Below are 72,089 nucleotides of genomic sequence, written 5' to 3'. Positions count from 1 at the left end.
GAGGCGACAACCTGTGAGCCATGGGGCAACAGGAGGCCGGTCGGGGGCCGGAGGCGACTGGAGGCAGGCCGGGGGGGGGGACTCGAGGCAGGACGGGGGGCGACAGGAGGCGGGCCCGGGAGACGCGGCAGAGAGGAAACAGAAAAGAGAAAAAAAGAAGAAAAAATTAGAGATTTACAGAGAAATTCGTCATGGATTCGTGGTGGCCAAATTCTGTCGCTAAGCCATCGCTATTTGGCGACGACTCAGCGACGAAATAGGTCTGTCGTTGATCCGCCGCTAAGCTATAACGGATATGACGATGGAATAAAATTCATCGCTACGTGCGACGGATTATCGACAAAATATTTTCTGTCGCTAAAATAAAAAATAAATGATATTTTAGCGACGAATATCATTCTCTCGCTAATCTGATGGCACTTTACGATGATTTTTTTTCATCTTAAATGTCCGTTGCTAAATAGGGTTTTTCTTGTAGTGTGTCTAGACGATCATAAATCTAAAAGTAGATATGCTATGTATTTTGGGCCAAACCTAATTTCTTGGAGCTCCAAAAAGCAAGATACTATATCCGGTTCTGGTCTTGAGTCTTGATACAGAGTTTTTGTTAACACAAAAAAAATTATGTGGATTCAGTACTTACTCCAAGAATTAGGAATTAATTTTGAAGTTCCTCTAGTATTGTGGTGCGATAGTGTTGGTGCTTCTGATTTTGGTGCTCATCCTATGTATCATGATAGAAGCAAACATATTGAAATTGATTTACATTTTATTTGTGACAAGATTGTCAACAGCCTCGTGAAATACATAAGCTTCAAGGATCAATTAGCAAATGTTCTTACAAAGCCATTACATGTTCAGAGATTCAAGGTCATGTATAACAAGTTCAACATGTTGCCAACCCCGTTGAACTTGTGGAGGATGTTAGAAGTAATGTGGATCTAGGTTCAGGATCCAAATCAGAACTCATAAAGTCCAATTCAGAGTCCAGCTTTACAAAGGAAGAAAAGGTTAGTCAAAGATAATCTTTTTAAAGAGGAGAAACAAGTTACCTCGGTGACTAAGATTCCTAGTGAAGAAAAAGAACAAATGTTGTTATGATATGAAGACAAAGATGTATTGGCAGGTTCATTAGAAAGGAATGAGGATATTGCTTATCCTTGTAATTCATGTAAATTGGAAACTCTTATAGAGAATGCCAAATGTGTGGATGAGGCCTTCTTAACCTTCTCTTGTAATACATGGCAATGTATGAGCTCCTCAATTGAGTGTTGAGAGGAGTCTCATGGTGAACCTAAGCCAATACCAGACCGAACCACATTAAAAACTTGTGTTTCTCTATTGTCTAAGTCTTTTAATCATCCCTTTCTATATTTTTTTGCAATTTGCACAAAATATTTTTTATAACCATTTTTATTGCATGGGTTCTAATCCCACGTGTGGACTAGCACTTGGATGATAAAACCGTTGGTTAACTCCCTAAAAACCTAAAAAGGCTCTCCCATTACTTCAGAACAGAACAGGTAAGCACAGAGAGAATCAATTGCAGGCTGTCCCACAGAGAATGAACAACTATGTGTCTCCCTAATCATGTGTGGGCCCATGGTAGACAAATAGAATTTTATTTAGCAATCATCATTTCCAATGAGCTGAGTTTACTGAACATTGATTAATACTCATGAGAATGCCAAATTCATTAAGAAAATTTTCAAATCCTTTTTGTTTCTTTTTTTTAAATATCAGAATATTACACCTCAAAGGCATATCAGTTCTCAAATGTCTGAAATACCTGAGATTAGATTAAATGGTTTTGTTGATATGAGCAAATGATTTCTAATCCATTACTTCTGTTCATTAAAAGGTTTACACCATATATACTTCTAATCATATAAAATTATTGAAAAACATACAGGTTACATTCTAAATTGGAGGTTTTGGGAAAACTTCATTTGAAGGCCACCTTTTTGCCCTTAATTCCAAAATAGGTCCCACATTCTTAATTTCCTGATATGGACCTTAGGTTTTCCAGAAACTGCCAAAAAAAAACCTACTGGTACCATTATCCTTTAACTTAACTCAGGTTAAATCTCACATAATCATTGACCAAGATATCTAACAACCATTCATTCTCTCTCCTGAAGGTAAATAGGTATCTTTTAACTGAAAAAAGGCTATGGCAAACTTAACAACCAAGGTTCCCGGGGTTTAACCTGAAGTCTTTATTTGGAAGTTTCCAAGAAGCCAGTGGCTATATCAGGGAATTGAGGAACATAAGGCCCATTTCTGTAATTAGGAGCAAAAGTTTGGCCCTTAAATGAAATTTTTTATTTTTCTGAAAATGTGTACTTTAGAATCTTTTTGAGTGTCAGGCCAGTTAAGTGCAGCACTGGCCTTTTAAGTTTATACTTTGCCTGTATCACAATGACATCCCACTTAAGGTCCCATCTCAGGGGGTACACACATGATGCTGATGGGTGTAGACATTATCTCAATATTTTTAATACTTTTTAATTGTATTTTAATAAAAACATATTTTTATATATTAAAATATCAAAAAATATTTTTTATTGATTAAAAATAAAAATAAAAACCATGTCCTCGTGTCTTATTCCTCAAAAATATCACGAACTATCTTTGTCATTGATCCTAGGGAAACAAGATAAAAAAATAATATAGTTTATAAAGGAGATCTGATCAATTCTACATCCTCACCGTCGATCATGAGGCCGGGATGAAGTAATGGGCGGTAAAGATGTTAAATCACTTTAAAAAAGTGATTTGACAGATCACCTGATGGGAACTCGTTATAAAGATATTTTCAATCTTTACAAACTACCTGATTCATAATCAAACCCAACTAAGCCACACCATCTAACATCATTGTGTAAGCTTGTATCTAATATTTGGTACTATTGTTTAGTGAAAAATGAGTTTTGAATAATGTAAGCATGTTTTTTAATACTTCAAAAAAAGGATGATAAAGCCTGAACCTATGATTTCCGACTCAACAGTTCCGTTCCTTCAATAGCACCAAGTATTAGCCCTCGCTAATAACCCAATATTGCTTTTTATCAGTATATTTATTGTGATAACAGTAAAAGAAACGTCCTATTGAGCATTCCCATTCTTTATTTCAGGATCCATTTTGGTTCTTAATCCCTGACCAATATGACAAAACCACATTTGGATCTGCCAAGCTTACCAGATTTTGTTGGAGAAGATCTAAAGGTAAACCTGGTCCTGGCACTTGGATGGATTTGACCCACCTCTTCAGATGCAGCAATCTGGAACTAATTAGTTTTGGGTATCTATAACTTGTATCTTAATTCAAATCCATCTTCGGTAAGGTTTGAATTACAAAATGGGATTGAATTGAAAAGGCCGGACCTATGCTTTGCAAGTTAGGTTCAGGCTCTAGATAAGGGACCATGAAGGTGTCCCCGTTCCTGCCTAGAGAGAGAGAGAGAGTTTAGCTAGTTAGTGACTAATGCTCCATTAATTGAAACTAGCACTACAAGAAAATAGGTCATTACCGACCAAAAGCATAGCGATCATAAATTATCATCATCAATAATAATTTACTCCCGAAGACATATAATGTCGTAGTAAAAATCTTTGTTGGCGACGATATTTTATCGTTACTCTTATTCCATTGGTAATATGATTAGGAAGATGCGGAAGATGATCGGGCGGAGATATTGCCGAAGATATTATTGTCGACTTTAAATTACGATGATAATTAATCATCGCAGGAAATCTTTTATAATTACGATGATCATTAATCATCATCATTTTTAAGACGACGAACATTATCGTCGAGTTTAATCAATAGCCGATGATAATTATCATTGAGTTTTGATTTTTTTTTTTGAAACTAATATAGCCAATGATAAAAATGGCCAGATGTATTTCTTATAGCGATGATAATTTATCGTTGGCTATATTAGTTGTAAAATAAAAAAGAGATCTAACTGACAATAAATTGTCACCTATATTTCTTATAGCAATGATAATTTATCATTGGCTATGTTAGTTTCAAAATTAAAAAAAATAGTCATCACGGATGATATTTACCATTAGTTTTAAATGTACATAGCCGAATAATTTATCCTCGGTATTAGTAATATAGCCGATGATGTTTATCGTCGGTTATATCTCTTCTTTTATTTTGAAACTAAGATAACCGATGATAAATTATTATCGCTATAAGAAATATAGGCGACCATTTTTATTGTAAGTTATATAAGTTTCAAAAAAAAAATTGGATATCGCTGACGGTCAAAATCATTGACTATATTTCTTATATTGATGATAATTAATCGTCGACTATGTCACTTTCAAAATTAAAAACAATGGATATAGTCGGCGATAAAACTAATCTGCTATATTTCTTTTACCAATGATATGTTATTGTTGTCAATAGATTACAAATAATCAACATAATTTATTTCATTGAGTAAAAAGTGATTTTAAATAAAAAACAACCTTACTGTATGACAAGTATCACTAAAAACAAAATTCACATAATGGATCTGCAAAAATTACTAATTTTGCATGATATCCGATGTGAAACTCTCGATAATCCTTGTGAAAGCCCTTCATGAGTTTTACACATATAATACTAAAATCGTGACAGTTCTTACAAAAATCCCTTATGTGCAAATTTCATCAAGAGTTTTTTATGTTGGTAGTTGTAAAAGTGTACTTTTGATGCAAAAATCATGAAAAGTTTAAATAAATGATGGACTTTCACATGCAATCGACTTTAAAAGATGAAAGATTTCATTTTAGCATACGAATTTACATGTATATATATAGGGTTTGGGTTTATTTTTTTTGTTTTTTCATTTGTATGTGGAAAGAGCAGTAATACTTTCCCTCTAGAACCCTAAACCTTTTCGTTGTACCCTTGTGATGATTTCTATGAAAGTTTTTTTGCTTCATTTTGTCGCTGATCGAGCTGCCTGGTTAGTTTTTTCGCTCCATTCCTGTGGTTCTCGTATAGATATAAGTTGCTAATGGCCTTGTAGTATTTTTGTTTGGTGGTTGTTGTGGACATATTATGTATGTTTCTCTATTATGGATGTTTTATTTAACATTTGACACATAAAAATTGCATGTTTAACAAAAAGATGGAAGAGGAAGATGAATTTAATTGATCACCATCAAGAAAAATCACATAATTAAACGCTAAGGGAATGATGAAAAATTCCAACAGGGGACTTTTCCTGAATTCCTAATCTTTATTGTTAGTTAAACTCCAAACAAAGGCATAACTTGTATTTTCACAAGCAAAAGGAGATTGATCAAAATGTGTCAGAGAAATTGGAAAGTGACAAACTATACTGAAACAGGACATGTACCTTGAGCATTTTTTAAACCGCTACAATTCTAATTTTCGCTCCAAACAATGTCAGAAAAGCTATCAATAAGCTGAACAAACATGCACTTAATAAAAGCATACCTCTTTGGTGCAAAAAACAAATTTGAGAGAGTCCTTGCATGCATAAGTGAGCCATCAGAGAGAGCAGAGTCCCTCCTTCATGACATCCTCTGGTCCCTTGGGCACCTTCATAACCTCCATGACATCCTCATAATCAGTATTTAGCTATTAGTGTTTATGGTTTACATAGTTCCTATACCGAAACACCACAATTATGCTTGCATGCTAATTGATAAAAAAAAAACTCTTAATATTCTAACCAAAATAAAATCATGCAATATTCATGGATTCATGCTTAACGGTAATTAGAAAAAAAAACAAAAAAATCTGAAATCCTGCAAACATAAAAAATTATACATTGATGTTAATCAATAAAAAAACTTTAATATTCTAACCAAAATCAAATCACACAATATTCAACGATTCATGCTTAATGGTAACTAAAAAATACACCAAAAAAACCATAGAACCATAAACTAACCATTTATGTCATTATAAAAACACCACATCAAAACCCTAAATTCAAAAAAATAACCTTACTAAAAAAACACCACATCAAAACATTAGAACTATTTATGCAAATATTGGCACCGTACCAAAAAAATGACCTTACTTAAAAAACTTGAAGGATTCCACTGGTTGGGGACCACAAGATGAAGTACAAATAACTATCGTTCAAGTGCCACCAGAAGTAGCCATCACCGAAAATAGTCATAAAAATTTTTGCCGGGGAGGACGAAGTTAGGGGACCACCGGTTTGGGCAGTTCGCATATATATATATATATATATATATATATATATATATATATATATATATATATATATATATATATATATATATATATATATACACATTAAAATGAAATTTTACATGCTATAATGCAATTGCGCATCTCTATAAGTCGACAACATGAAAAAATCTTGACAAATTTCACAGAAAATGTTTTAAGAAAAGAAACGACACACTTAATGCTTGCAGAATTCTCATGAAGAAAATGAATTTTGCACTGTGACTTTTAAAGATTTTTGCAAACATTCATCGTTAATAAGTTGATTATTTGTAATCTATTGATGATGATAATTATCGTCGTTAATATTTTGATTATGTGTAATCTATTAACAATGATAATTATCGTCATAGAAATGTTGATTATTTCTGAGCCATTGATTTTCAAGCCTTAAAAGATCCTTCTTATACATCATAATCGGATGATCCAATAGTCGAGTGAGCTCACCGGGTCTGCTTGGCCCTAGTTCGAAATGCACGTCGTGTGCAGTGCCTGGACTGAACCCTTAGGTTCAGTCCAGTGCTGCAGAGCCCCTTTTAGTTGGGTTTTGTTTTGGGTTGGAATACCCAGACCGATCTGCTTACTCTTTCCACACCACTCCCGATGACCGAATCTAGGCAAGGGTGAGTTAGCAGGGATTTGGTCCCATCAAGACCAGATGTTGTGGAACCCTATTGGCCGCCATATGAGGGTGTTCATTCCCTCATTGCCACATGATCACTAAGTGATCCATTAAAATAAGCAAACACCTATACATATGTATATATATATATATATATATATATATATATATATATATGTATATTATGATGATAAAGAAAAGAATGTGAGCTAAACCGCGAATATATAGATGTCGGCCTGTATGGGTTCGTTGTTTAGTAGACCTAGTTGGGCACTTGGCACACTTGTGCCTTGTCCAAATGCATGTTTCGTGACCAAACAAGCTCCATTTATTATGTCAGATACGTTGGTACTTCGTACCTTGTTTTCGGTTACTCGGGTAGCCGAACGGAAATTTGGGTCTGGAGTTAACCCTGTGTTCTCCGCGGTCCCATTTTGGTAATTTAAGTACGAGTGGTCGGGTGAGTGATTATGCTACCCGCACGTATATAAAGTCCTTTATCAGTTGTAAGTCTTGGAATTTTTTGTCAAACCATGATTCTCGTAACATCGGGTTCCGCAGGCGCGACATCCAACTGTGGTAATGCCAATGTTATTCCCATAAGTTGGGAATATCCTAGATTTTATTCTCGACATGTAAGTGTGTCGAATTCATAAATCCCTTTATGAATTGTTCTGCCTTGTCAGCATCAGAGCGAGATGCTTTGTGAACATTAGTAACCCAGTGATGCATATACGTATAATTGTCCTTGTGACATATTTACATTGTTTCTCCCGCAAGTACGATGATCCACCTTGGAAATGCGAATGTAATTCTCATACGTATGAGAATATTCTAGATTTCAACCTCAACACGTGAGTGTGTCAAAATTATAAATCTTTCCTATGAAAGTAACCTCGCTATACGAGAATTTGTCAGTTTATGACATTTGAAGTCTAACTACTTGAAATTGTAATTAGAAGCTTGCACTACTTGTTTCAGCTCAATGTACTTGCAATTGTGTTTTTGTTATGCTTTTGAATTGCATATCTCTTGAAATTGTGGAATTGTACACTCACTTGCACATTCTCATGTAATTGAAATGTGTTTTCCTAAGGTATGCATATGTATCTTTGCCTCTGCTTTATAATTGTGCAATTCACTTGAGATTTTGTGGGTTTTAGTTCGCACCTACACGTAGCACATCTTGACACTAGTACTGCATAGTACGTACCTCGAGAGGTATACTTTGGTCTCGTGCTTGAGGCATTGATGAGTGCACAAGGTGCATAATACACTTGTGATGTACAGAATGACACAAAAACTTAAACACCATAGCGTATGAGAAACACACTGTTGTGGTTGTTTAAACTCAGTTGGAGTCTTTAGACGATGACCTTTGTTTGTGAGTAAGCTCACGTATGGCTATACCCTAGATATGAAAACAATAAAATGGTGTTATGATCGCTTTTACAGGCGATGTGCTTTTTGTTGGCCGTGTGAGGCTGAGCACGTGAATGGGCAGGCTAAGTCCTTGTTTGTGTACCCCGCGGGGACCACGAGGCATGACCACCTCAAAAAGAGGTATGACTTAATGAATGAGCCTAAGAAAGATAAACCTGCCGCGCCCCATTCACAAAATGGTTCACCTTACAGAGGGTGGATGGTATAACCCTGAGTGACTAGTCGTTACTATGACATGTTTTTTGACAGGAGCTGTAGCGTCCTTTGACCTTCAGTCACTCAGAGTTAGGGAGGTCGAGGTGATCTTTTAAGATACCTCACTACTGCAGTAGTATGGATTGCAATCCTTACCTATAAGAGGGTTTCTTTTAGCCGTGTGCTGCTCGCACGAGGTTTACTCGGTCTGTAGCATCCTCGGTTACCACATTAGAAGTAATCAGAAGAACTTAAATACTAACCAATCATAACTAGTGTACCATAGTAGTCTCATTTACTTGCTTCTGTACTTATTCTACTTCTCGTACCTTTCTTAGCTACTTGTGTATAGTAGTTGTTCAACTTTCTGTTACTGCTCTAGCTTGTTTGCACTTGTTACACGCGCACATTCTTGACACAGGCACATGTATCCGTTGTTTCATATTTTTCATGTTATATATATGCTTCTTCCTTGAGAAATAGAGATATGATGTTGTTGTTTCTTCACCACCTCGCAAGAGTGCTGACCCCATTTTATGGGGATGCAGGTGACGAATAGGTACAACGACGATGTGACGGCACACGGTGGAGGCTTGGGGACCCACACTTTGCTGCAGATCCTGCTCCTGTTTGATTTTGGGGTTTTTGAGGGGATGATCCCCTGTTTTCGAGAGACTGTTAGATTTGTTATACCTTTGTATCATTTTGTAATGCATACTTACCTGTGGCCCACTCAGACTTGCGGCCTTGTTACTTTGTTACCCCGTTTTTCTTGCTTTCTACTGTTTATCGTAAAACCATTTAAAAAAAACTTTCTCAAAAATTTAAAGGATTTTCCAAGGTCGGGGTTTGGGGTACCACAACGCCGTGAGAAGAAATATCACTACATATACTAACTTCCACATATTTAATCATAGATATACACTGGCAAGGTGCTTATTAAAGAAGCACATGATTTGGGCTAGGCATAGACCTTGTCATAACATACTGCCCTGCGGGGAGTATGGGACTATTGAGCCTTAACACCTCGTATGATGTGAGAGCATGACCACTAAAATTACCTATAATGAAGATGGAGTCGCTCACATCACCCATTCACATAATGGTTCACCTAAGAGAGGGTAGATGGTACAACCTCGAGTGACATAGTTAGTTGTGATTTATTTGGAATGATGAGCATGTTATTCTTATTGTTACTTCTGAGATTATGATCTTATGATCCTTATTGATATCTCATGCTACTCATGTTGTTATCAGGATTGTGAACCTAACATTACATATATGAGATTAGGATCACGCTAATCATATCGATATTGCATAACTGAAATCATGATAGATGTTTTTCATTACTTATCATAATGCATAATGCTTAAGTTTGCTTACCTGCTCGAAAGAGTTTAGCCCCGTTGTTATGGAACACAGAATGATACAGTGTGAGAGCTCGGTGCTAGGCGAGGACCTGATCCAACCTTCCCTAACATTCTCGATCTTGAAACCAACTATCAAGTGTCTCATTTTAATGAGATATTTTATTAAACCTTTAATGATGTATAAACTTTGATTTATTTTACAATACATGGAATGGTCTTTACTTATGGTTATACAATGAAACTCTTTTTCAAATATATTTCTCATTTCTATAACCCACCAGAATTGTCCGACTTTTCAAAACCCAAACTATTTCCGCTATGCTATTTCAAAAAAAAATTAGGGTTAAAATTCTATATTTTTAAGTTGAAAATTTTGAGGCGTTACATAATGTGTTAAGTGTACTGTTAGATCTTAGAACAAACGACAATGAAAATGCATAAAAAGATCTATATGCAATAAGCATATGTCAGAATTTGCATCTATAGAGTCATGATACATCTACATATATACCAGTGGGAGCGTTCACATTGTTAAGATCCGAAAAAATTGACTATCTTCATTGGCTAAAAGAGGTAAAATTTCTTAATGGTTATGCATCTAACATCAGTACTTGTGTGAATATTGATGATGGTAAGATGGTGAGAATGAAGAGTTATGATTGTCATATTTTCAATCAATGCTTACTGCCTGTTGTAATTCATGGATTTACCAACAAACAAATTTCCACAACTTTATTTGAGTTGGACATATTCTTTAAAAAATTATGTGCTAGGACTTTGCAAGTAGATGTATTGACCCGCATGAAGAATGATATAACTTTAATTATATGCAAATTGAAAAAGATATTTTTGTCATCTTTCTTTGACATCATGGTTCATCTAGCAATTCATTTATGTCAAGAGGCTAAGCTTGCATGACCTATACAATTTTGTTGGATGTATCCAATTGAACAATATCTTGAAAAACTTAAGCATTTTGTAAGGAATAGAGCACGTCTAGAAGGAACAATTGCAGATGCATATATCTCAGATAAATGGTTGACTTTTTGTTTCATGTATCTATATGGAATTAAAACCGACTATAATCGTGAAGAGCGCAACTATGATGGTTTGCCGGTTAAAAACCCTACAACCTTATCTTTTTTCTCTCAACAAGCTCGTGGGTTAGGAGCCTCCAAGTTCGTACAATTGGATGATGTTTCTTTAGCTAGGGATTGATGATATATACTAGATAATTATATAAAAATTTGAGATTATATTAGGTATATTTTTTCCTGATATTCCTTAAGTGAAGTAGCATATATAGTTTGGTTATTTTCCATATCTCATTTATTTTTAATGCAGTGAACATAAAGAAGAGATTGTAAGAGAGCGCCTTATTACAGATGTTGAACGTAAGCATCAAGAAGAGTTTGAAGTTTGGTTTAAGGTTTGCATACGTAAGCCGAATTGATGAGAGGTTAGTCAACAAGTACGTGCTCTTTCATATGGCCCTAATAGTGAGGTCTTCAAGTTCTCGGGTTGTATCATAAACAAGAATAGGTTTCATACAAGGAATAATGAAAAATATTGGTGTTGCCAAAACAGTTGTGTTGTTGTTCCATGCAAGAATGATACAAGCACCATTGACTATTATGGTGTTCTAATAGATATTTATGTTATATGCTATACAGGAGGACATACAACATTTATGTTCAAATGTGATTGGTTCGACACTCGGCCTCATACGGAAATGAGACAAGATGCTTACTTTACAAGTATGAATCTATCTCGAACATGGTATGATAATCAATAATTTATTTTAGTGTGTCAAGCTACACAATGCTTTTACCTTCCTAATACCAAATTGAGCTGTGGTTGGCATGTGATGCAAAAAATATCTCCAAGACACACGTACGATGTTCTTGACGTAGTAAGTGAACACGAAGAAGATGAATTGACAGAGGAGTATACCGAGGATGGTCATGATATTAAATTTGACGATAAATATGCTAATTCTTTAAATATTCAATATGACAACGAAAAGTTACCATTACATAGAGATGGCGTCAATCCAATTGAAGTATAGATTGACCCAATGGACACTCATCATGAAGTGGAAACAAAGAAAGATTGAACCGACGATGACACATCTTCTGATGGTCAAGAAGAAGGTATATTTAGGCTCGTGGAGACATACTTTGATGATAAGGATAAAGATTCTATGATTTAAGTGCAGACTCTGTCGATGATCCGGATTGATGGGGCATGCATACCTTCTCATAGAAACATCATGTTTTTTTCTCTTCATACACTTTGTATCTGATGTCTATCATTATCTATATTCAGTTGCATGCTCTTTGTTGTTTGTTTAATGTCTGCATCTTATGCTTTTATTACTCTTGTTTTGACTTTATTGTGGGTCTTTAGTTTTATTGTATCATGTTTGTTGGTTATATAATTACAGATTTTGCTTGTGCTTTTTAATTAGGATTTTTAGTAAAATTTGGAGTTGTATGTCAAAGCTAATTTTTTTGGTTTAGTTCTTAGTATCAGATCCTCATTATTAGCATAAATATACCTCAACTTTCTATGTATTTAACTTTACATCGATGTTTACACCTTTAAAAACCAATTAGGTGAATTATGTTTAGTCATATCTTTATTGAGTTGTGCTATTTGTCTGAACTGTTGTCAAGCTTGTTTCAATATTTTTGAGATTGAAAGTATTTAATTCATCTAAATGTAATCATTCAAACAAATTCACTGTATATATATAACTGTGTATAAATTGTTATTTTGTTCATCTAATATTTTTTTAATGAGAAACAGACGATAGGAGGGCAAGGCTGATTTACACAAGGTTCACAGAGCAGGGCGACTGTTGCAAGTACTTCAGCACCTCCTGTCACTTGTCTTGGCAACGACGTGCACAGTCGGGAGATATCAACATCTTTCATTGATGAGTCAGACGATGATCTTCCCCTGGAGGCACCATCCCCTAACCATGGTGCATCGAGCAATACTGCATGTAAGTGGTCTTTTTCTTGTTAATTATGTCTCTTTTTTCATATATGTCACCTTGATTCAATCTATTTTAACAATATATATTTGTTTGTATAGCTACAACATCTATGAGGGAACCTCAGATCAAGAACATGTACATAAGGTTTGCATTGTTGAGGCAAAAAGGCCTTATTCGACTTGGTATCCTAGATGTATCACAGGCAGCGGAGTGCATGGATGCTCCTATATTTGCTGAGCGGTGACATACATTGTGCATGAGCATGCATAACTTTATCATATATCTTGGAAAAAGGTTCTCCAAGTACACAAAAAGGAGTTGCAGGACTTGATAGTGGTAAGTATCATGCCCTATTGTAGTAGTACCTATCTTTTTTATTTTAACAAAGTGTATCGGCCCTTATCTCCGAGTTGTTTTGCTATATGTTTTAGCCTAACATTATTTGGATATGAATCGATTTATAGACAAGAAAGGCTTGAACGTTCAGTTCACTTGAGCTTATAGAGAGATCTGCCATGATTACAACAATATCTATAAGGGATATGCGACTAAGGACGAAGCCATAACCAATGTTCCAAAGTATATTTTGAATGTGTGGTGGGAGGATATGTGCAACAAATTATTCAGCGATCCGAAATGGATGGTAAACTACCTATTGGATGATATATGTAGTCTATATATATATATATATATATATATATATATATATATATAACATTTGATCTTCATTTTATCCATGCTAAGTGTGAAAGAAACAAATAGTAAATTTAATGCCATTGATGATATTTATCGTCGGTTCTCTATTAAAGGCGACGATAATTATCATCATATTTATATTAAAAAATATATATGTCAAAAAGATCTAACGATAAATATCATCGGGTATTGATTAAACTCGATGATAATTATTGTCATATATATTCAAATAGCCAACGATAAATATTGTTAGTTATATTAAGAAAACTGACGATAAATATCATTGCTAGTAACATTGATATAGCCAACGATAAATATAAAAAAAAATCTTATTTAAAAAAAAAGATTTTCATTGACATAGTTTTTGCATGAAATTGTGCGAATATGCATAGAACTTCTGCATAGTTTGATGAATATGACACATTAACTTTTAATACTATAGGCGATGATATTTATCGTCGGCTGTTAATAATATAGGCGACAATATTTATTATCATTGATGTTATTAGCTACCATAAATCATATATTGCCAACGATAAATGTCATTGGCAATGACTTGTTCTTGTAGTGTAGGGCTAGAAAACCTCCTCTAAAGATGTATCTTTTTTTGGAAAAATAAAACTTTGAAAAGAAAATATATAGAGAGAAAAGTACTCTTGAGAAAAACTCTAATATGGATCCAGATTATCTCAGATTTTATTTATATTGAGTCTTGATTTGAATCCTGTAGTTCTACCACAACTTGATTTTCAGTGAAAATTTTCATAGATATATTCAGATTTTATTTTTTTTTACAAAGTTAAAACTCAATTAAGCGCATATATCCTATCTACTAGTTTCTTACAACTCAACATTTATGTCCTTTTTTTAATCCATCTTTTTTAATTGAACTTAAAACCTTTTTTTTATCATGTATTCATAATTTTTGCTATGAAAAGTTTCATGTATTTGCTAAATATAGTGGCAAACATAAGCAACAAAGATAACCAAGATTTCTTTTTCTGGATAACTACAAAATCACCTATTTTAGAGCCTGTAAAAGTGTTATTTCTTGTAGTGTCACTCACGAGTTAATAGGTAAAAAAAAAACCCGGATTCCCCTTGCCCCATCAAGAGGACACCAGCTTCAGCCTCATAGCGAGAGATGTTCACCCGCAAGTCAGTTTCAATCAGACCCTGTGTCATTTCTATCTTCATAACTCATGTTGGGATCTTACTGACGGTTGTTTTGATCAAATCTGACCCGATAGATGATGTGATCTTCATGGCACCCGTGTAAAGGATTTTTTGGTGATTCAAAAATCTATGGCTATAAAAATATTAAAAAAAAATTATTAGAAAAATCATATTCTTTTTATCAAAAAACCCAATCGAAGGGTTGATTCCTACGAATTTTACCATGCTGAATGCATCTACTGGGTCAGATTTTATAACAATAACATGAGTTCAAATGTGGGATGACAGAGAGAATAAGTGGAACTTTGTGTGCACCAGCTTTGGCGACGTTCATGAGTCACCCCTATAAGACGAGTGGAGCCATTGTGGCCAAAGCTAACCAAAATTACAACACAAAATTAATCAGTTTTTTTCTTTTTCCTTTTAATGAAACATCATTCAACTTTACATAACAAAGTGTAAAACCCATGAGGGTACTTTCTGATAAACACAGTTGCAGTAACAAATTTTAAACTTTATCTCCCAAGCAGTGGAAATGCACAAACTTGTAGACTTTGGAAACACCACACTTCTTTCTAAACCAAGAGTACAGGCTCAGTGCTTCTTGAGAGCTATGGCAGACAGCAGAACCAGGAAGACGAAGATGACTGCAGTGATGAAGGCAGCAACAGTAGCACCACTGGTGCGTTGACAGAAGTTATCAAACTGATCGCAAATCGCCAGCCAATTGGCGTTTGAGTTGCCATTGTGTGCCAAATATACAATAGCAGCGGAGGCAGAAGCAGCAGCAGTTATTAGAGCAACCATTATCTGGGAAGAAGTCAAGCCAGAACAACAACACCTTCATTCAGTATCATATGCCCACAACAATGTGTATCTCATGTCTTAACAAGACAAATATATCAGTGTGTAGAGTGATTGGTTCCTCCTAATGATAGGAAAATGTAGATTGCCTCATTTTTTTATTATTTCGGTAATCTTTTAGTAATCTGACTTTACAAATGTGATTTACATGGTTCGTTTAGTAGAAATCAACTTTTGAATCATCTGATTATGGCATGTGAACAGGTTTTGATAAGGATTCAAAAATCAAGGATTCAGATTTTTTATAAAATTTAAAGCTCATAAAAACATATCCATACATCAAAGACGCATAATCCAACAGTTGATTCCTAACCAACAGATTATGTTGAACACATCTGCGGGGTTTGATTTATCAAACATGGTTTGAAACATTGAAAAATCAGTACCCTCCACACCCCTTATGGATGGTTAATGAGAACCAACTGTTCATATATATATATATATATATATATATATATATATATATATATATATATATATATATATATATATATATATATATATATATAGAGAGAGAGAGAGAGAGAGAGAGAGAGAGAGAGATGAAAACCTACCCATTTGAATGAAAAAATGGTATTTGGAGCCTAAAAATTTATGAAATTGTAGGCCATTGTTTTTTGAAACCTTATAAAAACATATCCTGGAATCAAATGCTCCAAGAACTGACTCCTATAAAAACAAGCGCATAGATCACATCTGTAAATTCAGAATTTTGAAAAAACACCGAAAATCTGATAAATGTTTCTTATTTGATAGGTTTGGGAGGTTTTCTATTGGGTAGGTCTTCATTCCCCTATATATATATATATATCCCACGCAAATTTACGTTGTTAGAAAAGTGATAGTAAGTACGACAGGCAGATCCAACGCAGCTAGGCCTTTGATCTTAAGGATGTATGTGTGTGTGTGTGTGTGGGGGGGGGGGGGGGGAGGGGAATGAAAATGTACAAAATACAAAAGCTACTAAATGAAACATGATAGAGGATTTTCATAATTTTTTGGTGTTTTTTCAAAATTTTGATCATATATATGTGATCTATGCTTGCTTTTATAGAAATCACTTCTTAGAATATTTGATTCCGATGCATAGATAGGTTTTTATAAGGTTTCAAAAATCAACTTACAATTTTCATAAATTTTTGAGGCTCCAAATACAATTTTTTGCATTCGAAATGCATGTTCCAAGTGTCGATTTCTAGTAAATCAATTGTTCTGAACACATCTATGGGGTCAGAATTTTGAAAAAAATACCAGAAATCCACTATCATGTGTCATTTAGAAGGTTTTGTATTTTGTAGGTTTCCATTTCTCATATATATATATATATATATATATATATATATATATATATTGGGTTAAAGTTTGCTGCAACCATAAATTGTATACACAAACCACTCAGCAAAATCTTTTTTTTTTTTGTCACGATGACCTCGTTCATGGATGTGATCTACATATTGTTCTTGGCAGTAACTGGCTTTTGGATCGTCACTCTGATTTATGTGCAGGTTTTTCTGGTAATGCAAGAATCAGCGCTTATAAAATGCACTGAACTTTTCCGACTAAAAAACATGTTTTACAATTGAAAAATCATGATTTAAGTGTAGATTTCTAGTGAACTGGCCATGCTGAACACATCTACAAGTCAAAACAAATATGTATCATGAGATTTCAAATTGATTGTAGGTACAATCGACTGTATTAAGTTGGTTGCAATCTCACCAACTGGGGCTCCCGCGTGGATGGTAGGAGCTGTAAGTGCACGTCTCCCTGTGATGGGACGTTGCAGGTTCAAAACCGCAACCCCAGTGGTACGATTGAATAATAACTGGTGTAACCCCAGCTTGCCTTTAAAAAAAAAAGTTTGTTGCAATCTCTTACTGTGTCAAAGATGAGGAGGGTGAGCCTTGGTGCAACTGCATGTGGGCGAACTATGCCCACAATAGAGAAAGGGAGGGACAGCACCACGTACCCGCACACTATGCCGCTTGCAACCACCAAGAACCTGCAGACACAGACACACACACACACACACACACACACACACACACACAATTAAGTACCTCCCAAACATTCACAATCAGTTTTGAGTGGACTATTTCTGATTGAGAGATATAAACGGATGGAAGGAAGTGCCCAAACTGGATCCATGTCCAGGTAGCATGGGGCTCGGATCTTTAATTGACCTCAGGCAGTGGGCTCATCAGACCCATGCACCGGGCCCCCATATGAACCGATCAGGTCAACTTCTGGTTGGCATCTGACCCATTGACAGCCTTTGCTAGGGCTGTCAATGGTGGGTCAGGTTTGTCCAACCAAACCAAATTCTCTAAAGAAAATAGAATCCAATTAATAATAGTAATCGGATTCTGCATGTAGATTTCCATCTTAATCCGAACAAAATGCATGGATAATCCTACCAGATTTCTCATAAAAGATATCCAATTAACTAACTGGGATGCCGGTTGGGTATTGCCTTTTTCTGTCCAACTCTGACTCTGAATGCCGGTTAGGCTAGATCGATGAGGTCTTCAGTAATGCCTAGGTCTGAACCAAGTCTGGCCCATTTACATCCCTATAGACCACACGGATTGGTTGTTGGTAGAAATGGACCAATTCCAACTTGACTCAGACCTCCGGTCCCTATGCTGGAGTTGGTTGACTTATGCAAAATTGCTGTGTGTCTGCAAGTTCACGCCAACTTGACTCGATCCCAGACGCATAGGGATCCTTTTCTGGACTTAGCCAAATTGTTGGCTGTGAATCCAAGGGAGACCTTGTTCTGAACTTATTTGACCTAGCCAAAGTTGTTTCGAGTACACGGCAACTTGACTCAACCCAGACATAGGGAAGCTGTGCTGGATTTAATTGACTTAGCCAAAGTTGCTGTGAGCCCATGTCCAGTTACAACTCTAGACTAGTTCTCATGACAAGGCAAAGAGGCTTATGAGAAAGCTGGAAGATCGTCATAACTAGCTTCAAACTGGAAGAACTGGGTGAAGAAAGGCAGGGTCTGGTCAGTGGTTCCCATGGTAATGGCCGCCGCAAGAGCGGCGGCAAGCGCAAACAGACGAGTAAAGAAGTCGATGATGGCGATCCCCCTCTTCACCCCTCCTCTCAAGAAGCGCCTCACGCCAACTGCAGCTGCAAGGCCTCTTTTCTCTACCATCCCAGTCTCTGCGAGCCCGATCGAGCTGGACGGACCTTCACCATTCTTCATCTTGACTGGGTAGCTGGGATCAAATTAAGTAGAAAGAAGGCTGACCTGAGTTCAATTCCAAGACCTCAATGACTGCAGTCTTTGGGGGCCATTGTCTTAAGTAGAGCACATTGTCTGACATGAAAGAGAATAAACTATTGAGTTGTTAGTCCCATGATGGGAATTATAGGTTTGAGTGCAAAGGCAAAAGGAGTTGTTGCCAACTTCTCCACCTCTCAAAGTTGGCCAAGTCACTAAAGCCCCACCATACTTTTCAGGATTTTATGGGACTTATGATATTACAAGGTCAACACCATATCCTTATGGTGAGACATTTTTCACTTTTATACTCAATCGAAGAAATTTTTTAAGTTTAACAAACAACTTGACTCATGCCTCAAACTTGACAACTAAGTATGGTAAAAAGCTGGTTCATAAGACATTTTAGTTAATAAAGAAAATGTTGGGGGATTTGTTGTTCTTCTCCTTTTGCCATCACACACACACACAGATTATATATAGAGAGATAGTTAGAGAGAGAGAGAGTGGAGCGTAAGTGCTTGAACATTAGGTGCTTGTGATACGTGTTTGATGGGTTTTTCTATTCTTTTGGTACTTTTCTCGCAGTTACGACCTCATAAATGTGTTGGGCATGGTCCATTATGAGGAATCCACACCTGGACCATGTATTTTTGATAAAAGAAATGATATTTCGAGCCTCAAAATTTTACAAAGATTTTGGACCGTTGATTTTTCGAACCTTATAAAAACCCGCCCGTGTGTGGGAATCGAACACTTCAAGAGTCGGTCCCTATAAAATCAAGTACATAGAATTAAAAAATAAAACAAAAAAAAACCTGAAAAAACCCATCAAGCTTGTATCCCAAGCACCTAATTAATGTTCAAGCATCTACAGTCTACTATATCTATATATATAGAGAGAGAGGATACGAAAGTAGTAACACCAGGACATAACTATTTGCTATGGTTGGGCTGATGGACCGACTCCAAGTAATATAGAAGGCCAAAGCGAACATAATGATTCTCTCACGTTGGTTTATTCTATAAGTAAATAAGATAGAGATACCTGATTACCAATGGGGATGTAGCTCAAATGGTAGAGCGCTCGCTTTGCATGCGAGAGGTACAGGGTTCGATACCCTGCATCTCCAGTTGCCTTTACTTTTTCTTATTTTTGCGTTTTATATATTACCTCTGCTTCCCATACGACAAAACTTCTTCTTGTCCGTTGTTTCACTGGAACAAGTACTGAAAATTGAACGCTGCCACGTGCCACAATATACAAGTTTTTCCCTAAAATCTCCTCAACCTTTTTAATGGGCAATCCCCAAAATAAGACTATCAGCATAAAATGTGGAGATGCTTGACCTTTGGGTTCACCTGGGTCACAATTATTACTGTTGGTCGTCATCTGGATAAAGCTTTTTTAACATTTCCCACTTCCCATAGGCAATGACCTGAAGTTGGAATAGGAGCTCCAGGATGAATTCCCAACTCCTACCACAACGCCCAGGCTAAGCTACTGGATTGGGTTGAACGGGTTCGGATCCGAGGCCCATTGACCTGGAATCTTTAATCCAAATCGGGATACTGCAGAGCTTGTGCAGGTGTTACCATTTGAGATGATGATGACTGTGGCTGAATTTGGATCCAACTTATGCAATTTGCAGCAGGATCCAGACCCATCCACTTTCATTTTGGTGTTCTCATAATGGTACCTCTTTAGGCTCTGTTTGGGAGCTAGAGATAGAAGGGCAGATGGGGATTTAATAAATACTGCCTACTTCACCTATCCTAATTGTTGTTTTTTTATATTTACAAAGAGAAACCACCCCACGATCAGGAGAGGGTGGTGTATGTCCCCCCCCCCGATGATTCACTGAATCCCACGTCTGTGTTCGGGGCTTTGAATGAGCACCACGTATACAAGCACATGGGGCTCGTATTCCCGTGTATGTTGACATAACTTTGCATCGGACTCTGGTGTTGTTGCAAAGACTTAAGTACCTTTCTTGCTATTCTTCTCATAAAGTGATGGTTTGAGAAAATGACAAAAATGTCTTTCATTCAAAAAAGAAAAAACAAACAGTTCAAAAAAAGGACAAACATGTCCTCCATCCAGAAAGTCGAGGATGATGTTGACTCTTCAAAGTCTTTTTCTTCTTTCTCCGTAAAACACTGTAAAACCCTCTCTCTCTCTAGAGAAGAAATCAAGGGAAGATTCTTGAAAAGACTTAAGTGCCCCAAAGATGATTATTTAAGACCCAGTCTTTGCACTGCAGGATTATCCGAGAAAGAAATCTCCCCTGGAGGAGGCCATAAACATCAACCCTCTCACTCTCTCTCTCCCTTCTCTTTCTGCTTCTGTGCACATCCAGCAGAAGATCCTACATTGCTCCATCAAGCACCGACTGACCTGCACATTGACTCTTGTGGAGCCTGATTCAGAGTTTTTACCCTTACAGGAGGAGGGTTTGGGGGCTCCTCCCAGCGTGGGTATCATCATTCAACTAAATGAGTTGTAGATCCTGATTCAGAGTTTTTACCTTTACAAGAGAGGGGTAAAACCTCATCTCACTCTCTCTCCCTTCTCTCTCTACTTTTGTGCACATCCAACAAACGATCCAACATTTCTCCATCAAACACCGACTGACCTGCACACTAACTATAGCATCGTTCAACTTGATGAGTTGTGGAGCTTGATTTAGAGTTTTTGCCCTTACAGGAGGGGGGTTTGGGGGCTCCTCCCAACATGGGTAGCATCATTCAACTTGAAAAGTTGTGAAGTTTGATTCAAAGTTTTTACTCATTCATATTTTAAGGCATTAGATCTCATGTTTGAACATTCACGCATGTGCAGTTTGCTTTCATCATGTTCAGTTGCTTTCTAGATTATACTTTGAATTCTGGTGCATTTTAGATCTATCGATTTGTATATAACCAAAGCTCATTTTAATCTAAATTTTTTACTGCAACTTCATGCATATGTCTTCATGCTCTCCACCAAAAATCAAATCATTCTGAGTTTGTTTAACTCACTTTAAAAATCGAGATTCAGAACCTGTTATTTTGCACCGTCAGGATTTTAGCAGAATCAGGACAAACTTGCGGAAGTGATTTCTCCCTAACCAGAGATGATCTTTCCAATCCATAAAAAAGGTTGTTTTTTAAATTAAATCTAGTTTGTTCATACCAAATTTCAGCCATTTCTATGGTGGTTTCATACCCGTTGTGGGTCAAAAACCATAACCCTGTCACCCTGTGTCATTTTAATGGCTCAGATTTTGATCCATTTTGTTTGAATTTTATTTCTCTAATGAGAGATCATTTTTCAATTCTGTAAAACGGGTTCTCTTTGTTTATGTGTCTAGTTCATCCTTGTAAATTCTCAAAAATTTTCATGGTCAATTATTATTTTATTTTGATTAAATACCAGAACCTTGTATCTAGATTTTATAAATGTTCTGATTTTGGCCCCCATATCATGACTGTTGTAGCACTTCTTCAACAAATCGTTATTTGATTGACAATATTCTTCAGCAAATTGTTGTTATAATTTTTTTGGGTCTCTAATGAGTCCCTACTATGATTTGTAGTATTTTTGGGTCTCCAACGAGCCTCACAATGATTTATAGTGTTGTTCGGTCTTTTAACTATGATTTATAGTGCTTTGGGATCTCCAACGAGCCCCACAGCGATTTGTAGTGTTTTTCGATATTTTAACTATGATTTATAGTGTTTTCGGGTCTCTAACGAGACCCACAGCGATTTATAGTGTTGCTGGACCTCGCTATAGCGATTTGTAGTGTTTCTCGCTAAACACTACAGCGATTTGCCGAATTAGGACCAACTTGTCAGGGCCATATCTCCCTAACCAGAGATCGGATTTCAAATCCGTAAAAAGTGGTGTCTTCGTTATAAAGTCTAGTTTATTCCTATAAATTTTAAGCGATTTCTATGGTCATTTGATACCCCATTTAATTCTAAAACCAGATACCTATCAGTCTGCCTTATTTGAGTGACATAAGTTTTTATTTCATTTTGTAAGAGTCATATCTCCCCAACGGAAGATCATTTTCCAAATCCGTAAAAAGGGTTTTCTTCCTCTATGTGTCTAGTTTATATCTAGAAATTTTTATAACTTTTTATGCTCATTTGATATTTCAAACCTGTTAAAGACCGAGACATGTTATTATTCTGTTTTAAGTGAGTGGATGGAAGTTAATTATAACTTGTTGGAGACATGTCTCGGTTTTTAACAGGTTTGAAATATCAAATTAGCATAAAAAGTTATAAAAATTTCCAGATATAAACTAGACACATAGAGGAAGAAAACCCTTTTTACGGATTTGGAAAATGATTTTCCGTTAGGGAGATATGACTCTTACAAAATGAAATAAAAACCTATGTCACTCAAATAAGGCAGACTGATAGGGGTCTGGTTTTAGATCTAAATGGGCTATCAAATGACCATAGAAATTACTAAAAATTTACAGGAATAAACTAGACTTCATAACAAAGACACCACTTTTTACGGATTTGAAATCCGATCTCTGGTTAGGGAGATATGACCCTGACAAGTTGGTCCTAATTCGGATAGCGATTTGTATCACAAATCGCTGTAGTGTTTAGTGAGAAACACTACAAATCGCTATACCGAGGTCCAGCAACACTATAAATTGTTGTGGGTCTCGTTAGAGACCCGAAAATACTATAAATCATAATTAAAAGACCGAAAAACACTACAAATTGTTGTGGGGCTCGTTGGAGACCCCAAAGCACTATAAATCATAGTTAAAAGACCGGACAACACTATAAATCATTGTGAGGCTCGTTGGAGACCAAAAAATACTATAAATCATAGTAGGAACTCATTAGAGACCCAAAAAAATCATAACAACGATTTGCTGAAGAATATTGTCAATCAAATAGCGATTTGTTGAAGAAGTGCTACAACAATCATGATATGGGGGCTAAAATCAGAACATTTATAAAATCTAGATACAAGGTTCTGGTATTTAATCAAAATAAAATAATAATTGAAAATGAAAAATTCTGAAAATTTACAGAGATGAACTAGACACATAAACGAAGAGAACCCGTTTTACAGAATTGAAAAATGATCTCCCATTAGGGAAATAAAATTCAAACAAAATAGATTAAAATCTGAGCCGTTAAAATGACACAAGGTGACAGGGTTATGGTTTTTTACCCAAAACTGGTATGAAAACACCATATAAATCGCTGAAATTTGGTATGAACAAACTAGATTCAATTTAGAAAATAACCCTTTTTACGGATTGGAAAGATCATCTCTGGTTAGGGAGAAATCACTCCCGCAAGTTGGTCCTGATTCTGCTAAAATCCTGACGGTGCAAAATAATAGGTTTTGAATCTCGATTTTTAAAGTGGGTCAAACAAACTCGGAATGATTTGATTTTTGGTGGAGAGCATGAAGACATATGCATGAAGTTGCAGTAAAAAATTCAGATTAAAATGAGCTCTGGTTACATACAAATCGATAGATCTAAATTACACCAGAATTCAAAGTATAATCTAGAAAGCAACTGAACATGATGAAAGCAAACTGCACATGCGTGGATGTTCAAACATGAGATCTAATGCGTTAAAATATGAATGAATAAAAACTTTGAATCAGACTCCACAACTCTTCAAGTTGAATTATGCTACCCACGCTAGGAGGAGCCCTTAGACCCCTCTTTTCTGTAAGGGTGAAAACTTTGAATCAGACTCAACAACTCTTCAAGTTGAATGATGCTACCCACGTTGGGAGGAGCCCCCAGACCCCTCTCCTATAAGGGTAAAAACTCTGAATCAGGATCTACAACTCATTTAGTTGAATGATGCTACCCACGCTGGGATGAACCCCCAAACCCTCCTCCTGTAAGGGTAAAAACTCTGAATCAGGCTCCACAACAGTCAATGTGCAGGTCAGCCAGTGCTTGATGGAGCAATGTAAGATCTTCTGTTGGATGTGCATAGAAGCAGAAATAGAAGGGAGAGAGAGTGTGAGAGGGTTGATGTTCATGGCCTCCTCCAAAAGAGATTTCTTTCTCAGATAATCCTGCAGTGCAGAGACTGGGTCTTAAATAATCATCTTTGGGGCACTTAAGTCTTTACAACCACTCCTTTTCAAGAATCGTCATTTTTTTTTTGCACCAATGGAGGAGAGGGTACTTAAGTCTTTGCAATCGCATCAAACTCCAACGCTAATTAATGCTGACAAACATGGAGATACGAGACACACATGCTTACATACGTGGTGCTCTTTGGGACCCCCGAGCATGAGATGTAGCTAACTGTCCTGTTCTGGGGGGAACATATAACCTGCTTTGCACGATCAAAGACCTAGCTGCGCTCTGGCTTTGCCTGCCATACTTAACGGTCATTGTCCTGACAACGTAAAACCCCATGAGCTTAATACTTGTGCAAATAGTGACGCTCATGAGATTTGAACCTAGACCACCTGGTTAGCAGCCTGGGTCCCATCCACTACTTCATACCCCTTTGGGGCATCCTAATTGATGTTTGCAAGCCAGGATTTGGGGAGATGATATGGGAATGGAGAAGAGAGTGGATATGGTAATTATTTATGTTTTTTAACTACATCCTCACAAGGATGTTGTTGACAACTCCAGTCTCATTGTTCATTTTCATCTCCACTACCATCATCTTCTCTCCAACACCTGCTCCCCAAACAGAGCCTTATTGAACTTTCTTAGCAATCCTTTGATGATTTTTTGGGGTTTTCTAGTGCTGTAGCATGTTTGGTGGAATTTCATGGAACACTATTCCAAATCGGGCATGTGTTTTCATCAAAAATCAAGAAACCAAACGTGCAAAGTTAGTCCTTCAAGAGGAAATCTACCGTGGCATTGGTTAGAAAAAGCAATCCTTTAACGAGATGGAGAAATTGGTGTACTGAAAAACTTGTAATTGACCAGCTTTTTCACCTGCTACCATTGACATGCCTAGTATCACTAATGGAACGAAATATCGCCTTTCTGCAAAACCTCTTCACCATTATTTTCCTTTTAGCTGGTGAAGAATCACTTGCTGAATTTCAGTTATAGTCTCCGTGCCGTCCAAATTTTCTTCAGTCTCCATGGATGGCTACTATGACAACTACTGGCACGACTCTGAAAACAAGCACCATGATTTCTTGCCTGCAAGGGCCAGCTACGTGGGCTGGCTTAAGGCATCCCAAGTTGAAAGACATTACGAATTTGATATCGCAAGGCCAGACGTTCTCAGTGGGCAGATGCAGGGCGCTCGAAGGTAACAAGGGCCGATTGGCAAAAAGAACAGTTAGGGTCCTTAAAGACGCATGCCCGTAAATCCATCCCTAACTGCTCTGTGCAGATGGTTTCTTGTGTTTTTATAAAAATAAAAATAAAAATAAATGTGACATGATTTCCTTTGATCATATTGATGGGCTTTACGATTTCCATTTTCATGAGCAAATTATAATATCCTACTTGCAAATAAACCATCCATATCAAATTAATGCAACCAATTATATGTAACTTACCTGCATGTTTGGATCAAACCAGGACTGCTAATATGCAGTGTGCTGAAATCATCTTTAGGTTGTTGGGTCTCACTCAAGATTGTTCAAAACCATAATGGCATTGCAATTTGCAAGACAACCTACTAACTCATTCAACCCATAGCTTTATACCTTTAATGAATATAGGTTAAACTTGAAAAAAAAAGTAAGGCAGATTTTGAAGAGGTTTACAAATCATCCAAATAATGTGCACAACTAATTAGATGGAGGGCTCACAAGCAGGGTGGTCCGAATTGCATTGATGTAACAAATTATAAACCGAATTGATACTGGCAAATTCAGGTTGATCTAAATCAGCCATACAATAAAAGGTTAGTCCTGGAAGGCTAGATGTACTTTTCAGGTTGATGCAACTACTCAGATTAATTGCAGCAATGCAGGCTATGATCCCTAGACTGCAGCACCTTACCTCCACAGACCTAATCTCTTTCCCACTGGTTTTAGCACAGCACTATGTGATTAGGACCCCAAAAGCAAGGGCCAGCATGATCACTAGGCCAGATTAATGGGACTTTCATAAGCCTAATAAGCTTTGCTTTGGTCACAGGAGGGATGAGGAATCATAGCGGAGAAAGTAGAAGCTGTGATTGCTGGTCACAACATCATGTGACAAAGAATCACAAAATTTAATGGATGAGCATTCTGAAGTGAGAATCACAACCACAGCTTATACTTTTTTATGCTTTGGTAAAGTTGAGAAAGTGGTGTGCTTGTGATTTGCAATTACAGGATCTTGAGAAAATTCAAAAATCACAGGGTGTTGCAAACATGAAAATTCATCACAGTTTTCACAGGGGCAGTTTAATTCTATACTCTGTTTTATGTTTTCAGTTTTCACTTTGAGTTACCACCTGAAATTGGGATTATTCCAGTAATTGATATGAAAAAAGGTTCCAAGATGAAACGATGAGATGCCAACAAAGCATAAATTGCCTAAAAGACTGTACACACTCATAGTTTGTGAACCACAATCCCTACAGACGTTTCTTTGTACTGTTATCATAAACAAAAATGGGCAAAGGTGTTCCATAGTTACATAGATGAGAACTATACATTTTCCTGTATTACAGTAATACCAGCCGAAGGAATAAATCCCCATCCATATCAAAGAAAGCAGAAATGGTGCAATAGGCAAATCCTTCCATCACGAATGTTGAGCATTCAGCAACTCTTGGTATACAAGATCGATGAAATGGTTGTTCTGCAACAGGGACATGAAAAAAGCATATCCATCAGGCACCTACTGAGCATTAAGTACTGATTCACCAATTCATTAGCACAGCAAAAAGAGGACACGGGACACAGGACTAATTACTTCCTCAAATACATACAGAAATAACAATCAGTAAGAGGAAGGAATCCACAAAGTGTAAACAAAATTACAACCTAACAAATTTATAGCTATTTTTGCAGTTCCAATATTCACGAAGTTGACAGATTGCCGAAATTCGAAGTTGAAAAAATAATTACACACAAAGCACACTTTATTCGAGACCATGTTAGTTTGGTTCAATCCTCAGTTTGTCAAAAGTCGAAACACACACACACACCTTATGTAAGTGCATGAATCATTTTCAGATATTCTAAGACTGAAGCAAGCAGATATCTAGGGTCAATAATAAATGGTCGCCTATAAAAGTGCCTTTTTAATCCTTAGAATTTGTATCCTTTTAAATTTAGATAATAAAACTTACTGGCCTTCATTGGATCCACGAAGATAAAAAGTACACTATGTTGAACATATTCAAGAAAAGCTAAATCTTGCAAACACAGAGAAAGAGAAAACGGCATGCAGGCAATCAGTAGATGCAACAAGATTACCAAAACCAAGAACAGCAAAAAAAGAACAGTAGCAAAGAATACCTGTGAAAGTCTCACAAGAGCATCACGAACTTTTTCCTTGGTAATAACTGGTCCATAGCTTGGAGTAAGAGATGATGGAGGTGCAGGTGGTGGAAAGGGCTGGAGCAACGAAGTACCATATGGCTGCTGCAGATTGATGGGTGTTTGGAGAGAAGTTGGTGTAGATGATGGGATGGTTGGCAACACAAATGTAGAAGAAGATGGAGGCCCAAATAAGGATGAGGGCTTAACAAGATTGGTGACACGATGGTTGCTGGAATCAGAAGCATTCAGTACAGGGATCAGAGGTGTGGACGAAGATGGCACAGATGGTACTAGAGGAACAGGCATGGGTGCTGGCATGGCTCCCGGTGCAAGAGAAGAAGGAAGTGTAGAAGGGGACTGGTGAATCTGTGCTGAAATTGCAGTATTTGAAGCATTGCCCATGTTCATAGCTGCCTGCACCACAAATGAATGAATGATTATTATAAGCTAAAACTAAACCCAAGTGGCAATATCCATTTTTGTCTTCTGCTAACAAAGCTCAAATATGATAAATTTATAATAACATATGTTACAGGCAACCAGAAAATAGGAGATACGAAAAACTGCAACATCGACCACATTAATCATTTAAAAGGTAAAAGATGATTAATCTTACAAGTGCCAAGGAAATGCCTATATTTTGCTCAGAAGCCCCCTTAGAGACTTAAAAAATACCATAATCAATGTATGAAAAATATATTCTTCCTAAAAAGGGAAATTATCTAGGGTAGTGTGCATAGACATGGTTTATAGTTGCTATTTCTTAACTAATCATCCTAATATTTGGATCATTGAAAAACAATAAAAAGAAAAAACGAAAATACCTCATCATGAAACCCATAATTCAAACGTTTCAATGTGCCCAACACCAACATATATCAGTATCCAAGTAAAAGATTATAATACTTCACAATTATCTCAAATAATGAAATAAACAAAACTATGAAATAAAAGTAATTAACATTTTCAATAAGGCCAGTAAGGAATAGTAACAAATTGAATAGTAGAAAACAGTGCCTGGAATACATACACTGTGAGCATACACTTTTGGATGCTTAATAAACCATCAGCTGACATAGCCTAATGAAGACGGTCTACAATTAGTTGGATTCTGTGTGTCAATAAAACCTACTCGGGTGACATGGTCTAATGAAAGTCTAGAAACTAGTTGAATCTCTATCATTAAAGCCCAGGATTTCTATTGTTCTTCACGTTAGAAATGAAAGAAGTGCTGGAAAATATCGTAAAGTTGCAGATGCAACCTGGAGCCAGGTTGCACACATGCAGGGAAGAGAGAGGGAGAGAGAGAGCCTTTGACTGCAATTGAAGGTGAAGCAGCATGGAAGAAGGTGACAAGTTGGGAAGAGAGTGGTAACCAACATTGGGCATAGGGGAAATTTTCCACTTTAACGGAGGTATCGACTTTTCACTGAGGTTGCCAGAATGATGAATCAGAATGCATACACGTACTGTCATTTTCTATAAAAAAAATATTGAGCTTGCTATGACAATTTTATTTTCACCCTGACTGTTTTTCCAAATTCGCAAATACACATACAATATTTGTTATTTTAACATTTTTTATGAAACTCGCTTTATCTTAGCACAAAGGTTATGAAAAAAACATTGTGATCTTTTTAGATGGGAAACCTTACTAACGAGGCAATGACTATCCCAAATGCAAATAACCAATGAAACTAGAAATTGTAAGAATGCCTATGAAAGGAAATGTGCATTAATTCATCTAGGCCCTTATGTAGTTTACCTTAGGCTGTTTAAGAAACAGAGGATACACTGTAACTTATCCCAAATGAAAAAACCCACTGAAACTAAAAATTGCAAAAATATGTATGAAAAAATGCATATGATTGGTTCATTCATCTGAGAGTATTTTGCCGAAGTCTGTTAAAGAAAGGAGCAAGCAAGAAAGTATGACAATACTAATAAAGTCCAACGCCTTCCCATGCGCAGTAGATGTAAATACATACACTGAAATAGTTCACAAAAGAGTCATCTGGTACATCTGCAATAGCTGAAGTAGATGATGATGGTGGCTCCAATGGGCCTTCAATATCTGCTGAAGTTGGAACTGCTTCAAGCTCTACAAACTCACTATCACAAAGAAGACAGAGACCATAAATAACAAAGTTAGGATGGTTCAGAAGGAACTTCTTATAAAGTCTTAAGCACACTATCTTTGAACGATAAATCTCTGTTTAGGAGGAAACACTTGAGAGTTTTGGAGTGGGGATTTGAACTTTTTAGATAAAGAGGAAATCCAAAATGGACTCTCAAAATTATCATTTCTGTAGTAGAGATTAACAAAGTTTCATTGTCAATAACACATACAAATCCCTCACCAATGTTCACAAAGAAAATTCTCAGAAGGGATTTGTCCAGAATCCCTCTTCAAATCCATCTCTCTCCACATAATCTCCAAAACCCACTTCCAAAGAGCCTAAAAATGAAAAGTTGGTATGGGAAAAAGAGTATGTAAGGCTTGAAAATGAACTGGCTGAAACTAGTCAAGGTTATTAAAATAATTTGTATTCACAAAAGTAATCATTTTGCGATAAAAATCCCATATAAATTACTGGATTGCAAAATACAGATAAGAAATGAAGACATCTGGCAGTGCATTTGTTTGGTACAAAATGTCATGTTTTGGATACTGTCACCCCTAACTATTACTTATATTACAGGCAATAACATGGGAACAAATGAAATCGGAGAAGGGATAATTTTTAAAATCATTTAGTGATACTAAAATGACTTTTAAGATCAAAACATCTTTGATCAATGACACAATTTACTTTAGAAAAGTACATATTTTATTAAATTAACAAACATTTATAAGGAACTAGACATAACAACAACACATTCTATTTACTTTAGAAAAATACATATTTTATTGAATTATCTTAGATGACCTTTATAAGGAATTAGACATAACAACAACGCATTCTTCAAATTACAAATAAACCAAGAATAATGATTATCACACTTGAACATGTTCCAGAAAGTGATAAACTCGAATCAACTAGATAGAGGTGAATTTTATTCAATAGCATGCCTATAAGAACTTAATCACTTTATCATCAAACAAAATTCTTACCTTTTAGATGATGAAACTTTGGGTCTTGCAGGAACTCTCGCATAAGCATTCAGTATCCTGAGCATGAAAAAGTTATGTGAAGAATTCATAAACTTCAATTTGAAAATAGTAAAAAAATAAAATAAAATAAATATATATATGAGATTGTGTAATTGTAAAACAGTCACAGGCTCACAGCCTTAGAAAATGACATACAGATGACAATTGACAAGGGAAAACAACTGTCACATGGATATGGCTGTGGATACAGGGATACTACTATTTTTATGAAATTTTTAATATGACTTAACATTTAAAAAGATAAGGAACGTGAGCCAAAATGGAGTATCTGTGTGACATACAAAAACATGCTAACTCTGAGCTGGATTGGCGAACTAAGAAATAGTTTTCACAAGAGCTAGAAGCTGCTAGCCTTGTTTTTGGGTGACATTTTATCACCTTTTGATTCTTGTTGAGCTGAAGTATGATTCTACACAATAAAACTGCCACGATTTCAAGTCATCCATCTAATAGCATATTAATGTAGTGTGATATTCAAGATCAACTAACTAGACCATCAGCCAGCCTTTCACCCTACCATCAAATCCCTCTCAAGCTATGTCACATGGATTCGCCCAGCCGGGTGCCGCACCCGCGTTGACGCGATGCGGGTGTGGGTGCGGCACCCAGTGCGGTCAAACCGACCCTGGGTGTGGTCAATGCACCCAAGGTCTTAAGTGTCCAATTTTTGGACTTCAATAAAAAAAAATTTGCCTGATGAAATGGGCTGGGAGGGGGATTAGGGAAAAAAAAATTTGCCCCCTCCTCCCGACCCCGACGCCTCCTCTTCTACGTCTCCAACCCAGCAGAGGCAAGGCGACCGGTCCGGTGTGACAACCCAACAGGTATGTCTCCATCAGTGTTATTAAAAACGCACCTCAAGGCGCAAAAAGTGTGCCTCACCTTAAGGCTAGGGGTTTTATGCCTTGAGGCGCATGTGTAAAGCGCAAAAGCCTTGAGGCTTGCACCTCATAGGCCTTGAGGCGCACGCCTCAGGATGAGGCGTACACGCCTCGAAGCATTTGATCAAATGAGGGTCAAAACCCTAATTTGACCAAAAAGTAGGGCTTAAACAAAGCGCCCCCGACCCTTTATGTTGTGATTTTGGTTTTTTTCTCACCCCTCACTCTCTCTCTCTGTTTTTTTCTCACAACAGTCTCTCCCTCTTGGCTCTCACAGCATACTCTCTCTCTCTCTCTCTCTCTCTCTCTCGTGGTGGAGCCTCAAAACAGGTACGCTCTCTCTCATCTCTGGTTTTTTCTCTTTCTCTCTCATTCTCTTCTTCTTATCTCTTCTCCTTCTCTTTATTCCTCTAGATTGTATAACTGTTAGGGGTTGGACTAACCCCAACTTGCCTTTCAAAAAAAAAAGATTTTAAGCCCTCGGTGGCTGCTTCCTAACTCAGTATCAGGCTGAATGCGACTCAGAAGGGTAAAGGGCGACCCAATTTTTATTTTACGAACTGAGATGCAGTGTGTTATTTTTTCATATATAAATTCTGAAGTTTACATTCAAAAGAAATTTATTCTTTCACATATTCCTGTGTAGTTTATGTCTAAAGTCTGTCTTTTCTGCTTGCTAGAGATTAGTCGATTCAGCTTGTTAGAGATTATCCATGACTGAACCCTTTACATATGACATGATATTTTGCCTTTCGAGGGTTGCAAAAACTATTGTTTTCTTGACAGGCATGATGAGATATTTGAGTGCAACATACTTGAGTGTTAGAATGTAAAATATATATATATTCATATTATTATTATTATATATATTAATGTAATTTAATTTCCATTTTTTTGTATTTTTTGCTATTTTCTTTTTAATTTTTGAAAGTTACATTATTAGTTAAGTTCCACTTGGAACTTAACTAATAATGTAACTGTTGGACTAGTCCAACGGTTACATTTATAACCGTTGGACTAGTCCAACAACTACAAAGGAGAGCTCCTTAAGAGCTCTCCTCTCCCACTTGTATATAAAGGGGTGCATCCCCTCTTGTATTTTCAATTCCAATGCTTCTTAAGCATTTGGTGTTTTCATATCAATAAAGAATATTTTATTTCTTCTTTTGTTTCCCATTATACCCTTTTTAAGGGTTATGCTTTAGTGTCGTTTTAGACACCTTCTCGTGCGGATCTAAGTTCGTGTTTGGAAGATCCTCATTTCATTTCATGGTATCAAAGCAAGGTTCATCCTACATCGTGAAGATTTCTTGCCTCGTTTTCCATGCCAAGCTTGCAAAGGTGTTTTATCACCTTGGTTGGGGTTTTTAAAGCCTCTTTTAAAGGAAGGAGAGAAAAGAAAGGCTCGTTGCATCAAAATATCGTGTTTGCTTTCTCTTACTCTCTCTTTCTCTTTCTTTATTTCTTTTTTCTCCTTGTTTTATCACCTTTGTAAAAGATGATGATCAAGATAAAATCACCATCATACCCATGAAGCTAAACGACACAAATTATGTAATATAGGCTTCAATAATGAAGCACCACATATGGGGAAAAGGGTTGTGGGGCATAGTAGATGGTTCTGATTCGGAACCTAAACTTGTTCTCACCAAAATAGAAGGTGATAAAGAAGTTCCCTTGACCGAAGGGGAAAAAAGCAAAGCTTTAGCCAACTATGAAAAGAGTTGGAAAGAATGGAGAATAGGGCATGCTAAAATTATGTCATGGTTAATCAATAGCGTTGACATAAAGAAATGTTTTAGTTTTGCCAAGTTTGAGCATGCCGATAAGGCGTGGGAATATCTCAAAAATATGTATTCCCTAAAAGATATTGCACATGTGTGCAATCTTTAAGAAAGGGTTAGATCTATAACCCAAGGTAACAAAACTATACGAGAATACTATAATGAATTATCTGAACTTTGGGGTGAATTGGCTATTCTAGAGCCAAAATGGCATTGTCCAGAAGATATTGAGCTCTGACAAAAACAACTTGATATGGAGCATTTTTATCAATTTGCAAACAGTTTAAGACCGGAATTCGAGTCAACGAAATCGACTCTTCTTCATCGAGGAAAAGTTTTCTCTATTGTCGACACTATAGAGGAATTAACTATGGAGAAAAACAGAATCAAGAAATATACTCCAAAGGCTGAAGATGATTCTGTTCTTTCTGTATCCAGACCAGGAAATCATGTACGATCATATAGACCACCCCATTTTAATCGCCAAGGAGTTGATTATGACAAGAAAAAGGTTATCTGCCATCATTGTCATGAACCGGGACACTGCAGGCCTCAGTGTCTTAAGCTTAAGGAGCTCAGAGAAAAGAGAGTTGTGATTGCTGGATCGGAGCCCAAAGATCAAGATGCACCAGTCTCTATGGCCCAGCTAATGGAGATTCTCCAACCTCTCATCAAAGGAGCTTCCTCCTCAACAGAAGCTTCGATTGGGACAGCTGCTTCATCTTTTTCGGATCCAGATAATTTCCCTTGGCTTCTTGACTCTGGTGCTTCATTCCATATAACCCCTAATGAAAAAAGTTTAGCCGAATGTGTTAAAAATAAAACAAGTGTATTAAAAGATTTTACAGCTGATGAAACTTTTCTTGAAATAGAAGGAATAGGAAATTTTGAAAAAATCCATAAAACTGAGAAATTTTTTGTTCCAGAAGTAAGATTTATTCCCAAACTAAATTTAAATCTACTATCCGTTTCTCAAATATTTGACCATGGTTGTAATGTTTCCTTCTCTTCTCATGGTTGTTGGGTACAGGATCGCCAGTTAGGAAAGTTGATTGGGGAAGGCCATAGAGAAGGAGGACTCTATTACATGGATTTTTTAGAAATGCCAAAGAAAGCTTTTTGTTATAACATTCAGAAAAATGAGTTGGAGTTGTGGCACAAAAGACTCGGTCATCCTCATATAGCTAAAATCCAACATTTTCCAAATCTAGAAAAATTTTGTAATTCTGAAACGTTTACTTGTAAAGATTGTATTCTTGGCAAAATGAAAAGATTACCATTTCATAATAGAACTTTTGTCTCTTCAAGAACACTTGAATTAGTTCACTCGGATGTTTGGGGTCCTGCACCAATAATTTCTAAATGAGGGTTTGCTTATTATGTTATCTTTGTTAATGATTATTCCAGACATGGATTTACTTTCTAAAATATAAGTCTGAAGTATTTTCATACTTTCAAACATTTCATAATATGGTTAAAAACAAGTTTCAAAATGAAATTTCCATCTTTCAGGAGGAGAATTCTTGTCCACAGATTTTAAAAATTACCTTAACTTGCATGGCATCACACATCAAAGGTTTTGTCTATGTACACCCGAGCAAAATGGGCTGGCAGAACGAAAACATCACCATATTATGGAAACCACTAGAACTCTATTAATAGCAAATCAAGTCCCAAAAGATTTCTGGGCAGAAGTTGCCTTGACTGCCACCTATCTGATTAATCGAATGCCTTCTTCTTCTTTGCAAAATATATCACCAATCGAAAAACTTGTGAACCTTTCTCTAAATTACTCTAGACTGAGAGTATTTGGATGCAAATGTTTTATATTTACGGACAAAAATGATAAACTTTTTCCCCGTGCGATTCCTTGTGCCTTTTTATGATATGTTGAAAATAAAAAAGGATATAGGTGTTTTGACTTCAAAAATAATAAGCTATATGTATCAAGAAATGTTTCTTTTCTAGAAAAAGAGAGCTTCTTTAATTTTGAAAAACCAAAGAAAGTCACAGAGTACTCCTTTTTGTTAGATCTAACATCAAAATCTGATGAATATGATCATGACTATAACTTTGATGATGATTAAGGTATTATTGACCTTGATTACAATGTTGACAATGAAGAAGTTTATAGAGATACTAGTATACAATATTCAAGACGACGAGAGCCTAATCTTCCATGTGCACTTGAAAGATATTCTGAAATTCCAACCAAAAGGTCATCCCGAGTCTCAAGGCCTATAGGAAAAATTGTGTCATATGAATCTTTCTCTCTCACATATAGGGCAATCATTGCATTAATTCACTCATATGAAGAACCATCTTCATACTATCAAGCCAAGAATGATGTCAAATGGGCAGAAGTCATGAAAATTGAGTTAGATGCACTTGAAAAGGCTTCTACATGGTCTATTCAAGACCTTCCACTTGGAAAGAAACCTATAGGGTGTCAATGGGTTTACAAGGTTAAAACTAGGAGTGATAGTACTCTTGAAAGATATAAAGCATGTCTTGTGGCCAAAGGTTATGCCCAAGAATATGACATTGACTACGAAGAAACCTTTGCCCCTGATGCTCGTATGACAACAGTCAGAACCTTAATTGCCTTAGCTTCCATCAAGAAATGGTTCATATTTCAGATGGACGTCAAAAATGCATTTCTAAATGGAAACCTAGTTGAAGAAGTGTACATGGAAGCCCCTCCCGGTCTCAATATTCCTAAGGGTAAAGTCCTTCGCCTGGAAAAAACTTTTTATGGCCTTAAGCAAGCACCCAAAGTGTGGTATGACAGGTTTAGTCATGTTATGATTGATATTGGTTTTCACTTCTACTTGACTACTTCTACTTGACTGACACTGCTTTGTTTATTAAGAGTTCTGATGCAGGGATTATTGTGCTTCTTCTATACGTCGATGATATGATCTAATAATGAAATATGTGGAAATAAGAACAATGTCCTACAATGGACATTCACACATAGAAAGCAAAGAACAAGTCCAAAATGGACGTACATAAAAGCCAACAATGCCCTGCAAACATAAAATCTTTATAAATGCAAGAAAGGGCTTCAAGAAGCCATACTTTACAAAGGGGGAGACCCCACTTATTTATAGGCAAAGGAGAGTGAGAGAGAGGGAGAAAAGAAAGAGAGAGAGAGAGAGACCACATTGGGAGGCCCAACAAGGTGTTGGCCGTTGGGGGCCCAACGACTCTTAGTTGGGACCCCCCAATGTGAATGCATTAAATGCATTAAATAAAAGGAAAAAGAAAAGGAAGAAAAAAGAAAAAATATAAAAATGACTACAATGCCCCTATTGGGCAGAATTACAGGAATACCCTTAACGGGTATATATATATATATATTGATTACATGTATTTTAACACCCTCCCTCCTCAAGCTTTACGGGGATATAACCGAAAGCTTGTTGAGAAGGAACATAAAACGCGAAGCAGCAAGAGCTTTAGTGAAGAAGTCCGCCAACTGGTACTCGGATGTAACGTAAGGCAGTGCTATGGTTCCTCTTAGGTATTCATCACGAAGATAGTGGTAGTTCATCTCAATGTGTTTAGTACGCTCATGGAAGGTGTGATTGCTTGTGATATAAATTGCACTTTTGTTGTCACAACACATCTTCGAAGGGAGTAGAGATGACTATGCCCATATAACTGAGGAGACTTCTAAGCCACACAAGCTCCATGGTTGTAGTGGCCATTGCACGATACTCTGCTTCAGTTGAGGATAATGATACTTTATGTTGCTTCTTGCATCTCCAGAAAATCATAGTCACCTAAGAAAACACAAAAACCAGTAGTTGAGACTATTATCGAGATTTCCTCCCCAATCAGCATCAGTATAAGCAATTAAATTAAGTGACGACAAAAATGAAAGAAAAACTCCCTTAGTTATAGTATTTTTAATGTATCTGACTATTCTTAAGATTGCACTCATGTGCACAGTTGTAGGTGCATGTTGAAATTGACTGACTGAGTGAACAACATGAGTTATGTTTGGCCGAGTGATAGATAAGTATGTCAGAGATCCAACAAGTTGGCGGTAAGGAGTAGGATCCTCGAGAAGTGTTTCATCTTCCAACCTCAGCTTTGCATTGATAACCTTAGGGGTTTCTGTCTTCTTATCGTATGAGATGCCAGACTTGGAACAAATGTTAGCATCAAGTTTCATCTGAGAGAGAATATACCCTTGGAGAGAGTACGCTACTTCAATACCTAAAAAATATCTTAAGAAACCAAGGTTAGACATGTCAAAATTTTCTTTTAAAACTTTTTTAATATCATTGATTCCTTGCTCATCACTTCTAGTGATAATCATGTCATCAACATAAAGTAGTAGAATAACTACTGAAGACTCTACATTTTTCACAAATAAAGCAGTGTCAGTATAACATGAACGAAAATTTAAACTTGTCATTACATTGCTAAATCTATCATGCCAAGCCTTTGGAGCTTGTTTTAAACCATATAATGCCTTTTTAAGTTTGAAAATTTTATTTTCACCAATACATACTCCAGGTGGAGGATCCATGTAGACCTCTTCGTTTAATTCCCTATTTAGGAATGCATTATTAACATCTAATTGATAAATAGGTCATTTTTTAACTGACGCAACCACAATAAGAGTCCTAACACTAGTCATCCTAGCTACGGGAGCGAAGGTTTCTTCATAGTCTATATCGTATTCTTGAGCGTATCCCTTGGCTACCAACTGGGTTTTATAGCGTTCTAATGATCCATCACTTTTAGTTTTAATTTTGAAGACCCATCTACATCCAATAGCTTTCTTCTCAGTGGGTAATGAGGTTATTTCCCAGGTTTTTGCCTTCTCAAGGGCACTCAGTGTTCTAAGTTCATGGCTTCAACCCACCGTGGAATATTTTTTGTTTCATTATAATGTGACGGTCCATGAAAAGAATGTAACGCAATTAGACACGCTTTATACTTTGGTGTTAGAGACTCATAGGAAACAAACCTATTAGGATGATTGGAGATTCGGTCGGATCTCCTTAAAGAGGTTTCTTCTATATTGGAACCTTGAGAGTATTTTTCTAAGGCACTCAAGGAAACTTGTTGACCACGCCTAACATAGGTTTGAATTAGTCTATCACTTTCATTTTCAACATTGTTAAGAGGAATATCCTCTAGGTTATCCAACAAATCATTAGAAATTTCCTCTTCTTGAGGAGTCATATCTTCTTGCGAAAGAAGATCGAATAAGAAAGCATATTCGCTTTCGTCAATATCTTTAGTTTTCTCAAAACCATTTTCATTTTCTAAAAAGGTTACATCTTTAGAGACATATAGTTTGTTATTTTTAAGGTCGAAACATCTAAAACCCTTTTGATTTTCTCCATATCCTAAGAAAACACATTTAATAGCTTTAGGAGATAATTTATCTCTTTTATGTGTAAGGACAAAACATTTACACCCAAAAATTCTTAATCTATTGAAATCGGGTGTTCTTTCAAATATTTTTTTATATGGAGATGTATTTTGTAAGGATGAGATATCATTCTATCTATCAAGTTGATATTAAAGTGGCTTCGGCCCAATAACTTTTTGGAATTTTCTTGGAAATAAGAAGTGTCCTATTGGTTTTCAAAATGTGTCTATGCTTTCTTTCAGCTAGACCATTTTGTTGAGGAGTCCTAGGACATGATCATTGATGACAAATTCTATTTGTTTTCAAATAATTTTGAAATTCATTTGATAGATACTCTCCACCCGAATCAGATTTAAGAGTATAGATATTACTTGAAAATTGATTTTTGACTATCATATGAAATTTCTTGAAACAGGTAAAGACCGGATTTTAAATTGACAAAATAGATCCATACATATCTAGTGTAGTCATCAATGAAAGTAACATAATAGAAGTATCCTCCTTTCGATATGACCGGGGAAGGGCCTCATACGTCCGAGTGAACTAACTCAAAAGGTCTTTTGAACACAAAAGTTCTATTTAGAAAAGGAGTGGATTTTATTTTCCCAAAAATACAATTCTTGCAAACAAAATGTTTCTCATTACAAAATTTCTTTCCAAAAGAAAAGGAGTACATTTTTTAGAAACTTGGATGTCCAAGTCTTTGGTGCCAAGTTTCAATATTTTTATCTTGGACATGATTACAAAAAGAATTAGTGGGAAGTTTCAAGTTGCTCATGTAATAGAGATCTTCCCTCCTATAGCCTTGCCCAATTTGCTTCCCGGATCGGAGATCCTGTATAGAGCAATCCTTAATTGAGAAGGAGATTTCGCATCCATTATCACATATTTGAGAAACAGAAAGGAGATTTAAATTAAGTTGAGGTATCACTCGTACGTTTGGCACAAAGAAATCTTTTGAAAAATTTAAAGTTCCAAAACTTTTTACTTGTAAAGATGTACCATCGACGGTTGAAACATAAGAGTTTTTAGAGTTATTACACAAATTGGATAGCCCATTTTCGACTGGGGTCATATGAAAGGAAGCTCCAGAATCAAGAATCCAAGAAAACATACCTGGAGGAGAAGAAGAAGCTATGGCGACACCCGAAGTTGATGGCGATTTGAGTAGAATTTGAAGTGCCTCCGATAGTTGAGCAAAAGAGGACTCCTTCCCTTTGATGGGTCCCTCCTTCTTTTGTGTAATTTCTTCAACGGAGGCAACCTTACCTTTTGAGGCTTCATTTAGCTTAGGGCAATTAAGTCTTATATGACCCGGTTCTTGGCAATGATGGCAAATGACTTTTCTATAGTTGCCATTATAGTTATTTTGTCTCCCAAAGTGTAGAGGCTTATAAGCTTTTACATGATTGCCAGGTTTAGACACGGCCAAAACTTCATCTCCTCCCTTAATCATGCCAAGACGAGTTTCTTCTTGGCATATTTTGGTTATAGCATCTTCCAAAGAAAGAGGTTTAGATCTATGAAGAAGGGAGGATCTAACTTGTTCATATTCGGGCCTAAACCCATGTAGAAATTGGAAAAAATGTTCTTTTTCATATTGTTCTCTCCTTAGTTCCACATCTTCACTAGAGACCCACTTTGGTTCTAGTAGGGATAGTTCATCCCATAAGGGTCCAAGGGTGCTAAAATAATCTCTTACACCCATTTTCCCTTGCTGGATTTTTTCTTGGAGAAAGAATTGACGAGCAAGGTCTTTTTAAGTATACGTACCTTTCATAAAGAACCATGCTTTATTTGCCATTCGAAATTTAGCAATGTTGGTGCAAATTTTGAGCTTCACATTATTCATGAACCAAGCAAAAAATTTTGCATGCTTACTTTCCCAATCTTCAACTTTAAATTGGTGATCTTCAATAGCCTTTATGCGGGCATTTCCTTCAAGTGCTTTTTCTTGATCACCATCCATCTTGGTGAGTTGGAGTTGCGGTTCCGGAATAGTGCCCATGACATATCCCCAAAGCTTTTTACCCTTGAGGTTGTTCTCTATGGCGGCGACCCACATCATGTAGTTAGTAACATTAAGTTTGAAGGAGAGATCAATCTTTTGTTCTCCTTACATTTTAATCTCAAGAAGACAAACCAAGAGAGAAATACAATATGAAAAATATAACTAGTCAACTAGCTATAACAAGAATCAAGAGCATACACCTTGTTGGACATACACAAAAGCCAACAATGGCTTGCAAACATAAATCTTTATAAATGCAAGAAAGGGCTTCAAGAAGCCATACTTTACAAAGGGGGAGACCCCACTTATTTATAGGCAAAGGAGAGTGTGAGAGAGGAAGAAAAGAAAGAGAGAGAGACCACATTGGGAGGCCCAACAAGGTGTCGTTGGGCTCCTAACGATCACAATTATGACTGTTGGGGGCCCAACAACTCTTAGTTGGGACCCCAATGTGAATGCATTAAATGCATTACATAAGGAGGAAAAAGAAAAAATAAAAGGAAGAAAAAGGAAAAAGAAGAAAAGAAGAAGAAAAAATATAAAAATGACTACAATGCCTCTATTGGGCAGAATTACAGGAATATCCTTATCAGGTATGATAGATATACATATATATATATATTAAAAAATATATATATATATTGATTACATGTATTTTAACAATGATCATCACTGGAAGCGATAAACAGGAAGTTGAAAACATCAAAAACCTTCTTAAATCTCGTTTTGAAATGACTGATTTAGGTTTATTAAGATATTTATTAGGTATTGAAATTGCTTACTCTCCTAGGGGTTACCTACTATCTCAAACTAAATTTGCTTCTGATATTATTTTCAGGTCTGGCATTACTGATAATAAGAAAGTAGATACTCCAAAAGTTGTCAATGTAAAAATGAAGATTGATGATGTAGAACTCCTTAAAGATCCTACTCCTTACAGACAGCTAGTCGGAGCTCTTTCCTATTGTTCCATTACCAGACATAGCACATGTTGTGCACACAGCAAGCCAGTTTCAGCATGCTCCCACATCTGTTCATATGAAAGCAGTTTTGCGTATCATCAGATACCTCAAGACCTCTCTTTCGAGAGGGCTCTTTTTGTCTTCTACTTCCTGACTTGATTTAATTGCATACATTGATGTTGATTGGGGAGGTGATCCTAACAACCGACACTCAACCACTGGTTTTTGTGCCTTTTTAGGTAAATCTTTGATATCGTGGAGATGTAAAAAGCAGCAGAAGGTCTCTCTCTCGTCCACAGAAGCCGAATATCGTGCCATGACAACTACGACCATGGAAGTAGTTTGGCTCAGACGCCTGCTTGCTGATATGGGAGTAGAAGCAACACAAGTTTCACGTATGTGCTGCTACAACAAAAGTGCGATCTACATTGCAAGCAACAGAACATTTCATGAATGCACCAAGTACATTGAAATGGATTGTCACTACGTCAGAGAGGAATATCTACATGGGACAATTGATCTACCATATGTTACCTCAGAATATCAGTTAGCAGACTTCTTTATAAAGCCTCTCGTTGCTCCCAGATTTCACTTCCTCTTAGACAAACTTTCACTCATTTTACTGTAAGTTTGAGGGGGAGTGTTAAAATGTAATATATATATATATTGTAGAAAGATGCACCGAACCCTAGGTAGAGAGAGAGAGAGATGAGAGAGAGAGAGAGAGACGGTTGCACAGGAAGAGAAAACTTGTTAACTTTGTTATTAGGGTCTCTCTCTATGTTAAATAGAGAGAGGCTTAAAAGAATAATTACAACTAAGCCCACAAAATTTCAAATAGCATCTAATATAAAAAGACTTCACTTAAAACCACCTATTCTTAACACTCCCCCTCAAGCTGGAGCATATATATCAATCATGCTCAGCTTGTCACAACATTTTGAGAAATTTGGTCTAGCAAGAGGTTTTGTAAACATATCTACAACTCGTTCTTCCGACTTTAGATATTTGGTAGTGATATGACCAGCTTGAACCATATCCCTTACATAGTGGCAATCAACCTCAATGTGCTTTGTTCTCTCATGAAATACAGGATTGTTCGCTATATATGTTGCAGCTTTGTTATCGCACATCATGGTCATGGGAGAGGAAACCTTCACCTGAAGATCATGAAGAACAGTACGAACCCACATCAATTCAGCAGTTGTTTGGGTCATAGCCCGATATTCTGATTCTACACTCGACCTAGAAACCACATTTTGTTTCTTACTTCTCCAAGAAATCAAGTTGTCTCCCAAAAACACAGAATCCTGTGGTAGATTTTCTATCCACTACAGATCCCGCATAGTCAGCATCAGAATAGGCCACTATCTCCAGAGTTTCACCTTTCCTGAACAATAACCCATTTCCAAGAAAAGATTTTAGATATCTGAGAATCATAATAGTTGCATTCCAGTGTACCGCAGTTGGTTTGTCCATAAACTGGCTAACTTTGCTTACTACTAAAGCAATATCCGGGCCTGGTCACAGTTGTAAAGAAGCGACTTTAAATATATTGGGTTCAATAATGAACCAATACACATGCACATGAAGTGTGAATATACCCACTAAAGGGAAAACACAAGCACATAATGTGCTAACACATAAACCCACAAAGGGGCAAAAATGCCTATAAGGCATAAGTTAATATCATTAAAGAAAATAAGGGTGTAACACCCATTACATGGAGCAAAAGCTCCTTATTGGAGTGAAGAATACAAAGGGAAAAGCCCCTATTTATAAGCACAAAAAGGGACCACCTTAGGGGCTCCCAACGTCTCTATTGGGAGGCCCCCAATATGGTACGAATACGAAAAACAAAAATAAAAAAACAGAAAATAAAAGAAATATTACAATGCATATTCCAATTGGAATATGCGTAAAATGACAAATTACAAGAATACCCTTGAGGGTATTTTAGGAAGAGAAAATATATATATTTATATATATATATATGTACATTTAAGGATTATATTTCAACATACATATATGTGTACGAGTACACATATTTTAACACCCCCCCCCCCCTCAATCTTTGCGGGGAAACGAAAAGATTGAAAAAAGGGCAAGACTCCAAGAGGCTTTGGTAAAGATGCTATTGAAACTTGAAAATGCCTTCCTCCAATTGCCTTTTAATGGTGAACACATTTCCCGATCCATCCAGGGTACTTCTTTTTATCCTATTTCCAAGATCTTGTAGAATAACAACAAAAAACAAGTAAAAAATATCTTTGCACTTTACTCAAATGGAACATTCCTAACAAGGTGCAAAATTATAACTTATGCATATAAATTTGAAGCACAGGATAGGATAATTACTTTAGCATGAAAAGAAAATTTAGAAAACCAAGGTTTCAAAATCATATATCATGTTAAATAGTGGGCAGAAACAAATTGCAAAAATGCATAACGCATTCATAAGGTCCAACATTGGACAAACACAACCCCATAATGGAGAATAACACAATGGTCCACTAAGGGACACCACAAGAAGCCTACGAAGAGGCATAAGTTATATAAACTTCATTGAATGAAGGCCTAAAAGGCCAAAATGAGCATATGCATATACTATCATGAAATGAATCAACACTTAAAATAAACATTAATGAACATGCTCCAAACATATAGAAAAACAAGGGTTATTGATTTTAGCAATTCCTTTGAAAGCGATTTCAAGAGGGAAATGCTTCAAGAGCATAAAAAGAGTGTATGAAGCACAAGATTTCAAAAAGATTTTAAATCCATTTAAGAGGCAAAATAATGAGTGTTATTTGATTAGAGAACCTCACACTTTTAGGAAAATCTCACTCAAATGACAAAAAAACTCATTTTGCATATCAAAAAGTGGCCAAAAAACCATAAGCACTTAATATATAGATTAAAGCCAAAATATTGATTTGATTTTAAAATATGCATATCAAAGATATGATTCACTTGTAAAAAGAAAGCAAAAAATGAATGTAATTTCATAACTTTCAACAATAGTTCATCCACTACAAGCAACTACCTCATTAGTCCTCCAAACCCCATAAATCAAGTGTATAAGCTACTAGATCAGGAATATAAATATAATGTCATTAAAGGCCAAATTACACACACAAAGGTGTGCAAAAGAACCTCTTGTCTACATGTAATAATACTTGAAATGAGTGCATCAACGATAAGAACAAGAGAATACACGCCAACATGGACCAAAAACATCTCTTGTTTACGTAAAAATACACTCAAGACCAAGTATGTTCAGCTACTAGAACAAGAGTATCAAGCCAACCATGGGCTAAAAACACAATACATCTCTTGTCTACATAAAATGACACTTGAATTGAGTGAAAGAAACCAACCATGGGCATACATCTCAGCGACTAGAATAAGGATACAAATGCCAACATGGACTAAAATCACACACCATGGTGTGAATCAACGTGCCTTGTCTACATATAATAACACTCAAGACAAGTGTGTTCAGCTACTAGACCAAGAGGACAAAAACCAACAAAAGGCTACCAACACACAAAGGTGTAATAAAATTCTTGTCTACATATGATGACACTTAGATATGAGTTATAAAAGGAGAAGACTTTTGAGGCAATAAAACTTGTAATGACAAACATGTAAATAAAACCTTGAATCAATAAAACAATATTTTTCAAAAAAGAATACCCATATTTTGGAATAAACTATGTAAAAGTATCTTCAACAAGATACTACAACCGATAGAACAATATTCTTGAGAATAAATGTGTGAACATACGCACACCAAAAACACTTGTGTACAAAAGCACAAAAGCACGAAATCACAAATGTGCAAATGCACTCATAAGTTTCATAAACAATAAAAGGTTGGGCAATAATCCCTCAAACCTTGATTTTAATATACCTTAAAACATTTAAGGTTTCAAAACACCATATTTCCATCATATATATAAATAAGAGCATCCATAAGATCAATGGCCAAAATCAAACGAGTGACACACTCATAATTAGATATCATATACCAAATCATTCTAGAGTCCCAAGGTGCCCATAACTCACCTCAACCACCATCTATAATATGGCAAGTGGACAATCTAAAATGACATAATACAAGGTGCCCATAACTCACCTTAACAATTATCTCTAATATAACAATAGGGCCATAAGAAAGGATTGATGCATCATATACCTTGTGATGGATAGAAGATAAATGTCATAAAAGGGCAATGAACTCTTACGGAAAACATTTTCCAAATATGTGATTTTACAAAGAGGGCCGACTCAAAGGTCCAACATAATTAATCACAACAATATGTCATATAACAATAATGTTGCATGTATACGAAATTATGTTCAATCATGATCATTATAAAAAGACTTAATAAACACAACATGAAATATTTAAGCTATGTCATGTGTGAGAAAGGAATTGGAATAATCCAAGAAGCAAATCAAGCCTTTATAATTTGCAATTATATGTATACCAAGATGTAAAATGGCAATAATCTTAAATGTGCAAATTTAGGACAACATGTACCAAGATATTGCGGAAGCATTTATAATGATAAAAGAAACAATCTTACAAGTCCATTAAGGGATAAAAACAAACACAAGCCCTAAAGAAGGCAATAAAAACATCTCTTTATTGAAAAGAGAGTACCATGTGAAAATGTCTATGAACACACAATACGCATATAAGCATAAATATTTTATAAAAGAAGTGTACGAAGACACTCTCACAATCACTTGAACAAGATACGCAAAAAGCGTAATAAAGGCAAACATGCAATAATGTATGTATTTCATAAAAAGGAACAAATGCTTGAGTCTCTCAAGCTTTAATTATGCAATTATATGCTTGATAAATGCAATTTAAGACAAAGAAGACCATATTATGGCCAATGTAGGCATCCTTAGAGATACAATCAAGAGGTTTTGAAACCTTATGTGAAAAATACAAACAAACATGTTTATAAAGTTGCATCATTAGAAGAAAAATAAAAAATTAATGAAATCTTTTATACCAAAGGATGCAATAGATACACTATGCATTCTATATAGTGTGAGAAGATTTTTAAAAGATCTTTCCTAATGAACACAATGGTTCATACAACATATTTATCACAAATAATTTTTCAAAATTCTTTAAATAAACCAAAACCATTGAGAGACTTTTAGGAGTTCATAAATATTTATCATTAACAAGAACTACTTAGGGTTCATAAAAAAGTAAACTACAAATATTTAGATGTGAGAAATTCTCATACAAGAATTATATCAAAAATTTAGCAAAGATCATTAACTTATACAAGAATTATATAAGTTATCACAAAAAAATGCACTAAAAACCATACACAAGAGTTTTTAAGCAAAGATCATTAATTTAGCAAGAAATTATATAAAAAGTTAACTTATAGGTTAATCACGAAATTCTTATGAAAAAATCATAAATCTCACATAATTGAAAAACAATTTTGCAAAACATAAATTACTATTATATGTGATGAGGAATCGATAAATATATAACCAAGAATTATAATAAACAAATTTACCAAATTTAAAAGGAGATATTTTAAAATATACGAACACGCGAAATGTGAAAGAAAATGATTCAACTATCAAAAACACTAAATGTGCAAGAAAAATAGTTTCATAATGCATAATATGTTAAGAAAAGAGATACATACCGAAAACTTCTAAAAAGGAGAGGAACAATGAATACTTCACCATTTCTTGAGCACCACGCTTTCCGTTGCACCAAGAGACAACTCCATCGTAACCTTGCTCTGATACCATGTAAAGAAGCGGCTTTGAATATATTGGGTTCAATAATGAACCAATACACATGCACATGAAGTGCGAATATACCCACTAAAGGGAAAACACAAGCACATAATGTGCTAACACATAAACCTACAAAGGGGCAAAAATGCCTATAAGGCATAAGTTAATATCATTGAAGAAAATAAAGGTGTAACACCCATTACATGGAGCAAAAGCTCCTTATTGGAGTGAAGAATACAAAGGGAAAAGCCCCTATTTATAAGCACAAAAAGGGACCACCTTGGGGGCTCCCAACGTCTCTATTGGGAGGCCCCCAATATGGTACGAATACGAAAAACAAAAATAAAAAAACAGAAATATTACAATGCATATTCCAATTGGAATATGCGTAAAATGACAAATTACAAGAATACCCTTGAGGGTATTTTAGGAAGAGAAAATATATATATTTATATATATATATATATATATATATATATATAAATAGAGATACGTATACATATATATATAAACGTATCTTTATATATATATATATAAATATATATATATGTACATTTAAGGATTATATTTCAACATACATGTGTACGAGTACACATATTTTAACAACAGTTACATACAATAGCTTCCCTACTAGGGAGCGATAGCTTTTGCTATCAACCGGTTTTGACCCTTCTTCAAACAACTGAACTTTATGGTTCATGGGAATATTTGTTGGTTTAACTCCCAACATTCTTGTTTCCTCTAATAAGTCAAGAACATACTTCCGTTGAGACAAAACCATCCCTTCACGGCTCCTGGCAACTTCTATACCCAGAAAATACCTGAGTGAACTAAGGTCTTTTGTAACAAAGTGTTTTTGAAGATGAGCCTTTGTGGCTTCAATAGCTTTCACATCATCTCCTGTAAGAATGATGTCATCCACATATACCACCATAACAACTATGCCAGAGCTAGTTTTCTTTATAAATAGTGTATGATTTGTTGTTGACCTATTAAAGCCAAAGCGTGACATCACTTCAAACAACTTTTGAAACCATGCACGAGGACTTTGTTTCAAGCCATAAATCGCCTTTCTCAATCTACACACCTTCTGACACTCCCCCTCAACCTCGAATCCTGGAGGTTGTTGCATGTAAACGGTCTTAAATAAATCCCCATATAGAAATGCATTTTTCACATCTAAATGCATTTTTCACATCTAATTGGTACAAGCTCCAACCATGCTGAACAGCTACTGAGAGAACAAGACGAATGATATCCATCCGTGCAACAGGAGAAAAGGTTTCAAAGAAATCAATACCATATGTCTGAGTATACCCTTTGGCTACTAATCTGGCCTTGTACCTTTCAATAGAACCATCAGATTTGTATTTTATTGTATATACCCATTTACATCCAACAATGTCAGCATCTGCTGCAGAATCAACTAGATCCCATGTATGTTGAGATATTAAAACATCCATTTCTTCTTGCATAGCCAGCTTCCAGCGATTATCAAGCTCTGCCTGCTGATAGTTCAGAGGAATAGTTTCAGCAGATAAGGCTGAAATAAAAGACTTTATCTGATTTCCAATTCTGGCATCGGAGACAAAATGAGATATGGGATATAAGGTACATTGTCGTGTCCCCTTTCATAGAGCAATAGGCCTGTTATCATCATCATGAAGATCACTATTGTCAGTAGAACTTACCTCAGGGGAAGAAGAAGATGAAGGCACTTGCGGAGGTGGAGCTCTACGCACATATACCAATGGAGGATTATGAAATCTGAAAGAGGATGAAGTTTGGTTTGGTAATAAGGGCACAAATTCCAAAGGAAAAGGAGGTATAGGTAATGGACAAGACTCAGCTGGATCAACCTGCAGCGGGGAACCGGTACTAGAGTAATATGGAGTGGATTCCAAGAAAGATACATCCGCACTGACATACTCTCGGCGAGAGGTAGGATCATAACATCGATATCCCTTTTGATTTTTGGGATAACCTATAAATATGCATTTTGTAGCTTGAGCAGCTAATTTATCACGGTTAGGGCCAAGTTTGTGTACAAAACAAACACATCCAAATATTTTGGGAGAGAAGGAGAAGAGTGGGGTATTGGGTTTTAGGATATGAAATGGAATTTGATCACCCACAGAAGACAAAGGCATGCGGTTGATCAGATAGCAAGCAGTTGTAATCGCATCACCCCAGTATAACGCATGAACATTGGATTGAATCATAATGGTCCTGGCAACATCAAGCAAGTGTCGATGTTTTCGCTCAGCCACCCCATTTTGTTGAGATGAATAGGCACAGGAAGTTTGGGGTTGGATGCCATTATCTTGGTAAAATTGTAACAGACCTTTTGATTTAAACTCGAGAGCATTATCAGTGCGAACAATCTTGACAATAGATTCAAACTGAGTTTTTATTTCAAGAATTAAGGATTTGATAATACTTGGAACTTCAGATCGTTCCTTTATTAAAAACACCCATGACAACTTAGAGAAATCATCAACAATAACTAGATAGTATCGACACTGAGTCCTAGTAGGAATCTTACTAGTACCCCATACATCTGCATGAAGAAGTTCAAAGACTTTATTACTAAACTAACTCTGACTCGAAGGGAACGAACTTCGATGATGCTTGCCCAGCTGACATGCTTCACACTGAAATGATGTGGTGGAAGGAATCTGAGGAAAGACCGAACGAAGCTTTGACAATGAAGGATGACCAAGACGACGATGCCACTGAACATGACTGAATGAATGTTCCATTGCAGCATGAACAGTACCCATTGGATGATGTAGGTAGTAAACTCCATTTTCTTCATAGCCTCCACCAATCTTCTTCTCCGTCAGCAAATCCTGAAAATGACAACCCATCGGATCAAATATTACTCTACAGTTTTGTTCTTTTATAAGGCAACTAACAAAGAGTAAACTTTGAGGAAATTTTGGAGCATGAAGAACATTTTGCAACTGTAATGAGGAGGATATAGAAATATTTCCCTGACCAACAACCGGGGAGGAGCTCCCATCGGCTAATGAGACTCCAAGCTGAGCATTAATATCCTTTAGATCTGAAAAAACAAGTGAATTTCCACACAAATGTCTGGATGCACCAGAGTCAATAATCCACTTAGTGTCAGTCGGATGAAGATGATTTCCAGTTGAATAGGCAACACCAGCTACAGGAGGGGTGGAACTCAAAGGACGAAGAGCTATCAGCTCATCATATTCAGCACGACTGAGGGTGATACTACTGTCACTTGCAGAGATATTTTTTTGTGCCTTTGTTGCCTCGATAGTAGTAACATTTGTTTTAGGAGCATATGACTTTGATGAAGAAGAGGTTGGCCGGCCATGCTTATCCCAACAACGATCTTCTAAATGTCCAGATTTTTCACAAAATGTACATTGAAGCTTTCCTCTGCCTCTCATACCTCGTCCACGACCTCGTCCTCTGATGTTTTGAAGATTTTCACGCCCATAACCAGATGAGACAACTAGAGCAGATGACTGAGTCACAGGCTGAGATTGTGGAAGAGAGATCGCAAGTCTATTCAGACGATTATATGCCTCAGCAAGAGTAGGTACATCTGAACCAGTCAACATTTGAACTTTTGCAACAGAGAATTCTGAAGATAAACCTGTAAGAAACCGAGCAACCATAGTTTGTTCTTGATGATCCTTTTGTTTCGAACAGCAGAGGGGTCTGTGAGCATTAAGTCTTTCAAAGGCAGCTTTGACGGAGGCATAGTACTGGGCCAAGGTTTGATCTCCCTGCTGTAAATTATATATTTCTTGTTCAACTTGCAGGATACGACTCACATTAGTCTCTTGTGAGTACGTATCTCGAAGATTGTCCCACATCTGTTTGGTTGTATTATAGTAAATTAAACCATCTGCAATACGGGGTTCGACACTATTCATAATCCATGACATAACTATGTCATTATCTTCATCCCAGGTAACATATTTTCCCACTTTTTTAGTGGGTTCGTCTTCCAACAAGATATGTTTTCTACGATGTCCAGATACCGACATCATAAATGTTTTGGACCACCTGGCATAGTTAGTTTCATTCAACCTTACAGACGAGCCGTACGAAAAGGGATTGGCAAATGCCTTATACTCTCCAATATTTTCCAATTTGGAATCACATTTCAAAGTTTCAGCCATACTTCTGTTTTAGCAAAAAAAAAACTGGACAGACTCCAATCAACACAGGGAAAAGCGTGTGTTACACTCACACACCAACCGATATGACAATCAGCAGTTGTTCACACACACAAAAAAGTACTTCTGTTTTAACAAAAAAAAAACTGGACAGACTCCAATCAACACAGGGAAAAGCGTGTTACACTCACACACCAACCGATATGATAATCAGCAGTTGTTCACACACAAAAAAAAACCACGATAGTAAGGAATAGCAGCCCACAACAAGAGTACTTTCCCAGCACAGCAGGGAATCTAGCCTACAGTTTCCACGACAGTAGTGAACAGCAGCCCACAAACATGAAAAATAGTTTTAATTTTTTTTTCAGTACATCAGTGAATCACGACCAACATAACTCTGCATACGCAGAACCTGTTTTTCAGCACATCAGCGAATATGCAGAACCTGTTTTTCAGCACATTAGCGAATCACGACCAACATACCTCTGCATACGCAGACCCTGAATCATAACAGAGGCTGCTCCCCAGACATATACAGCTCGACAGTCAGTCATTTTTCAATCACGAGCAACACCACTACGAGTTTGATTGTTGTTTCTCCCAAAAACCAGGATGTCACGACATGAAATCACGAAACAGAAAAAAAATCATGGCCCAAACATCAGGGTATCACGGCTGAAATAAAACTCGGCACCAGGGAGTCACGGCAAGGCAAACATTCGGCACCAGGGAATGAAATAAGACTCGGCAACAGAGAATCACGGCAGGAACTCACAACAAGAAAAACCTCGGCAACAGGGAGTCACGGCAAAGCAAAAAACAAACACCTAGGAGCTACCAAACCAACAACAAGCATCCACGACCAGCAGCACGCCCAGATCTGTCATCAGATCTTACAAAAAAAAATTAATCGCTGACCTAATTGGAAAAATATTTTCGTTGGATCGTAGTTTGATCACGATCGATCACGCTCCCACGATCGACTGTGCTTTGATCACAATCGATCACGCTCCCACGATCGACTGTGCTCTGATACCATGTAGAAAGATGCACTGAACCCTAGGTAGAGAGAGAGAGGGGGAGAGAGAGAGACGGCTGCACAGGAAGAGAAAACTCGTTAACTTTGTTATTAGGGCCTCTCTCTATGTTAAATAGAGAGGCTTAAAAGAATAATTACAACTAAGCCCATTATGAAAACAAAATTTCAAATAGCATCTAATATAAAAAGACTTCACGTAAAACCACCTATTCTCAACATATATAATAATAATATTCATATTATTATTATATATATATTAATATAATTTTATTTTTATTTTTTTGTATTTTTTGCTATTTTCTTTTTAATTTTTGAAAGTCTAGTTCTAATAGAACTAGACTTACATTATTAGTTAAGTTCCACTTGGAACTTAACTAATAATGTAACTGTTGGACTAGTCCAACGGTTACATTTATAACCGTTGGACTAGTCCAACGGCTACAAAGGAGAGCTCCTTAAGAGCTCTCCTCTCCCACTTGTATATAAAGGGGTGTATCCCCTCTTGTATTTTCAATTCCAATGCTTCTTAAGCATTTGGTGTTTTCATATCAATAAAGAATATTTTATTTCTTGTGTCTATTTAGACACCTTCTCGTGCAGATCTAAGTTCATGTTTGGAAGATCCTCATTTCATTTCACTTGAGTTCATGCTAAATTGGCAATGTAGTTTGAACAAAATGAACAAAGCGTCATTGGAGGCAGTGTTACTTTATTAACATATGAATGCCTGTGGAATGAGTTCAAGTGCACCATACACCCCATGGTTCACAAATTAGAGGAAACATTTTCCTCATAATTTTGAGGCCTTCCTGTTGAATCCAATGACAACAGTCATATTATCGAGTTGACAAATACTACACTACACTGACAAAGTTCATGGGTAAATTAGCAAGTACTCTCTTCAGAGTCATGATGATCTTGAAAACAAGTTGGCTTCCTTGACTAAATTTTAGAAAAGAAGAACGAGAACAAAAAGGTTTATGTGAATGGCTTTCTGCCAGCGTCCACTGCCTTTGAATTCATTCAATACTCAATGTAAGTATACCTCACACACACACACACATGCCAGCATTTGTTAGGGACTACCACGCTTTGGTGGAGAACCCAATGGCAAAGTTCAAGTATGTTTTGATCATTCATTACTCAGTGGCAAAGTTCAAGTATGTTTTTTCAGTATTTATTTGAGATTTTTTATTTCTTGTTGGTTGTTGCTTCATCAATAAAGAATTTTTTATTTATTTAGAATTTTAGATATTTTTTATAGTTTTTTAAGCTTTTTTTTAAAAAAAAATTGAGGCTTACGCTTTACGCCTCGCCTCAGATTTTGGTGGAGCACCTCGCTATGCCTCAACGCTTTTCACAACATTGGTCTTCATTCTCTCCCTCTCAATCTCTCTTGCTCTTCTCGGCTAAACCCTCGCCCCCCTCTCTCTGTGTACCTCTCTCTCTCTCAATCTCTTTCCCCTCGGCAAGGCGACCGGTCCAGCATGACGATTCCGGCGTGACAACCTAGCAGGTATTGCATGCATGATCATGAATTGATTTGACGATATTATGATAATTGTTTTTTATTTCATTAGTGTTACTGTTAAAAATTATATATATACCCTTCTGCACCCCGCACCCAAGTTTTTGTAAAGTGCCGCATCGTCGAGCCCGCACCCGTACCTATGTGACATAGCTCTCAAGCAATGTTGTGAAAAGCGTTGAGGCATAGCGAGGTGCTCCACCAAAATCTGAGGTGAGGTGTAAGCCTCGAGGCATAAAGCGTAAGCCTCAAAAAAAAATTTGAAAACTAAAAAAAGAAACTATAAAAAATATCTAAAATTATAAATAAATAAAAAATAGTTTATTGATGAAGGAATTACGCTTTATACCTATACAAGAATAGTCAAAAAAATAATAAGCAAAGCATGTTTGGGCTTGGCTCATTTACCAAGGGACCGAGCTAGTGACTCATCTTCTTCTTGGAAGGACATAGGACATTTAGGAAGATGGTTTCTTGAGGGAACCATCCTTACAGGTTGCAGGTGTGTGGTGTTGGTTCAAGTCTATCATCTTTTCATTGAATGAAAAAATAAGAAATTATTTTTCCTATTCAATAACTCCGCCTGTGTAGTTATACACTGCCGGTCCCAAGCCCGGATAAAAGAGGAGGGTTGCGGTAGGCCTGTGACAGCCAACATAAAAACTTTGTCATATCCTATGAAAATGAACCAATATGAGAATTTCGTTGGGGCGTTCCCTACTGAGCGACGCGCTGTACTCTCTAGGCCCGGAGGCAGTGATAAATGTGCAAGGGTTGCTAGGTCGTCGCCCAGAAGCGACGCGTCACACCGGCGCCCGGGTGTGGTGTCAAATAGGCAAGGGTTCCCTCGCTTTGTTGGACGGGTGGGGGTAAAGAAGTTAGTCCAAGACCATAAAATTAGGTTAGCCACTTGGAACATAGGGTCTTTAACTGGTAAGTTGGTAGAGTTAGTAGATGTTATGTGTAGGAGAAAGATTAATATTTTATGTCTTCAAGAGACCAAATGGGTAGGTGAGAAAGCTAAAGTGATAGAACCTTGGGGATATAAGATTTGGTATACAGGAATAAATAGGAATAGAAATGGAGTAGGGATTGTTATGAGTCGTCAGTTTATAGATAATGTAGTTGAGGTCCGTAGGAAGGGTGATAGAATTTTACTTATTAAATTAGTATTAGGTACGGATATTATTAATATTATTAGTGTTTATGCACCTCAAGTAGGTTTAGATGATTCCATTAAGCATCAATTTTGGGAAGATTTAGATGGAGTAGTACAAGAGACATCTTATGGAGAAAAGCTTTTCATCGGCGGTGACCTTAATGGACATGTAGGCATTAGTAGGGATGGATTTGAGAATATCCATGGAGGCTATGGTATAGGAGAAAGAAATGAAAGTGGAGAAAGGATTTTAGATTTTTGTTTGTCCTATGATATGATCTTAGCAAACACTTGGTTTAGGAAGAGGGAGTCTCACCTAGTAACATTTAAAAGTGGGGTTAATACGAGTCAGATAGATTTTTTCCTACTTAGAAAGAGATATAGGGGTTGTTGCATCGATTGTAAGGTTATACCAGGAGAAAGTGTAGCTACACAACATAGAGTCTTAATTTTAGATCTTAGAATTAGACAATGCCGCAAAAGGGATAGACATAGGATAGATCCTAGAATTAAGTGGTGGGCACTGAAAGGAGCTAAACAAGGAATGTTTGTAGAGCAGGTAGTTAAGAAAGTTGATTGGTGTCTCGAGGAGGATTCAGAATCAATGTGGAATAAGATAGCGGGTGGTATGAGAAAAGTAGCTAAGGAGGTATTGGGTGAGTCTAAAGGCGGTGCACCACTAGGTAAGGATACATCATGGTGGAACGAGGATGTCAAATTAGCTATTAAGGTTAAAAGAGAGTGTTATAGAAATCTAAGTAAGAGTCGTGATAATGAGAATTTGGAGAAGTATATGATAGCAAAGAAGGAAGCTAAAAAAGTTGTTCGAAACGCGAGGGCTAAGGTATATAAGGAGGTTTATGACAAGTTGGATACCAAAGAAGGTGAGAAGGATATTTATAGGCTTGCAAAGATGAGAGATAGGAAATCGAAGGATTTGGGTATGATTAGATGTATCAAAGATGAAACGCAAAGGGTTTTAGTCAAAGATGAGGAGATTAAGGAGAGATGGAAAGATTATTTTGATAAGCTATTTAATGATAGTCATGCTCAAGATCTTGGAGACTTCTCCATTCCTTTTCATGAGATAAATCGTGACTTCATGCGCAAGATTCAAAAGAAAGAAATTGCAGAGGCTTTGAAGAAAATGAAATCAAGAAGGGCAGTTGGCCCAGATGGTATACCTATCGAGGCTTGGAAATGCTTGGGAGAGAAAGGTTTAGAATGGTTGACAAATCTTTTTAACTTGATTTGGCGAACAAATAAGATGCCTAAGGAGTGGAGGAAGAGTACTTTGGTGCCTTTATATAAGAATAAGGGTGATATACAAGATTGCACAAACTATCGTGGTATAAAACTCATGAGTCATACTATGAAACTTTGGGAGAGGGTGATTGAGTCTAGGTTGAGGAAGGTTGTCATGATATCGGAGAATCAATTTGGTTTTATGCCTGGAAGATCAACTATGGAAGCTATACATCTTCTTAGACAACTTATTGAAAGATATAGAGAAAGGAACAAAGATTTGCATATGGTTTTTATTGATTTAGAGAAGGCATACGATAGAGTACCTAGGGACGTTCTCTGGTGGACAATGATGAAGAAAGGTGTTTCTCTCAAGTACATTAGTATAATTAAAGATATGTATGAAGGAGTAGTAACCAATGTCCGCACTTGTGGAGGGGTGACAACCAATTTTCCGATAACGGTTGGGTTACATCAAGGATCTGCTTTAAGCCCTTTCCTATTTGCGATAGTGATGGATGAGCTTACGAGATCAATTCAAGAAAATGTACCGTGGTGTATGTTGTTTGCTGATGATATTGTTTTGATTGATGAGTCTAGAGCTGGGGTTAATGCTAAGTTAGAATTATGGAGACAGACATTGGAAGCTAGAGGTTTTAAGTTGAGTAAGAGTAAGACTGAATATATGGAATGTCGGTTTAGTAAGCAACGAAGTAGTGATGGGAGTGTAGTGAAGCTTGGTGAGCAAGATATACCGGTGAATGATTATTTCAAATATTTGGGATTCATCATTCAAAAGTATGGAGAAATTGATGGAGATGTAAATCATAGGATAAAGGTTGGGTGGATGAAATGGAAAAGTGCTACTGGAGTGCTGTGCGATCGTAGAATGCCATTGCGGTTGAAGGGAAAGTTTTATAGGACGACTATTAGACCCGCTTTACTTTATGGTACGGAATGTTGGGCTGCCAAGAGACATCATATTCAAAAAATGAGTGTAGCTGAGATGCGGATGCTTAGATGGATGTGTGGAAATACAATAAAAGATAAGATTCGGAACGAAGAGATACGTAAGAAGGTAGGTGTTGCACCCATTGAAAATAAGATGCGAGAGAATCGTTTACGGTGGTTTGGACATATTCGGCGAAGGCCTAATGATGCTCCAGTTAGAAGGTTGGAGAAATGGGAAAATATATTAGTTAAAAGAGGTCGGGGTAGGCCTAGGAAGACTTGGATGGAGATGATAGGAAAGGATATGAATGCTTTGAACCTCACCGAGGACATGGCGTTGGATAGAAATGATTGGAGGAAAAGGATTCATGTGGAAGACCCAAAATGAATTTCTTTTTTGGTTCATATCGCTGACCCCAATTGTTTTGGGATGAAGGCGTAGTTGTTGTTGTTGTTGTTTGTTTGTTGTATTCAATAACCATGTTACGTTGACATCTGCAGAGTTTGCTAATTTCATAATATTAGTTATTTGCATTGATCACCTAAAGTTTCTCTCTATTTGCCTCAATGAAGGGCAAACCAAAGAAACTTAAGCCTCAAGCTCCTCTTCAGGACAGAAATCAAAAGCAATTCTATGAGCAATACAAGTTCAGGTATCCAGCTTCCAAGAGGACCTGTAAAAGTCATAGTGGAAAGCTACATGATCCTTCATGAACTGCAGAACAGGTGCCTTATAACTAATTTCAAGAAAAATATGATCAAAATGACTCATGGTTATGAGGAATGCTTACAGCCAGTAGAAGTTCTACATTGTAGAAAATTTGAAACAGCACACATGAGCATTCAACATACCAATCACCTTTAAGGCTATAGCCTATAAAAGAACTTATCAACCTGAAGCTGAAAAGTTTCATAAACTCTGACAAAAAACTACTCATAAATGTTCAAGTGGATTAGAGATATAGTAAGCAGACAAAACAGAAAGAATGAGTGGAGTGGTTCCAGAATCACGTAGATACATCTAGGGGTGGCAATCGTGTCGGGTTGGCGGGTCAACCCGACGGGTTGGCGGGTCAGCATACCTCAACCCGAACCCGACCCGTTTATTAAACGGGTCGGCTGTGGCAAACACAAACCCGGCCCGTTTAATAAACGGGTAACCCAACACGACCCGCCAACCCATTTAATAAATGGGTTGGGTTGGGTAAACGGGTTCTCAGGTTCGCGGGTCAGGTTGGCAGGTCGGGTTGGCGGGTCGGGTTGACGGGTCGGGTTGACGGGTTGGCGGGTTGACCCGCCCGCCTAACCCGTTTATTAAACGGGTCAGCCGGGTTGGCGGGTTGGCATACCCCCAACCCGAACCCGACCCGTTTAATAAACGGGTTAGGCGGGTCAACCCGTTTATTAAACGGGTTGGCTTAAGCCCAACCCGAACCCGCCTAAGAGTCGGGTTGGCGGGTCGGGTCAGGTTTTGCCACCCCTAGATACATCATAGATCAAGGGAGGAAATAGGCATAACCTCAAATAACTAAAAACCATACATCATACACAAAGAACTGGTATATGTGAAAGACAAACATAACAACAGTACGAAGATAAATTGAAATGAGGTGATAAAATGTTCTTTTTAGGGCTACAATTCATTACAACTCTCATGCAACACCGAGACCAACCCTGAAAGACCAACTTTTGAAAGTTCGGGTTAGGTTGACGACGAGATAGAGAGAGGTGGGAGAGACCGAGATGAGAGGTGGGAGAGAGCAGAGAGACCAGGGAGAGACGAGAGAGAGCAAACGAGTGAGAGACGAGAGAGAGCAAACGAGTGAGAGACGAGAGAGAGCAGACGAGGGAGAAACGGGTGAGAGACGAGAGCGAGCAAATGAGGGAGAGAATGAGGGCCCCCAGCCCTAATTTAGGGTCGGGGCCTGATTTGCAATCCTAAACTTTGGTCATATGGGGGCTTTGACCCTCATTTTACCAAAAAAATGAGGCGCATACGCCTCACCTCAAGGCGTATGAGGCATACGCCTCGGGGCCTTTCTGCTTTATACCTGCGCCTCAAGGCACAAAGGCCCTTGCCTTGAGGCGAGGCGCGCTTTTTGCGCCTTGAGGCGCGTTTTTAATAACACTGCTCTCAAGTCTTCGTGTAAATTTAGTGGCACATAATTTTTCTTTTCTTTTCTTTTTTTAGGAACACTTAGTGGTACATACTTTCTCAAAGTCTCAACTTATTTACTTGAGAAACATCAAATAGCCTGTATGACTTGAATAATTCTGTCCATTTATATATTATATGAAATTGGAACACATTCTTCAATACCTTTTTTTTTAAATGAAGGAAAGCCATTTATTTAAAAAAAAATTGTTTAAGTACAAGGTAAAGGAGAAAGGAAAAGTAAACAACAACAAAAGCATAACAATAGCTGGGCATATCAGTGATCATATGTCATACCTGCTCTCAAGTCTTCATGTAAATTTAGTGGCACATAATTTTTCTTTTCTTTTCTTTTTTTAGGAACACTTAGTGGTACATACTTTCTCAAAGTCTCAACTTATTTACTTGAGAAACATCAAATAGCCTGTATGACTTGAATAATTCTTTCCATTTATATATTATACGAAATTGGAACACATTCTTCAATACCTTTTTTTTTTAAATGAAGGAAAGCCATTTATTTAAAAAAAAAATTGTTTAAGTACAAGGTAAAGGAGAAAGGAAAAGTAAACAACAAAAAAAGCATAACAATAGCTGGGCATATCAGTGATCATATGTCATACACTGCTTCAAGTAAACAAAAAGAAACTCTAGAGATTCTAATTAATGGATCAATCTTCTGGATAGTCACGAGTCATCACACTTCAAAACATATTTTCAATTGGAATAGAAATAAGCATAGATTCATCAAAATTTCTCAACAATTTAAGATGCATTAGCTAAGAGAGTGCATAAAAAAACTAGTACAATGTGATGGAGCAGAGAAAATTGCATGCAAACACACCTGTTGAAAAGATTTGCAACCTCCTCACATTCACGTGAGTTGTAAAACCATATACCATTAACTTCCTGGGCAGCATTTCTATACAATAGGTACGGCACCTGGACTTCATACTCAAAATCTCCCAGAAGATTCTCCACTAAATTATCTGTTTGCAGAAATAAATACTCAATGCAATAAACCAAGACACAAAGTCCGATAACCAGAAACTAATAGACAAAGCAATATAAAGACAACCAATTTCATGCAAACCAAAATCCTGGCATGTTGAGATCAAATTTGATGACCTATAATAAAAGCAAACCAACTCAAGGACCTAATATACTATTCTGGTTTCTTATAATGAGACATTAGGCTGATAGGTGTCTACCACATAGCTATGATCAGGAAAGGAGTAACTTCCAACCAGTAAATAAGGCAGGAACATGAAAAGAATAATTTAATTTTATCTTTTTCATAATTGTGCAACCATTTTTGTACAGACAAAAAAAAACAAAGAACTCCAGTAGAGATGCTCTTGGAGCCGCATCAATATAGCTGACATGTACAGCAATGACTCAGGCCTGCGAATTGATTCCCAAAGTGAGAGAATTAGATCCCAGACCCAAGTATACAAGGTGATTCATAAGATGTAAATAATGTACAACCTTGCGGTTATTGCTCACTTTTACATTAACAACTTTCACATATTAACCACCTGAGAGTTCATATCATCTACATACTTTTCAGTGAGATATATAACCAAGAAACATATAACAAAAGTTTCACAAAAGATTTTCTATGGTCATAAGTAAAGAAAACAGAAGAACACATATGAAGACAAACTCTTAAGAATGTCAGAATCCAAGATTTGAAAATCAACCTGGTGGAACATAGGCTTATGAGTTCAATAATCTTCATCTACCAACAAGTTATTATGTGACAAGTACTTTTTGACCACATGAGAAGCAATAAAAAACTTCGATAGAATAAAAAAAATATCGAAAAAATAAAAATTACATTTTATGATTACGAACTGCAAGGAAATGAACATCAAGGAACACTCGAACAATGCACTTCATAACAATAAATCTTACATATCAGCACAAGGACATGACTTAGGACTACTTGAAAAAGCCAAACCTGTATTCCTCCGGTTCATAACCATAAACTGGAATCGTGGTTGAGCACTCCTACAAAATTCAAGATAAATCATCAAGTTAGGTATGTCCAGATATATAACAAGAAAACCGAAACCCCAACTAACCCCAAGTACAAAGGCGAGAAGTAACTCTCAATCAACCAGGAAAAGGATGCAGTAGTAGTTAGCGAACTAGAATCATAGATCAAAATTCGAAGCCACCTACCAGATACCCCTAACTTCAGCTTCTCTTCTCTTCTCTTCTTTCATTTTCATAGGAAAGTTGGGGATTTGAGACCCAGATTCTACTTTTCATACTTGCATCTTACGAGGGAAATTGAATAACCTCCAAAAACTAATGTGTATAGGAGAGCTTGAACAAAAATGCAAGAAATTTGAAAGAAATGGTCAATTAAAGAACGTAGAGTTTACCTCTTGACGACGAAAAGCGATCCTTCAACATCCTTTCGACTCTGCAATAAAAAAAAATCAATGCAAATTGAGAATCCACTAATACCCAAAAACCAAAAAATAACGATCCCAACAAAAGACAGAAAACGAAACAGAGAGAGAGAACCCATCGGCTATTCTCTATGTTGAATTCGTAGAAGGTAACGTGGGCGGCCGTGATCAGGATCTCCTCCACGAACGGATCGATCCTCTGAAGAACCGTCAAATTGAGGACCTTGGTGCTCTCCTGATCCAGATTGGGCGTCATTTTCCCGATCTGAGACATCTTCTCTCCCCCCACCACCTCCTCCTCTCCAAAACCCTAGATTCCCCAAAGCATTCCCTTCCAATATATATATATATATATATATATATATATATATATATATATATATATATATATAGATATATATATATACACTACAAAGGAAAGTTACCCTCAAGAGCACTTCTCTTCTTCCTCTGATATCTTACAGAGAGAGAGAGAGAGAGGAATGAAAATTGCGAAGGTCATTATACCTTAGTGTCATCTGGATGTAGATACGACTCGAGACACAATAGGTGATTTTCGTAGGACATCAGACGCGTAATTTTTTAATGTTTTAATATATAAAACATCATTTTAATAAACATAATATAAAAATATATTTGTTAACCGAATTGAGAGACAATATTTTGTTTTGAGATAATATCGGATATTTTAAGGGGCTTCAAATTTCAAAGGTCTTTAATGTGTCAAAATTCCATGATTGATAAAATAATGTGATACATAAGGTCGCCCGCGCGGCTGTGTCTGTAGCTTTTAAGGGTAGGTTACATAAGGGCAGGGTGGTCACGGGGCTCCACCCAGAGTTTCTGGCTTAGACAAGGGTTTCTCATTATTTAAAAAAAAAAAAGATAAAATAATATTTCTACATCAAAACCACTCCATCTAAAATGTGCTTCTTAGTAAATGGATCGTGCAACCCAGCTCAAATTGATCAATTAATACAATCCATGGGTTTCAGGTAAAGGGTACGGTCCACTAGAGTGTAGTCAATATTTTTCATTTTATTTCATAGGTTCATGGTAATTAGGGATGGCAGTGGGACTGGGGGAAATATGGAGTCACGCACTGTTTGGAATGGAGATGAAATAGAGAATGAATCGGGGATGAAGGTTAAAATCAAAACCGGTGCGGACATGAAGGCAGGATAGATTTACTCTTTCCCAATCCTGCCTCGCCCTGCCTTGTCCCCATCTTCGATTCTCATTAAGAAAATTATTATTATTATTATATATATAACCTTAACATAAAACCCTTTCTTGAATCTCTCATCTCTCCTTCCTCTAAGAAACCATGTGAGTTCTGATTTATCTCTTATACTTTTTTTCCTTCCTCCTAAAGTGGAAGGCAAAAGGAGACGACAACAGAGAGGGTGGTGTATGTTCCCCCTGGAACACGGGGTCGCGTGCTCAGGGGTCCGAATGAGTGCCACATGGCACTCATTCGACTGGTTATGTACGGAGGAAGATCTTGGGTTTTGCAATATTCCTTCCTCCGTACACAACCAGCCGAATGAGTGCCACGTGGCACTCATTCGGACCCCTGAACACGCGGCCCCCGTGTTCAGGGGTAACATACAACCTGCTCGGACGACAACAACACAAGAACCGAAAAAACCGGGTTATTCTTTTCCTCGCCTTGTGTGGACTGAAGTTGGAGGACATAAAATGGAGAATGAAGCGAGAATAAAAGATTAAAATCAAAACCCGTGCAAAAATGAAAGCAGGGATGATGGACAAAATTTTGAGACGGGGCAAGGGTAGAGACCTTGTCCCCCATCCCCGCCTCCTGTCCATTGCCATCAATAGTGGTAATTGATGATTTATTGACACTTTGGCTCCGGTTCAAGTTACTGCTTTTTTTTTTAAGTTATCTTGCAAATACAATACTTTTTTGTAAGTTATCTTGCAATTACAAGACTTTTTTTTTTAAGTTATCTTGCAATTACAATACTTTTGTTTTTATGGCTGAAAATAATTGCAAACCACCTTATGTTTTTAATACATTTTAATTTTTACAGGAAAACCACATGCACGAGATGTATAGATCGGGAGGGTATCGCATGCATACCCCCATAACCAAACTTTTTTCAGTTCTTCATACGACTTCAAATTTAAATCTGAATCTGATTGTGCTAGATCCAATTAAGTTAAACTTTATAATGCCCGGATCCTACCCGAGTCCAACTCATTTACATCTCTAATTGGTTGTGTGTAGCTTATCTTCTATTATGCAGTAGAAATCGGTACAACAGCTTTGTGATGTTGAAATCGTGATTGGAGATATCGTCACAAGCCTATAAACGCTTATTCATGACAGCTCAATTCAAACCTTAATTGGGGGATGGGGACATGTGACACGATCTCGGCTTCTGGTTCAAATTTAGGGTTATGCCATATGACTTTATTTAGGGGTGGCAAAATCTGACACGACCAGTCAACCCGCTTCTTAGCTGGGTTCAGGTTTGGCTTAAACGGGTTCATGTTGTAAACGGGTCGACCTGCCTAACCCGTTTATTAACGGGTCGGGTTCGTGTTAGGAGTATGCCAACCCGCCAACCCGTTTACCCATTTACTTGTACCCGACCCGCCAACCCGCCCACCAACCCGTTTACCCGAACCCACCCCGCCAACCCGTTTACCCGAACCCACCCCGCCAACCCGCCCGCTAACCTGCCAGCCCGTTTACCTGACCCGACTCGTTTATTAAACGGGTTAAACGTGTTGTGTCGGGTTACCCATTTAATAAATGGGTCGGGTTCATGTTGAGGTATGCTGACCCACCGATCCGACCCGCCAACCCGACCCGATTGCCACCCCTAACTTCATTCATTTGTCCTTCGCTCCATGTCAAATGTATAGAATTTTTCGCAAACCTGCAGTGTGCTTTGTGATTACCCAAAGCTACATCACGGGGGCCTTTGCTTCTAAGCCCGTGACACTCCCGGGCCATTGGCTTTTGAACTTGCGACGTCTTAACACCAGGTGACTTACACTAACAGCTCCTACCAAACAAGCTCTTATAACTTATTTCCTTGTTTTTCAACAGTTGATAGTTTTTTTTTTCTTTCTTTTTTTATTGACTACTCGAAGAATCTGATTGCACTGACTCAGCCCACCATACCTAAAATCGTCGTCCCAAAGACAATTGGGACAAGAACTTGACAGCCAAAACCCAACCCCACCATGCCAACTTCCTGCTGGAGGTTAACAATTGGAGGGGTTTGTGAGTCTAAAAGGCAGATACATGCTCATTTTTCATACATCAACATCAAGGGACAAATGTCACAAATCCAAGCATCGCCTACTAAGTGCTTTTGTCTTTCTTAGCTTTGTGTCCACTTGAGACACCTCTATTGTCTCGGCCGTATAGTTCACGTGTTTATTGTTCTTCTCGTCCGTACCCTACACTAAGTGTGCACATAAAATGCAGTGGCGCTGCATCATGCATTGCCCATGCAGCCACCCATCTTGGCATTTCTCATGATGAGTGTGGTCTCCATCTCGAAAAATGTTGAGATGGGTGGCTGTCAGCGGCACCGCACATGCAGTGTCGTTGCATAAAAATGCCCTCCTACCATGATACGGGTCTTGATCGTGTCAACACCTGTTCTTTGTGCTTCATTGAATTTGTAGAACAGGTTGGTGTTTTGCCATGGGTAAATTGCTCCTGGTCTTCTCTAGTTCTTAGTAACACGATTGTTTGATCATGGTTAGGTCACTTAAGGTTGGGTGGTCGCGTTCTCAACCTTGAGGTTTACTTTGTAGGTAGGTGGGCCTATTAAGTGACCCAGTTCTCGATCAGGGTTCCTTCGTCATAAAAAAACAAAAAACAAAAAGAAATTGTTGTGAGCCATATTTGCCAAAGACAGGTACTAGTACAAGATAGTATGGTAGGCAAGGCCCTCAAAAGTTTTGGGTATATTTTTATTGAAATGTGCATCTAAAATTTTTGCTATGTGTTTATAATAAGCATTGATACGACATTTTGATTTGTGGTTTCCTTGATGATGGCACAAGTTTATGAAAATTACATATTATCATTTATGTTATGAGATAATGCCTCATATATATTATAACAAAAAAAAATGCTAAGAAAATCAATATGTTTTAAGATAATAAATACAAAAAACAATCTCAAGCTAATTATGTTAAGGATTGCCTCCAGCAAGAATTTGTTAAAAGTATATGCAACTATAAGCATAATATCTTGCATCTTCTAAAATTTCAATTATGAAATCGATATAAAAAGTACAAAAATCATATTTAGATGGCCACGTCAATGTTGGTTAGAGAAGCCTGTTGATGGTTTCAATAGAAGGAAGTTAGATCCACATATATAAGAACGGTATATGAGGGGTTGAAGGGGTCCTGTTATCTCATGTCTTACCTTATTTGAGAGTGATATAATTATTGTTACCACCATAGATAGTATATGAGGGGTTGCCGAGGTCATATTATCTCTTGTCTTACTTTATTCGAGAGATATAATTCTTAGGAATGAGTTTCATATGCATTTAAAAACAAGTTTTTTGATGTTTCGGAAAATGGTTTCAGTGATTTTGAAACCAATTTTTTATCCGTACTGATATGACTAAAATGAGATAGGTAGGGCAAAATATGATTTCTATAGTGTGGGCACTCTTTTGTTTTTTGAGTATTTTTTTAATCCTCTTAGATGTTGTAATGAATGATTGTTATTTTATGAATAGTCAAATTTGTATTTTTTTAATCCTCTTAGATGTTGTAATGAATGGTTGTTATTTCATGAATAGTCAAATTTGTTAATGAAAATAGAATTGAGTCTATGGTAATAAATGCTTTTTTTACTGATCTACGAGGTCCAGTGGGGAACAGTTGTTTTGTCAGCGGATTCTAATGTGTTTGTAGGTTTTTGTCAATACAAAAATCGACAGTTGTAAATGTATTGTTTTTTTACAACTAGAACAAATATTTTTTGTCGAGAAAACATGATCTAAGAGTATATATATAATAAATCAATCATGTTGACAAACCTAGGTAGCTAGACTAATTAATTTTGAGTGAATCATAATTGATGATTTGCATCATAATAGTATTTGGACATGAAAGTTATTTTTCAAACCAAAACTAGTTAACTCGAGAAACTCATGCTTCTTTCTCTCATTGGTGAACAAAAAGAAATACATTTTTAAAACACTGCTTGAAAGGCTTTTTAGGGTATGAGATCTACCTCAGCGAATCTAACTCTCTAGACCATGTCCCACCACTTCTTGGCATCCTCCTTCATACGGTAAGTGCCAAAGTCAATATGTTGTTCTCCCAAACACTGAAAGCACTCGAAAAGCATGCTCAATCTCCTTGACCCAGCTCTCAACTACTTCAGGGTTGGCCTTCCCATAAAAAGTTGATGGATCCAAATTTAGAAATTTCTCTTATATCACCACACCAAGGTTATGGTTCACAACTGGTGTGGGTTGATCATTATGGCCCTGAATATAGGTAGTGACCATCTAGTTTAGGCTATTGAAGGCATTTGTCAAAAAGTTTTTTTAATCATGTTGGTTTTCTAGAGCGTTTGTTCGGGCATGGGTATATATCTATAAATCATCTCAAACTAAAAATTGTTATTAGACTATGCCCTTAGGTCAAACCTACTTTTTAGGCTTGATCTTGTTATCGAGAAGTAATCACATCAACCACATAAATTTAGTCAACATAAATTGATTAATTGTAGTAGTCCATGTTATATTTAGCATATTAAAATTTTTTACAATTGTAGGTAAAAATAAAATAATTATAATTCACAAAATACCTCTTAATAGTGATACAAAAATTGTTTCTAGAATGCGAGTTTATGATTTAACCCCTAACTAAACCCTTAAAATTTGCAGAATTTTTTTTGAACAAATACATTTTTGAAACCACTACAAAAAGACAAACACTTGGCTATTGTCTTTCTACAAAAAAAATCATAAAATTTGGGCATGGTGGTTCACACTGCAACAACTATGAGTTGCATGTTATAGCTTTTAGTTGGCATTTTCTGTCTACAGTAATATTCAGGTGACTATAGTTTGGTTGTAAAGTGGGGAGCAACTTCATTGTAGTGTATCCTTCTTGACCGAATGTTTCAGTCTATTGCCATCTCCTTCATTCATCTAAGAAATCGATGGAGAAGATATTATAAGGACTTCCTGTTCATCTTTGAATGGTGGTCTCAACAGGTCGTGCTCTGAGCACCATTTTCATGTGAAGTGTAATTTCCACGTACAATACTAATATGAACACAATCACTTCTTGATATTTCTGAACGTGGTGTACTTGTTGGATCGTTATTCTTGTTTGCGCTAAATCGTTGAAAGCAAAACAGAAACCAAATCTTGATGTGAAAGCATACTTGAATTCATTGGTGCTCCAGCAGATCTCTGATAGGTATGATCTTTCAGAATCTCTATATGTGGCCTTACCTTTCTCTAAACCTAATGAGAGAATGATTGATTTCTCTTGATGATGATGATGGAGAGCCTCAAAGAATAGCTACTATATAAGGTTTGGGGACCATAACCTAATTGTAACCACCTGTGGGTCTATTTTCAATTCAGACCATCATAAAATTGAAAATTGACAGATAAGGGCATAAGAGATCTCTTCACGTAATAAGACCATACCATATGAGATACCACATGACCCAACCATATTAGATCACATAATATGGGCCTAAGCATTAGACAGCCTATAACGTGTGATTGTACATATGTAGGCTCACATGATTTCTCTCAATAATCTCTCACTTGGGCCACATATGTTACCATATAATCACGCATTATATTCTTATGAGTTCAAAAACACTGTCTTATCAAATGATATTTCTACCAATTCGGTTCATTGATCATGTAAACATAGAACCAAAGCGGTCTTCATTACAAATATCGTAATTGGACCCATCAATGATCACATATATTGACATAACCAAATGACATGGATCAAGTAAGGATGTGAAGCCTAGAAATTACATATAATGTGATCTAAACATGCCTATTTTCAATCGGTCCTTTCTTAATCTTTAGTGAGATCACAACATATGAGTACAAAATGAAACCAAAACTTTAGCTTTCTACTAAAGTGCTAAAAGAAACTTTATTATATCATAGAACGTCCAAATACAAACTCCCACTAAACCTGCATATCATAAAATGATAAAACACCCATTCGAGCAGTATGCTCGTGAAAGACCTTAGATGGTAAACCTTTGGTAAGTGGATCCACAATCTTGGAGTTTGTGCCAATATATTTTATCGATATTTGACAATTCTACACTAAGTCTTTAACAACAAAGAACTTAATGTCAATGTGCTTTGACTTCGATGAGCTCCTATTGTTATTAGAATATAACACTACTGAATTATTATCACAAAATAACTTTAGTAGTCTTTCAACATTATGCAAAATTTGCAACCTAGTGACAAAATTATGTAACCATATTCCATGATTGGATGCCTCATAACAGGCTACGAACTTTGCTTCCATAGTGAAAGAAGCAATGAGTGTCTTTTTGACAATCTTTCAGGAAATGGCTCTTTCGACCAACAGAAAAACATAACCTAACATGGATCTGCGATTGTCTTGGCATTCAGCAAAGTCAGAATCAGAATACCCATTGATTTTTAACTGATCTGACTTCTTGTATGTGAGCATGTAACCTTTTGTTCTTTACAAGTACTGCATAACCCGTTTGACTGTTTTTCAATGATTTATACCTGAGTTACTAAGATATTTTCAAATGCGTACACACCTGAGCATGCATAAGACTCCCCATAGCAAACGCATAGGGAATCTGTTTCATATCTTTAATTTCAGATTGGCGTTTGGGGCAATGAGCGAGACTAAACTTGTCTCCTTTAGTAATAAGAGTATCACCTAGTTTACAATCCTTCATGCCATATCTATCCAGAATTCTTTCGATATAGCACTTTTGCAATAACCCAAGAATACCTCGAGAACGATCTCGATGTATCTGGATCCCTAATACAAAAGCGGCATCACCAAGATCTTTTATTTCAAATTTCTTTGTTAGATACAATATGCCTATATCATTACTGGCAAGCAATATGTCATCAACATATAAAACTAGAAAGATATATTTACTCCCACTAAACTTATAACATATGCATTCATCAACCACATTCATCTCAAAACTAAATGAGAGAACAACTTGATGAGATTTATGATCCCACTAATGAAAAGCCTGCTTAAGTTCATAGATGAATTTTTTTAATTTGCAAGCTATTTTCTTAGTATTGCTTGAGATAAAATATTTTGGTTGCACCATATATATTGTCTCATCAATGTCACCATTGAGGAATGCAGTCTTTACATCCATCTCATGTAGCTTCAAACCATAATGAGCCACAAGTGCCATTATAATCCTAAAAGAGTCTTTCGTAGAAACCAGAGAGAAAGTCTCTGTATAGTCAATATCTTCCCTTTGAGTAAACCTTTTTGCAACAAGACGGACCTTATATCTTTCCACATTACCCTTTGAATCTCTTTTGGTTTTAAATATTTATTTGCAACCAATGAGTTTTACACCTTCAGGTAATGGGGCAAAATCCCACATGTTATTGTCCTTCATGGATTTAATCTCCTCATGCATTGCATCAATCCACTTTTGAAAGTTAGAACTTTGTGTGGCTTGATGAAAGTTGATTGAATCATCTTCCCTTAAGCCAGTATCACCATTATGTTTTTGTAGAAAGACAATATAATCATTTGAAATTGTCATTCTTCTCTCTCTAGTGAATTTCTTTAATAGTACTTGTTCTTGAGGTGTTTCTTAAGGTTGTTGAGTTTGTACTCCAGGAGTAAAAGGTTGATTTTGGATAGGGCGATCTAAAGTATTGCTTTGATCTGGATTTGTGAGAATGTCAGGAATAAAAATCTGATCATTGTCAACCACAACTATAGGAAGAGAAAGAAACCCTTCTTCAAAAGCAATGTCTTTTACTTTATCACTCCCCCCAAACTCATCATTCTCAAATAAACAAGTTTTTTCTGTTTCAAAAAAGGACTTATTCACAGGGTCATAAAACTTATAACTTCTG

General features: G+C 36.7%; 1 protein-coding gene, 1 non-coding gene and 1 pseudogene across 2 annotated transcripts; 1 reads left to right on the top strand and 2 right to left on the bottom strand.

Moving 5' to 3' along the window:
* Positions 1-15,332: 15,332 nt before the first annotated feature.
* LOC149848695 (casparian strip membrane protein 1 pseudogene) lies at positions 15,333-18,819 on the bottom strand (annotated as a pseudogene).
* Positions 18,820-19,897: 1,078 nt separating this feature from the next.
* Positions 19,898-19,970, top strand: TRNAA-UGC (transfer RNA alanine (anticodon UGC)). Its single transcript has one exon. It is a non-coding gene; the product is annotated as a tRNA-Ala (tRNA).
* A 7,347-nt stretch (positions 19,971-27,317) lies between these two features.
* On the bottom strand, positions 27,318-63,295 carry LOC149848693 (mRNA-decapping enzyme-like protein). Its single transcript, XM_089996957.1, has 8 exons — positions 63,089-63,295; positions 62,944-62,984; positions 62,514-62,563; positions 61,395-61,539; positions 31,413-31,469; positions 30,286-30,409; positions 28,274-28,711; positions 27,318-27,611 (listed from the first exon to the last, which is right to left on the bottom strand). Exons 1-8 carry the CDS (start codon positions 63,245-63,247, stop codon positions 27,555-27,557), a joined length of 1,071 nt encoding a protein of 356 aa, XP_089853083.1. The 5' UTR covers positions 63,248-63,295; the 3' UTR covers positions 27,318-27,554.
* Between the last annotated feature and the right edge of the window lie 8,794 nt (positions 63,296-72,089).

This window comes from Nuphar pumila, chromosome 1, assembly GCF_984573655.1.
Source record: "Nuphar pumila chromosome 1, dmNupPumi1.hap1.1, whole genome shotgun sequence".
Lineage (NCBI taxonomy): Eukaryota > Viridiplantae > Streptophyta > Magnoliopsida > Nymphaeales > Nymphaeaceae > Nuphar > Nuphar pumila.
Note: the sequence above shows the minus strand (reverse complement) of the source record. Positions and strands in the feature narration are given on the sequence as shown.

Excerpts from the sequence above, each read along its gene's own strand:
- LOC149848693 (XM_089996957.1), bottom strand. The coding sequence starts at position 63,247 with ATGTCTCAGATCGGGAAAATGACGCCCAATCTGGATCAGGAGAGCACC. Across the intron at positions 62,985-63,088 it reads ACATAGAGAATAGCCGATGG|AGTCGAAAGGATGTTGAAGG; the intron begins GTTCTCTCTCTC and ends TTTTTATTGCAG. Across the intron at positions 27,612-28,273 it reads CTCTTGTGAGACTTTCACAG|AACAACCATTTCATCGATCT; the intron begins GTATTCTTTGCT and ends TCCCTGTTGCAG.